The following is a 65,913-nucleotide window of genomic DNA, read 5'->3' as shown; positions in this document are numbered from 1 at the left end:
CAATTTTTATCCACTACATCCATCTGTTGTTTTGCAAATTAGCCGTGAGTGGAAGGCGCTTTCAGGGTTTGTGTGTGTGTGTTTACCCCAATCTGGGCAGGGGCTTCTCAGTCCCTCGCTGGTCTAATTAGGTCCTGCTGGTATTTGTTTGTTTGTTTGTCTTTGAGACAGAGTCTGGCTGTGCAGCCCTGGCTGGCCTGGGAGTCTTCCTTCTCCTGCTTCATTTTTCTGTTGGGACCCCAGGAATTAACCGTGTGCATTTGTTTGTGACGTCTTCAGTAGAGTTTGAGGTCCAAGTCAATGATACCTCAGAGCCCAGATCTGAACTTTAGTACCCTAAAATTTAGGGTTCCTGCTGTGGATATCGCTATATGTAAATAAACTCTGATTGGCCAATAGCCAGACAGGAAGTATAGGCGGGACTAACAGAGAAAAGAATTGAGGGAACAGGAAGGGAAGAGGGAGACTGCCTGGAGCCACCGCCAGGACAAGGAAGATGTAAGGTACCAGTAAGCCATGAGACATGTGGCAAAGTAAAGATTAATAGAAATGGGCTAAATATAAGAGTAAGAGCTAGACAATGATAGGCCTGAGCTAATGGCCAAGCAGTTTAAATAATGTAAGAGTCTGTGTGTTTATTTTATAAGTGGGCTCTGAGACTGGCGGGACTTGGTGGCGGGAGCTGGAGAGAAATTCTCCAGCTACAAATGGCGTCCAACGTGGTGGCAAGAGTTTCCACCTAAAAACTTAGAAAAAAGATTCTAAAACGGAGCTAAAAACAGCTTCCTAATTGTCTCTCTCAAATGAGCGGCAGCTGCCGGTTTGAGCTACTGGCGGGTTCCTAGCGTGCGCTCTCGACCTGCAGTATGGTGGGAATGAGGCCTCTGCAAGTGGCACATTAAGCTGTGTGGTGGATTTAGCCTTTGCTAGTACAAAAAAAAAAAGAGGTTTCTGGGCTACACGCTACTTTGGTAAAAGTGTAGACCCATTATTTCTGAGAGTTAAGGCTCCCAGAGCTGCCGGAAAGCAGACCACCGCCATGTTGGGAAGCTGAAGTGGGCGGAGCCAGCAGCCACTGCGCCATTTCAGGCTTAGAAGGCTGCAGTTTAAAGCAATAGGCTCAAGCTAATATAAAAAAATAAGCCACGTAAAGATGGCTACCACACAGAGAATCTGGATTATGTTCTCTTTGATATTCGTAACTGCAGAAAAACATTTGATTGTAAAAGCTGTTGAGTTATGCCAAAACGTATATTTTAAAGGTACCTTGACTTCAAAATTTGGATATAAGGATATGTTGCTTTGGAAAAGAGTCTCTGCTTTTGTTTCCACAGAAAGCCAGAGACTATGGATTTGTTCCAGATTAAGATACATCAGGTTTGACCAGCCAAGACCCCCTGAAAGGTCTCCAGTGACACCATGGCCCAGATGATTCAACATCCAGAATGGTTTCAAGGCAACTGGCTCAGACGATACAGCCTCATGGACTACTCCATGATCCTAAAATTTTCTTTGTGTCCCCATAAGATACAGCGCCCCCCTCCAGCAGGAAGTAGTAAGAGAAGCTACGCCCAAATTCCCAAATATACCAAGCTGGCTTTAGAGATGGAATTGGCTCACTCCCCCTCTAAACCCAGACATATTGCTCAAAAAAAAAAAAAATGGTTAAGAGATTCTTGTGTCCCAAATCAGAAGAGCCCTCTGGTGTGAGACAGAGAAACACCAATATTTTTATTTAAAGCAGGTTGATTATAAATACAATCTCTTTCTAAAAAAAAAAAAAAGGGGGGGGGATAGTTTAGATATGATAGGATGAAAGGGTAGATTAATGAACCTACTTTTAAAGAGTAACAACTTGTTTAAAATGTTTTACATTGCTATAGATTTTATTGATACAAATTTAAACTTAATTTTGTTATACTGTATATATATTTCTATTCTTGTTTGAGGTATTATGTTTATGTAACTCATTTAAAATTGTAATGGATAATTAAAAAATAGATTAAAGTTAGTCATCTATGATAATATTTGTAGCCATGTTAGTTAAGTCTTCTAGGTATACATAGATATATTTCAGATAGATAGGTAGTCTTCAAACACTTCAAAGACCTACAGAATATGGCATTTAAAATGTTTTAAAAATTTAGACTTTTTGGACAGTGAGACGTGTCTGCTCCTGACAGCACCGATTTACTTCAGAGAGGAGGATGGGCATCGAAGACACTCCATATGGAGTTTATCTTCACCTTGACAAAAATAGCCATTTGGGCAAGAAACTGTTCTTGCCTGGACTGCTTGATCAACTGGACATGCAGGACCCATAGAAAGGTGACCACTGAACTTTGCTTGACAAAATGGTCCTTCAGGTTCCTGATTTGCAGAGAAAACTGCAAAACATTCTACAAGACACAGAGAAAAGTGAATAAGAGACTCTAGGCCTGTGGGCTGAAGACAGATGCCCCAACTTTACAAGAAAACTTTGGATGACTGTCCAGGCTCAGCTGTCTCTGTCTACCCTGCAAGACTCCCGAAAGTTGCTTGCATCCTTCTCCCATTTCTCAGGCAGTGTTATATCCTTCTGAGGTCTTTGATGTGGTTAAAGACTAGATACTTACAATTTTCCTTAGTTATAATAAAAGATAAGTTAGATATAAAACCTTAAACTCACAAATATAAGATAGATAGGATCTCTTCTTTAATATTGTATCTGTAATTCTTGCTTGATAATTGTTTTGTTATATGTAATTTTACTATGTTAAAGTTAAAACCTTCCTTTTTTAAAAAAAAAGAAAGGGGAAGTGCTGTGGATATCGCTATATGTAAATAAACTCTGATTGGCCAATAGCCAGACAGGAAGTATAGGCGGGACTAACAGAGAAAAGAATTGAGGGAACAGGAAGGGAAGAGGGAGACTGCCTGGAGCCACCGCCAGGACAAGGAAGATGTAAGGTACCAGTAAGCCATGAGCCATGTGGCAAAGTAAAGATTAATAGAAATGGGCTAAATATAAGAGTAAGAGCTAGACAATGGTAGGCCTGAGCTAATGGCCAAGCAGTTTAAATAATGTAAGAGTCTGTGTGTTTATTTTATAAGTGGGCTCTGAGACTGGCGGGACTTGGTGGCGGGAGCTGGAGAGAAATTCTCCAGCTACAGGTTCCTTCAACTTTCACCCATTTCACTTTCCTCATTGAGATGCATCATGTAAGGAGAGGGTGTGCCGGTGCACATGGGGAGATGTGGACCGTGGAGCGCGGTGTCTGGGGCTCCCCCTCTCACCCCACACTTTAGCAATGAGACTGGAAGGTCGGGTTTCCCTGGAGTAATGGTGGGCCCCGCCTTCACAGACGTCCTTAAACTTGACTCTTGGGGGTCAGACTTCATTCAGTCATTTCACATGAGACACAATTAGACTGAGAGTCTGAGAAGGAGTCCACAGATGGACAGGGTTTGAAGGCGCTGGCGCTGGGCTCGAGGAAGAGAGTTGGAAGTGGATCCTAGCGCTGTATAAGGGTGTATGAGAAGGAGTCTTTTGTTCTTTTCACTCTGTTATTTTAAATTTGATTTTAATTTTGGGGGAGATGTTGCTAAGAGTAAGACCATAGGACCTTCTGCCTGGGCTCACACACTCTGCTGAATTCAATCCTCGGCCTGGGGCTTTCATCTTAGACAGGAGAACTAAGTCTAATAAAGATTTATTTTTATTTTCATATGTATAGGAATGTTTTGGCCTGACTGTATGTATGTATGTATGTATGTATATGTATGTATATATGGTGTATATATACATATACCATGTGCATATATATGTATATATATATATATATTTATTTATCATGTATACAGCATGTATGCATGCATGCCAGAAGAGGGCACCAGATCTCATTACAGATGGTTGTGAGCCACCCTGTGGTTGCTGGGAATTGAACTCAGGACCTCTGGAAAAGCAGTCAGTGCTCTTAACCTCTGAGCCATCTCTCCAGCCTGCAGACAATACTCTTAAGTGTTGAACCATCTCTTCAGCCCCAAGAGCTAACTGTACAAAGCCCACGGGTCTCCTGCCTCCAGGGGCCTGAGGTACTTGTGTGTTAGCATCTATTCAATAGGAACAGTGCAAGCTTGTGTTCATCTCTTATTTATACTAATGGCATGAAAATCTCTTAGACTTTAATCAGCTGCAGTTTTTAAATGGGTTGTTTCCCCAGTAGTACATGGGATTGATGTTTCTCCCTAGACTTTTGTCTTGAGGGTGCCATTCAGAGGCTTGTTAAGCAAGGACGTCTAACATCGTAGGTTTGTGTGCCAACTGCTCAGTTTGCTTTCACTTCTCCGTGTTTCTTTATTTTCCATCGTTCAACCAAAGTGAAAGGCTCGGGAGAGGAAAAAGGGAGACTGGTGGGAGACAAGGGCTGTGAGAGGGGAGAGAAGCCCGGGCTCTTGGGGTGTCGGATGGGCTTGAGACTGTTATTACCACGGGGAAGCGCAGAGGGTGGCTGGAGTTCACCAAGGTGGCCTGGGGCCTCTGCACCCCACAGCGTTCTCCAAGACAGCTCTAGACTCCTGGGAAAACAGTGAAGGGAGCCCTGAACCAACAGGAGACCCAAAGCTATGGAAGCCTGATACATAACAAGCCTGCAATCAAAAGCAGCCGAAAAGGAAGTGGCGTGGAGTCAGTGTCGTCTCTGAGCTTTGCCGCTCACGCGCTGTATCCTAACCACAGTGGGAACAGCAGCACAAGGCCCATCCACATTGTAAATGTTATTTGTTTGTTTATTAACCTGTGTGTGTGTGTGTGTGTGCCCGCGCGCTGCATTCCTGTTTTGGGTTCTAGTTCAATTAAAGTCAATGTGTCAGGAATTCCATTACAAAGTGGTTAATATGCTGTTCTTTTTTTAAAATAACTTCTTTTTAAAAATTATTTTTACTTTATGTGCATTGATGCTTTACCTGCATGCATGTCTGTGTGAGGGTATCATATCTTGGAGTTATAGGCAATTGTGAGGTGCCATGTGGGTACTGGGAATTGAACTCAGGACCTCTGGAAGAGCAGTCAGTGCTCTTAACCTCTGAGCCATCCCTCCAGCCCAATATGCTGTTCTTATGTTCAGTGCATGGCACATGAAATATACAAATGAAAATATATTTGAATTTATTTTCATTGAGCAAAATAAACTGACAGGAATGTGAAAGTGGAGGCATGTGTGCACACACTCACCCAGGGACCCCAGGAGACAGCAGACTTGATTAACAGGAAGAGACACTCATTACCACAGTTCCTACTGGGGTTGTTTAAGGTGATTGGTCGTCTTTAAATTTGACTAAAGTATTTATGACGATCTACTTATATGATGCCTCCTCTTCTTCCCATAAAAGAGATCATAAACATCTGCCCAAACATCTAAGGCCGGCCTGAAACTTATCCTCAGCTGGCTTTCCCACATACTTCCTGAATCATCTACGATGCGAATGGGGAATACCTAAGCCCCTCTTTGTGTGTGGTCTGGGGAATGACTTGGAGACAGACCTGCGAGGCTCTGGGTACCCAGGACTGGGAACAGCAGGTGGAAGGGGTGGCCGCTGGGTGTCGCTGCTGCGAGGACAAGAAGGTACGAGGACCAGCATACCCGAGGATGCTGGGAATGTGTGCAGGTAGTGCCCCCGGCCCCCGCCCGCCCCACACCCCAGCGTCCTACAGAGAGACCCACCCCGCCATGGAAGAATGCCAGCCCAGCGCCCAGTAGTAAATGATATGAAAATATTTTAGACTAGCCACTGGTCCTTTGAGCAACTTGGAAGCACGGTTTACAACTTGCGAATTTTCAGAGGCACATTTGGGAAGTCAAATGACTTCCTTTAAAACGAAAAACCGTTTCAAAAGACTCTGGAAGGTGGGCTTAACACCCCTGGTCTCCCACCGTGGCCAGCCAAGGTTGGGGGTGGGAGGCAGGCAGCCCTTTACCTTGGAGTTGGAAGCCCATCTGCCCCCTGCAACTGCAGGTCCTGAGAAGAGATCACAGCATCCGAGGGCCCTTCTCCCCATCCCTGAGGACACAAACTTGAAGGGGGAACCGATGGAGACTACAAACAGGTTTATGGCCTGCCAGCAGGGCTCTGGGCTCCAAATTGTCAGGCGAGGCAGTCCCTGGTGGTTTTGGCTAGGCGGGTGCACAGAGCCCTGCGGTGCGCTCATTAGCGCCCACTCTGCTTAATGGCTTCCTGTGGCTGCTTGTTTACTTCTCCTGTGCCTGAGGCTTTGTTTCTGGGCACTGCTCGCCCTGCTCACCACTTTGCTTTGCTTGTTTGCAGCCCCAGCCCGAAGCCCTGCCAGCATTCCGGCCCAAGGTCTCAGCTCGATACCCTTCAAGGTCCAACACCTACCTGGTAAGACAGGACCCCCCGCATGCAGTTCTCTGAGCATAAGCAGCACACTGTTCATCCCAAAGGCCCAGGAAAGGAGGACCTGGTTCCCTGCCGCTCCAGACCGGCCTTTGCCACAAGGCCGTCCATCAGCGACAACTGCCAGTCATCTGTTCAGGAACTAAGCAGAGAGGAAACCCAAGCCCTACACATCCCTGGGCCTCTGGGCCTGCCTCTAACGATTGAATTGGCAGGGGCTCCCCCTGGTCCTGGGTCCTTTAAATACTTCCTGCAGAGGGGGTAAGAGTTCTTCCTTTAGAGAGCCACTGCTGGAATCTGAGATTGTCCAGTCTCCACAGAAAACCAGCTTAACCCGCCTCCCATTTCTGAATCCTGGGTGGTGGTGCTGTCGGTGGAACAAGCTACATTTGGATCATCCAAAACAAACCCCTAGATAGAGGGCAGTGAATGGCCGATTTTATTTTACTCTTGGATTTGTTAATTGTTATTTGCACATTGTTATGGGGGGGCAGCGCTGGCCCCCCTGCACGTCTCTTGTGCCAGGTGTCATGAACTCAAGCTAGGCTCTTGTGTCTGCCAGCTCCCAGAAGAGAGTCACTTACCTAAGGCTGCCTAAGAGTCCAGGTGTTAATCTTAACCTCTGCACGGAAAGTGACTTTGGAATGGCCTTCCTCTCAAACAACTATGGGCTTAGTTACTTGATGTTGGAATCACCTATAAAAGCCACTTAGAACTATGTACATGAGTACTTTTGCCTTTTCCCAAACTGGAAATGGAAAACATCACCCTTAAGTTTTGAGTCTCTGGGGCCCTGGGGGGCGTCTCTTCACTGCAAGTTTTGGAGGCATATGTCAAAACTGGCCATAGAGATGGACCCCTGTATCTACAAGCACAATTACATTTGAAAGAGGGAGAGTCTCGAAGCTTCCTTTCTGCTAAATTGGCAAGTGTATGTGCCTTATGGCAAACAGCATATTCCTATGTGGCAATTAAGGTGGTGCCTGCCTTCTGATCATTCCCTTTAAGTGTTGAAATGTAAATGAATGCACAGAATTTACGGACAGAAAACTTCAAAAGTATGACGGATAGTATTAATTCTTGTGTTAATCTTGACAGGAACCCTGAGCTAAGGTAAGCCAAAGTTACGCAGAGGGCACTCTGACGTTTAGACACGGGATTACTCTTCTGACTTCCAGTGTGCTGTTAGAAATGTCATCCCGCAGTGTGTATTTATTTATTTATAACCCGTTCTCTTTGAAAATAAGATTATAGGGCTGCAGGATGAGCTGACCAAACGTGGAATCCTGAAGAACTCGAGTGACTATGAAGACTTCTGGAAGCTGGTTCAGGAGGAAGCTCTTGGAGTGGACATGAAAGAAAAGCTTCAGAAGATAAAATTTAAGTGTTTGTATATTTCTTTGTTTCCCCTGCACTGGGGATTTTTGTTACTTATAAGCAGATGGTTCTAGGAAGTGACAAGTAGTCTGTTTTTCAGCTGTGCTGAACCATTTAAAAGCTGTATTGATTTCTAATAATTTTATTAACAAGACAAAGTTTGGGGGGACCAAATAAGCACCAGGGAGGAAAACAGTAGTGAACGTGGGTGATGTTCGCCTTTCTGTCAAGTCAGCAGAGCTGGCGCTGCGGGGAACTGGGTCCCGGGTGAGGAGGATTACGGAGTTTTTCCCCTGGACCTTGCCAGGGTTTCCCGCCTCTCTCACCAGAGTGAAGAAATTCGTTTTGATAACTGTTGACTGTTTACTCCTTGCTAAGAACTGAGTGTGTGTACCTATGACACATGGGGTGGAGTGTTGGCAGGAAGGCTCCTCTGCCCGTGTCTGTGGGTGCAGTGCCCGGAAGGCAGCCGGCTTGCTGCAGGAAGGTGGCCCACCTGATGCGTAGTGGGTGGCGTAGCTTTTCACAGTGTGCTGTCTGTCTGTGTGTCCTCAGGACTGAAGTCTGGGGAAACTCACAGGCTATAAGTCTTTCTGTATGAGTACAGAAAGCCGTGCAGCTTGGGAGAGCAGTTTAAACTGTCTACGGGAGTTAGAGTTCACAAACCGTTTTTACTGTTGAAAACACCTTTGTGTGAAGGTAAAATACGACAGTCCCCAAGGTCAGTTTAGAAGTGTGTCTGCTGTCAAAGCTGTTCTTGGCCCTTCATGATTGTTCATATTTTATAAAAGAGCAGCGTGAGGCTGGGAAGTTGGCTCAGCTAATGAAACATTTGCTGTCCAAGCAAGAGCACCTGAGTTTGATCTCCAGACTAGACCATGTAAAAGCCAGGTGTGGAGTTTAGCATATAATCTCAACCCCAAGGAGATAGAGACCAAGGGTCCATAGGGATCAATGCCCAGCCAGACTCGCTGAATTGGCAAACTCCTGGGCACTGAGAGACCTATCTTAAAAAGTAAGGTGGAGGGTCTGGAGAGATGACTCTGGTTAAGAGCTCTGTCCGCTCTTCCCGAGGACAAACACTGAGCTGCATTGTCAACATTAAGCAGCCTATCTCAACACGAATTCACACTTTTCCTGCATCTAGGGTAATGAACATTTATACAATCACAAAGTTGGCTTGTTCATAACCCTCCGGTCTCTCTCCCCAGTGATGAACCCCAGGCCCTGGCCACCAGCTGCTTCTAGGAGAAAAGAAACTGAGATGCTGGTCAACGCTGATCCAGACAGTGGGACATGCCCGGGGGCACAGGTAAGAGTTCCTCCGGGGATGAAAAATGCATCTTCCAATGTAGTGGTTTTTTGGGGAGGGTATTAATTTTTTTCTATTGAAAATGTTTCGTGTCTACCACATTTCAAGATTTCGTTGTTGTTATTTAGCAGTAAAATAGCCATTTAAGCAAGTAGTTGGCATGACATCTCTCTCTCTCTCTCTCTCTCTCTCTCTCTCTCTCTCTCTCTGTTTTTTGAGACAGGGTTTCTCTGTGTAGTTTTGTGCCTTTCCTGGAACTCACTCTGTAGATCAGGTTGGCCTCGAACTCACAGAGATCTGCCTGCCTCTGCCTCACGAGTGCTGGGATTAAAGGCCTGCGCCACCACTGCCGCCGCCGCCGCCGCCGCCGCCACCACCACCACCTGGCACATTTTAAAATTCTTATTGCATGAAAAGTAGTATTTTTACACCACCTATCTAATTTCATTGAAGAATGTACAGATGAAAAGCCATCTTCATTCCTGCACTCCTGGTGCATCTCAGGAGAAGAACCGTGGGACTGAAACAACTTGGGGAAGAGGGTTGGTAAGGTAACTGAGTTACCTCTTACGTCACTATTACCAAAACCACAAACACAGTGGAACAGAGGACGTGTTTATTGTGACTCTCAGTCTCCATGGCAGTGGGGGCATGGTGCTCACGACTGTGGAGCATGCGGTCAGGTGACTCCTATCATGGCGGAACAGGAAGCCAAAGTCAGCTGGACCCAGGGCAACCCCCAGAGGCCCATCCCTGGGGGACCATACTTCCAACAGCTAGACATCACTTTCTCAAATGATCCCCAGCCTCCCCAACGATGTCACCCGCCGGGGAATGAGTACCTAAGACATGAGACTATGGGGAGCATTCCATATTCAAACTTCAACAACTGCAAGCGGTTAGTTGTTCGGGGAGAAAGAAAAGTACTCATTTTTTTTCCCTATAAAATCATGGTACAATCAATTCAGGAAGCCTTCCTCTCAGACTATGCTTGTTGGGGATGGAGGAGCACTCAGTGGCTAAGAGAAATTGCTGCTCTTCCCGAGGTCATTAGTTCAGTTCCCAGCACCCACACCAGGAAGCTCACAACTGCCTGTAACTCCCACTCCAGGGGATCTGAAACCTTCTGGCCTCTGTGGGCACACACACACACACACACACACACACACACACACACACACACACGAGCATGCACACACACGCATGCAAATCTTTTTTTTTTTTTTTTTTTTTTTGAGCTGAGGATGGAACCCAGAGCCTTGCGCTTGCTAGGCAAGCGCTCTACCACTGAGCTAAATCCCCAACCCCTATGCATGCAAATCTTTAAGAAAAAAGAAAGTAGGCTTTTCTTGATCCTACAGGGTCTGTGTTTCTGATGAGGAAGAGCTGTTCCATGGCATGCGGGCTGCTCAGCTGAGCTGGATTCAGCCATTGCCTTAGGGAGACTTGGTTCTGCTTCTGTCCAGTCCTGAGCTCTATGGCAGGACATGAGGCTGGTGATCTGATCCACTACAAGCTTCCAGTCCTCCACTGGACCCCGCTGTTCTGTGTATCTTTACCCCTTCCAGTTAAGGGATTCCATGCTAAGGAGCCTCTCCATCCAGGCAGAGGGCCGAAGTTTGGATATTAAAGACCAAAGGATCTCGGGAGTGAGCATGGACTGTGCATGTATGTCCAGGCTGCGCTGGGCCAATGGTATTTCAGTTTTACTTGGTGAATTTTAATTTATACACTATCATGGTGATGGAGAAACCCAGTCCTGGGGAAGGACATCTGCGTTTGACTTTTGACCTTGCTCTGTAACCAAGCTCCCTGGGTCACTTCTTTCTCTAGAGAGGTATGACAATGTCCATTTAAAAGGACCTCATAAGAGGGGCCCACACAGAAGGTTCAGGTACTGACTGCTCAGCTTGAACACTGAATGCTTCTGAGAACATTTTCTTCCACCACAGATTGTTGTATCACCTTTTTTTTTTTTTTTCCTTTTTGAGATAGAGGCTTGCTACGTTGCCTAGACTGACCTCAAACTTGCAATCCTCCTGTCCCAGGCACCCGAATGCTGGGACTGTAGATGTGTGCCACTATACTCAGCTCGAATAGTCTTATTAACTTAATGTGTTGTGTTTTGAACTTCTCTACTGGAAAGCTATTTCAGCCCAAGTGGGAGCCAACATACTTAGACACATTCCTTCCACTGTGTCCAGCCTGTAGGCAGTGCTGAGCCTTGCTCTCATGAAGACTGCCTCACACACAGGTGCAAGGAGCGCCTCGTTTTCGGTTTGCTACACAGACATATTTGTGGGGGGACAGCTGTCAGATGGTTGAACTTGGCTGAGCGTTTGATTTACAGTCAACGGTTTAATTTACTTACCAACCGCACTCGCTGGAGAGGACAGAGGGCACTTGACTGAAGACTCCGGATCCGTCTAGCAATTTTGAAACAAAATAAGTCATACACACAGTTCGGGAAAGGTGGTTTTCTGAAATAGTGGTAGAAACAGGCAACTGCTGTAGACAATCACCATCTTTATCATCTTTGTAGAAATCTCAACATGATGGGGTCAGGTAGGTGTGGGGGAGGTGACTGGGTTTAGGTGAGGTTGTGAAGTCAGGATGAATGTCCTCATAAAAGGAGTCTTGGGGGGATTGCTGTCCCTCCTTCTACATGTGAGCACATAGTTGGGAAGGTGGCTGCCTCCATCTCTAGGACCTGCTGTGCTGGCTCCATGGTCTCTTAGTTCCACCTTTTGAACCATGAGAAAATTGATTCCCGCTATTTAAACAACCCAGCCTGTGGTATTCTGTGACAGCGACCTGAGCTAAGACAATATTCCGCTATATGTATTTCACAGTTCCTTCTTAATCCTGGGTCGCTTCAGAGACCGGAAAGAGGATCCATGGGAAGATGTCAGGGAAGTAAAGTTCAAATCAATGTGAGTGATATTGATCTGACCCACGAATATGAGTCAATATGACCAATATGACCCAGGAAGGGTCACAATGCTTCAGCTAACTCAAAATGTGTCATGACTCAGTAGAACAGAAGCAACTAGAAAAGTGAACATATGATGTGGAAGACAAGTGACCTACCACCCTCTCTCAGCAGCTATTAATTACCAATAGCTCTAGGGAGTGGGACCTGGTGAGATCTCCTCCATTCGTGATAACGTGTCAACAGGTGTTGTCATTGTTTGGGACTTGTTTAGGTCGTGGGTACAGCTTCCCTGTCGTATATAGAAGACACACTCTTGCAGCAGACGGTTCTAGGCCCCTGGCTCTTACAATCTTTCCACATACTCCCATGTGATGTTCCCTGAACCTTGGGTGTTGGAGTTGTGTTGTAGATGTCTCAACTAGGGCTGATCGGTTGTTATGTTGACCACTTGTGGATTTCTGTAACAGTCTTCACCTGCTGCAAAGGGAAGCTTCATTGATAAGACATATTTTTTTAAAATGCTATATACTCATTAATCAGTTTTTTAGATTTTTAAAGAATTTCACACATGTGAGTGTTTTGCCCACATGTATACCTGGTGCTCACAAAGGCCAGATGATGTGTTGGATCCCCTGGAACTGAAGTTAGATGTGGTCATTAGCTGCCATGTGAGTGCTGGGAGTCAAATCTCGTGTCCACTGAGAGAGCAGCTAGAGTTGTTTTTTATTAATTAATTTATTTATTTTATATCCTGACCAGTCCCCCCCCCTCCTCTCCTCTCATTCCCTCCCCTGAGCTCCCCTCTGCCCCACCCCCACACCTATCCACTCTGTAGGAGCAGGCCTCCCATGGATATCAACAGAACATGGCGGATCAAGTTGCAGCAAGACTAATCACCTCCCCTTGTACTAAGGCTGGGCAAGGCGATCCAGTGTGAGGAATAGGGTCCCAAAAGCCAGCCAAAGTGTTAGGGACAGCCCCTGCTCTCACTGTAAGGAGTCCTGCAAGTAGGCTAGCTACATACTGTCACGTAGATGTAGAGTGCCTAGGTCAGTCCCGTGTAGGCTCCCTGGTTGTCAGTTCAGACTCTGTGAGCTCCTACCAGCTCAGGTTAGTTGATTCTGTGGGTTTTCTTGTGATGTCCTTGACCCCTCTGGCATCTACAATCCTTCCTCCCTCTCTTCAGCAGAATTACCTGAGTTTGGCTTAATGTTTGGCTGTGGGTCTCTGCATCTGTTTCCCTCAGTTATTGGATGAAGCCTCTCTGATGACAATTGGGGTAGGCACCAATCTATGAGTACAGCAGAATATAGTTAGGCATCATTACATGGACTTTTTTTTTCCTTCAGTCATGTTTAGTTCTATCCTAGGTCTCTGAGTCTTCCAGCCTCTGGGTCCTGGTGCTCTGGGCAGTGTCGGGGTGGGCTTACTTTCTTGGCCTGGGTCTCAGGCTGGAATAGTCATTGGTTGGCCACTCCCTCTATCTCTGCACCACCCATACCCCTGTACATCCCACAGGCAGGACAGACTGTAAGTCGAAGGTTATGTGGCTGTGTTGGTTTCCTAATCCCTCCACCAGAAGTCTTGCCTGGTCACAGGAGAGGGCCAGTTCAGGCTACATATCCACTATTGCTTGGAGTCTTAGCTGGGGTCATCCTTGTAGATTCCTGGGAGTTTCCCTTGCACCAGGTTTCTACCTCACCCTGAAATGTGCCCCCTTTCCAGTCAGTACTCTCCTCCTTCATTCCACCCCTCAACCTGATCCCTCATATTTCCATCCCCACTCGCCCAAGTCCACCCACGAAATCTATTCTATTTCCTCTTCTCAGGGAGATCCAAGCATCCCCTCCTTGAGCCCTCCTTGTTATCTAGCCTCTCTGTGTCTGTGGATTGTAGCATGGTTATCCTTTATTTTACATCTAATATCTACTTATAAATGAGTACATACCTTGTTTGTGTTTCTGGGTCTGAGTTATCTCACTCAGGATGACTTTTTTCTAGTTACATCCATTTGCCTTCAAATTTCGTGATTCTATTTTTTTTTAACAGCTGAGTAATACTCCATTGTGTAAATATACTACACCTTTTTTTTTTTTTATCCATTCTTCAGCTGATGGGCATCTAGGTTGTTTCCAGGTTTTGACTATTGTGAATAATGCTGCTATGAACATAGTTAAGCAAGTGTCCTTGTAGTATGCTTGAGCATCCCTTTGGGTATATGCCCAAGAATGGTATAGCTAGAATTTGAGGTAGATCGATTCCCAATTTTCTAAGAAATCACCATATTAATTTCCAAAGGAGCTGTACAAGTTTGCACTCCCACCAGCAGTGGAGGAGTGTTCCCCTTACTCCACATCCTCTCTAACATAAGCTGTCATCATTGTTTTTGATCTTAGCCATTCTGACAGGTGTAAAAGGGAATCTCTGAATTCTTAATCTCTAAGCCATCTCTCCAGCCATGAGATTTTTTATTAATTTTTGTATGTGTGAGTGCTCTATTTGCATGTACAACTTTATGCCAGAAGAGAGCATAAGATCCCACTATAAGGGTTGTGAGCCACCATGTGGTTGCTGGGAATTGAACTCAGGATCTCTGGAAGAGCAGCCAGTGCCCTTAACCTCTGAGCCATCTCTCTAGCCCCCTGCCCTTGAGATTTTTTTAAATGAGTGTTTTGCCTGCAGATATGAACACCAGGTACATACAGTGCCTGTTGAGAGCAGAAGATGGTGTGAGATCCTTTGGAAATGGATATACAGACATTTCTGAGCCTCTAAATTCTTGGGTTCTGGGAACCATACCCAGCCCTGGCATCCTCTATCTCTTGATCCTCCTGTCTGAGCTATCTGAGTGTTGGGACACATCAGACCCAACTTTAACTCAGTAGCTCTCTGTGGGATGTTAATATTATTACAACCTCCAGATTTAAATTGAGCTGATTTAAAGGACCCTCTGTAATAATTAAAGGGCCGTGGGAAAAGACTCTGGAGAATGAACTAAAAGTAAACAGCGTCCTGGGTGAGTATTTGACATGCAGACACCTGGTCCTCATGGAAGGCAGTGAGATGTAGGCCTGTCAGGTGGCCAACAATGGCACTGGATGTGCCCTCAACACCATCTTGGCTAATCTGCTCCCTCAGCCTGGGCAATGCTGTACCTAAAACTTTTAGCAGACCCACTTTGGAGGTGAGGAAAAGAATCGTGGGAGAAGCTGGTCATACACGTTGTCAAGCAACCACTGGGTACAGGATTAGCCCTGGATCCAAACCCACCCTACCTCTAAGACCCATAGACCTGATGGCTGTATGCCATCTCCTTAAACTGAGGATAACAAGATTCAAAGGACAGTGCATGCAGGAAATGTCTCATGAACAACTGTGAGTTTATGGATTACAACAAGTCGTTTATTTTTAAGGATACATTTTATTATTTCATGTGTATGTGTTTGTACGTGTGTTTATGCATGTGGGTGCCCAAGGAGGCCAGGAGAGGATGCCAGATCCCCTGGAGCTGGAGTCGCCATGAACCGGAGCTGGACTCTGGTCCTCTGTGAGAGCAACAAGTGCTCTTTGCTGCTGAGCCATCTCTCCAGCCTCCAATGTCAAAATTCATGAGTAAATCAGACAGTGGCTTCTAACCCCAGAGCCTTCCTTTAATTACCTTTGCTGTGTTACCCTCCACTTCCCTGCTGAGGAAAGTCAGGTGAATTTGAAATTAGTTTCAATACAGAGGCTGATGCAGCTCACACCAAACTGTGAGAAAGCCCCCTGCCTTTAATCTGGCCTGGCCCATGGGGAGGCCAAGCTCCTGTTTGGTCTGAAGGAGCAAGGCACACACACACATCTGGGCTCCTCGTGGTGACTCAGGGGCTGCAGGGAGGAGGAGATGGTTCACAGCAAGGTGAGAAAAAAATAAAACTGAAATGAGTTGAGGCTCTTTTAAACATGAAAAGGGGAAGAGGTACCACTGAAATTAAATTCAAAATGAATTTAAGGTAATGGCCCTGGCATCTTGTCAACAAGCAGGACCATCCAGGGTAGACCCAGGCAGCTGTGGAGGGTGGTCTGGAGAAGGAGAGAGCAAGGCAAGGGCTGCGCCAGCCTGACCCGGATCTACACGTGCCGCATGCTTTCAGGGCTTCTGTGTGCGCGGGCTCACGGGTTGGTTGTCTAACCACTCTGGCATGAGAGGCAGCTTCAGGCGGGTGTGCCATGAAGTTGGTGCTGAAGGAGGCGTAACCACTAAGCCAGGAGTCTTCTGAATTAGGCTTCCCGTGGTACGGTGATATCATATGCTTTGTCCCCTGGGGATGGCTGTGTCTCCTCTCACCCCCCAGAGATGCAGGCAAGATGCCAGTGGTGCTGTCTAGGGAGGGCGCTTCCGTTGTTCAGGGGATGATCCCTGCCACCTCTCTGGGATTGTTTAGCTTTCAAACAATGTGCATCCAAGGATGGAAGTTACCCTTTGCCTGTTCAGGAGTCAGTCTGAATGTGTAAGAGAAGAAGGCTGGTAATTTTGCCGCAAACTGAAGCTCCTATCCGTGTTGCTGATGGTCACATGCAGGTCAGCTCCCGGGAGTCTTCTCCACATACCTGTCCTGGAGCAGGTGGTTCTCTCACAGGAAGATGGCATGGCAGGTTACTATTTACACAGACGGGGCAGTAGCCCTAAAACGCACCAATCCCATAACACACGCTAGATATACGGCTCAGTGATTCTGGATTAATGACCTTGGGATATGTGAGAATGTAAATGTCCAGGCCTTTTCTGCTTCCTGAAACTCTGAGCTCGGCCCAATCCTCCAGGGACTCCTAGCGTGGACACTGGTTTGAGAACCAGGTGCTGGGCACCAGTTCAGTTCAAGTGTTCAGGCGTCTGTGGTCCACCAGCCCTGTGTGGTACCTCACAGGCTTTTCCTGTCACACTTCCCTGGCCTTGCTGTAGACACCCGATGGCAGAACACCTACACCTGAGATGGTTGTTCACTGGTGGATTTGCCCTGTCCTGGAACCTGGGGATAATGGGAACTACTTGGGAATTAGCCATTTGTTGTGGCTTTGGGTGTTGAGACAAGGGTCTCACTGAACAGTCTCTTTCAGACTGACCTCTTTGCCTCAACCTCCAGCCAGCTGTGCAAAGGACTCAGGAATGCTGGTAGTTTGGATTTGCAGCACTGGGACTGGAACACAGGCCCTCCGCTCCCCCTTCAGAACATTCACTTGAGACCAAGTTGCTTTATTGTGCTGAAGCTAAGTCTGTGGGTTCGTAGGGAGTGAGGGAGAGCCTGTGGCCACAAGGGGAAATACTGAAGGCCCTGGTGCTCTAGTGTGGAAAGCTGAGGGGGACTTAGGCCTGTGTGTGTGAGGTCGCTCACTGTCAGTGCACTTTGTGCTTCAGTAAGGGCATGTCTGAGGCCCATTTCTCACGCTTCTGAACCCTGGTAGGGCCTGCAGCTAGGGAGGCCCTTGGTGCATCATTCCCTGGAGGAAGGTGAAAGAACAAGAGATTAGGAGAGGGAGGGGTGGGTGGGGCACTTGTGAGCACAGACTAATCTTTCTATCAGTGGCCCACCCGCTCCTATGGAGGGCAGAGCCTTGCGGCCCGTTACCTGTTGCTAAGGCCCACCTTCCACAGCGATTGCACGAGGGGTTATTTCCAACAGGTAGATCTGACAACCACAGCCTGAGCAGGGGCCCCTAAACTGGCTACTAGAAGAACCCTGATGTGCTTCCAAATAAAACAGAGGTCCCATCCCCCAAATCACAGATGTTTCTTATCCCTAAACCCCCTGTTAATAATCCGGTGAGGTCCGCGCACCCGAGCAATGTGCATGGCCGGTTTCTAGTGCTTTGAGGGTTCTCAGATGACCCGGGTGTTTCTGCAGGCATGAGTTCTGTTGTGTCCTTGTCTTTTTCCCGAGTGGGTATGTAGTTTAGAACTGGCACCCAACAGGGCATTCTGCACAGAAGCTGGGCAAAGGAGAGAGGGGAATAAGGGGACTAGAAAACAGGGCAAGACTGAACAGAAAGTGGGGCACTTGAAAAAGTCACTCCGTGGAGAGAAGGGTCTAGGGGGCTTGGTTTGCTTTGATTTTGCTGTGTGTGTGTGTGTGTGTGTGTGTGCGCGCGCGCGCGCGCGCGCGCGCGCGCCTGTGAGGGTGTGAGGGCCAGGAGTCAAACACACACACACACACACACACACACACACATACACACTAAACAACAAAATAGCAAAAAGAAAACTTTTCCCCCTTGTGACCCTCTTTTGCTCAAGACTTTTTATGTAAGCCCTTAAAGCAGTTATACAAATCACTTATGAATAGTAACTCATAAAGATATTTATGTTAAAACAATTCTTTGTTACACATAAATGTCACTGTTTATTAAAGACAAAGGCAAATTTGCATGCTCAAGGGCTGATATGCTTATTTGTTTTACATAAAGAGTCACATCTTTATTGAATATTTGGTCCTTCAGGACACAGAGCATACTCAGCGTTTAGCAGAGTGGATCGATATTTAGATTTTATAACCTCCAGCTGAAAACTTCACTAAGCATATGTACATAATAATGCTAGCAGAGGTACGTCTTCATTGCTGAGAACTCACTAAGCACATATACATAATGATAGCAGTTTACAGCCATCCTAAGCATAGCTACATCATAACGATAGTAGGAGAAGTATGTTTGCAGCCATTTTCAAAAGTTTTGGAGATTCTTTTCTAATCCCAAGCCAAAATTTACTCAATAATATTTTGAAAAAGTCAAATTCAAATCAGCAGCTCAACTAGCAGTGTTTAAAACCAAACATTCCAACACAATACAGTCCAAAGATGCACTAAATTGATAGTTATCTGCTAAGAAATGATGGTGGGAAATACTTAGAAACCTTTTATGTTGGCAACATTTAGTTACTTTACTTTGTATGAGGTCATGACCCACTGTTGAAGCAGCTGTGTTCTGGAAGAAGCTGTGTGTCTAGTTAAGAAGACTAAGTAAGCATTTGATCTTTTTTTTTTTTTTTTGGTTTTTCAAGACAGTGTTTCTCTGTGTAGCTTTGGTGTCTGTCTTGGAACTCACTCTGTAGACCAGGCTGGCCTCAAAACTCATAGGTATCCGCATGCCTTTGCCTCCCGAGTGCTGGGATTAAAGGCGTGTGCCACCACCATCCGGCCAAATGCTTACTTCTAACCTTAACTAAATGTCACTCTCCTATCCATTCATACATTTACCCACCCTCATAACTATCCACGCTATGACTCACTCGTGTATTCATATGCTCATTGTCCATACTTCCACCCATCTCTCTGTCCATCCATCTTCCTAGCCATCTGTATACTTCTTCATCATCCACTCATCCACTATCCATTTACCTGTCTGTCCATGACCTTGCCCATCTACTCATCTATCTATCAATGCATCCATTCATTAAAAATCTCTCATTTGGGGCCAAGGAAATTGCTCAGTGGTCAAAAAATGCTGGTCTTGCAACCCTGTTGATCAAAGATCAATCACTGGAACTCACATAAAAAGCAAGATTGGATAGCACACTCACTCTGGTAGGCAGAGATAGAATTGCCTGCAAGTGGTGCACACACACACATACACACACACACACACACACACACACACACACACACACACACACGGTATATACTCATTTAAAACAGATGTGGTGCTGTATGCCCGTAATCCCAGCACTGGGGGAGTAGGCAAGAGGACAAGAGGACTGGGGATTCAGGGTCATCCTTAGCTACGTAGTGAATTTGAGGTCGGTCTGGACAGTCTAAAAACCTCATCTCAAAAACCGAAAACTAACCAACCCCCAAAACAAAATTCCTCATTGATTTGGCTTTAAAATAGACTGTGAGAAGTAGGCAGATGAGTCAACTTGTCAAGGGACTAATGTTTTGATAGTTTTAAAGCATCTGTGTGCTGGACAGTGGTGGTGCATGCCTTTGATCCCAGCACTTGGGAGGCAGGTGGAGCTCTCTAAGTTCTTGTCCAGCCTGGTCTACAAAGTGAGTTCTGGGACAGCCAGGACTACACTGCGAAACCCTGTCTGGAAAAAACAAAACAAAAAACAAACAAAACAACAACAACAAAAAACATAAAACAACAACAAAAACCCAAACCAAACAAACAAGCATCCCCATGCTGAAACGTGATGTGTTTAGAAGGGATCTGAAGTACCTAAAGGGACCAGAGTAACAGCTAATGCGAAAATTTCACAGAAACGTGTCTCTCTTCTGTTGTCTTCAGAGCTGACTGGTAGCAGGAACTTGGCATTTCTATTTTCTTTTCCCTTTCCCATAAGCATCCTTCTGGGGGTGAGTACTGAGTACCAGCACCTTCACTAAGTATGGATAAATTGGATAGAATGACAGTTGAGCAAAGATATTCCTGACAGACAGGATGTCTAAACATCCCCTGGGACTCCAGTGATTGGATTTTAAAGGACTTGTGGACTCATCCTGCTTCCTACCCAGCCCTTTCTGGGACTGGTGGCTGGAGCCAGGGAAGAGCATGCAATGGTTGCTCCTCTTCGGTCTCTGTCCTGCTGTCTACAGACCCCCAGCCAGGACGCTTGTCTTTCACAGAAAGTGGAGAAAGTCTGACCCACCTTTCCAAGGAAGAGGTCGCTCGCTCACAGAAAAAGTACTTTCCTGAAGGAGATGAGAGCATGCTTTCCAAGCCTGTGGATGACCCTTGAAGATAGTTTCTCCTGTCTCAGAGCTTAGAGGGGTGGAGCTGTGGGCCTTCAGACCATAAACAGCCTGTAAACACTTAAATCTGCAGCTTGTGGGTGGGGCAGGGCATACTCCTGCCTCCCCACCCCGGCTTCCCCCACCATCTGTTCTCCATGCCCGAGGCCTCTTTGAACATTTGCCTTGGCTTGTAAACACCACAATGTGTTTTACTCTCAGCTTCAAGGTGATGCCATTTTGCCAACAGAGGCCTCTCTGTTCAGTCTTCCTCCTTGACTCCGCAGGGCAGAGGCTAGGTGCTGACAGGAGAATTTCTATTCCCTATCTCTCACAGACAGCTTGAGGCACACCCTCTATTGTATTTGAGTAAAGCTGGGGTCCCAGGTCATGCAGGAGAGCACACTGTTGCCCAAGACCAGCCTGGGAGGCAGTAGAGAGGAGGTAGAGTGTGACACAGGCTGGGATCTCACTATCTGGGAGAGACCCTTCACTGTGTGTGTGTGTGTGTGTGTGTGTGTGTGTGTGTGTGTGTCCGTGTCCATGTCCTGTAGAGCCTCTCTGGTGCTGAGAGAAGGCCTGCAGAGAACCTATTCTATCACACTTGATCAGCATAAGCCCTTAACAAGGAGCGGAGCTGAGTGGACTCCCCTGTGGCGTGAGATGAACCGAGAGTGTGAGCATGCCTAGTGTCCCGTCGAGTGAGGCCCCTTCACCATGCCTTTCCTGTGCCAGCACTGCATCCCTTCCTGCTGGCTGTCCCCCAAGGGTCTCACCTCCCAGTCTGCAAACCTTGTGCGCCACTCCCATTAGCTGTCTCCTCCTTGCTCTCTCTGGCCAGCCACCTGGTCTCTTGCTGTCCCTCGCTCATCCTGACAAACTCCCACCCTGGACCTTGGCACATGCAGGTTCTTTGCCTGGAAATCCTACGTGTCCCTGCCGGCAACTCCGGGTCTTTGCTGTGAGACCAGTGCTGTTTGATTTAGGGGGATGGAAGTCCATCTTGGGGACTTGCCACCCTGGGGGATGGAAGTTCATCTTGGGGACTTGCTACTCTGGGGGATGGAAGTCCATCTGCTATTTAGTTTCCTTTTTGGTACTTATCGCTATCTAACATAATTTATATTTTCTTTTTATTACTGTATTACCAGTGTGTAGGGAAGGGCCTGGCATTCAGCATTTGATACATTGCCAGAAGGACTGGAGAGATTTTAAGAAACTTTCCTTGATGGTGCTTTTCATTTCACATATATGCCATGTCTGCATAAGATAAATTTCACACACACACACACACACACACACACACACACATGCACACACACACACACATACACACACGCACCATGTTTACATGTCTGCATAAGATAAATTGCACATACATACCATGTCTGCATGTGTGCATAAGATAAAGTCATACTGTTTAAGGACACAGACAAGCTCAGCAGGCGGGCAGGGTCTTCTGTCCCCTGGCGGAGCAGCTGTCTCTTGCCCCCTGCTCTTCCTGCCGTTGCCCCCTCCTCCACCCCTGCAGATCTCCTCTGGTTACGTGCATACCTCAGCACCTCTGTAAACCTCCCAGTGGCTCCAGTCAAAGGACGCTGTCTCCCCTCAAGGATTTTTGGTCTCTGTGCTGGTGTATGCCCCTTGGTTTCACATGGGTTTTCTACTGCCTCACCCTGGAGTAGCTCAGAGCAGGGTCCAAACACACTGCTCACGCCTGGACTCCTACCGTGGAGCATCCATGCTCCTGACCCCTGACCCCCATCCCTCTGCGTCCAGGCTGGTTTTTCCAGCTCTTTTCCATCTCTTGTTGCCTGTGTGTGTGCAGTGTCCTCCTTTCTACCCACATGACGTTTCATCCTCAGCCTGTTATCATCAGATATCGACTTAAAATGTCTCCAGGCCAGAAGATTCTTTATATTGGTCCACCATTTATGCATGTCTCAGGGACAGTCATTGAGAAGTGGGGTGACCAGGGCCATGTCATTGGCTTTATCTCCCCCTGGCCTTGGTAAGCTCCTCCCACCCAACCACATTCACTCATGGAGAGCTCAGAAGGGACTAAGGACATGCTGGCTTACGTTTTCGTCAACGTCCAGTGTCCCTCACAGATGCCGTTGGTGATGGTGATGCCCTGACAGTGGAGCAAAGTGGCCTCGGGTGCCTTAGCGCTTCTGATCTTCATTGGGGACGTTTCCTCCTTTGCTGTGACGACAATGACTTAAAACTGACTTCTACCAAGCACTGGTCATAAGCCCTTAAACCCACAGCGTCTATGGCCGTGAAGCAAAGAGGAAAGGGAATTCAAGCAAGGACCAACCCGCTGCTTTACCCCTTGACCCTGTTCTTCCGGTTATTTCTTGCAGACCTTGGGCAGACCCCGACTTCTCTGTATTTCAGTTTCCTTCTTTCTAACTTGGGAGCTAACTGGCCCGTTGAGGTCTCAGCTTCAACAGGGCTACTTTGTTTAACTAAACACACCGAGTTATAGAAAGGGCTCACAGAATGCTTCCTTTAGCAGTTTTATTTAGACTTAAAAGAAAGCATGCTACATTTAAAACTGCTTTTGGTTGGAATTGGGAAGTAAAAAATGAAAACAATGGCAAGAAAGCATTTTGGGGAGCCCTCTCCCCCATGTTGTTATTAGTTGGAATAAATCGAGCTCAGATAATGCCACAGCTGCTTCTGTACTTGTGGCATATATTTAAAGGAGGGTTCCCTGTGACGCTGGTCAACGCCTGGTTTTCTTCTTCAGTGTGTGAGTAGGGTGGAGGACGCTGGTCTTACTGAGTGAAAAAAAAGGCATGATCTGACATTTCAGCTTCCCAGCCTGGTGCAGATGGCCTCAGAGCTGCCGGTTCAGGGACGTAAGCTGGGCAGGTCAGATGCCCTGGCCCCAGCTCACCCAGGCAGTGTAAGTGAGATGACCTCGGACCCCACGGATGTGGCTGAGCACTCACCCGGAATGTGGGAAGCCCTGGGTTCAATCCCCAGCACCATTTAAAGAAAAAGAGTTCCACTCATGTTTCTGAATATTTTTCCCCCAAATTCACAGAACCAAAAGGCAGTTAGTAGCCCCCTCGGCCCTCAAGTCCATCCAGCGATGTCACGAACAAACAGTCCCTGTGTCTGGAAGCACATCTCTTTCTAAACCTTGCCACTCAACAGAACCCACTGGGGCTGCAGAGATTTGTTCCAGTCAGGTCTGTGCCAAGGGACAGGAAACGCCAGCTTCGTGGGGACATGGGGCAGTTGTCACTTTAAGATCTGCTCACAGTCACTCGGATTTGGAACCAGCTGTCTGCTCTCCCTCCCTCACAACTGCGCTTGGGGTTTTACAGGCAATCACCTGATTGTAGTAGACAAGACGCCCAGACGCAGACCCTCAGGTCTGTTATATTGTGCACCTCCATGCTGGTCCCTGTTGGATCCCAGAACTCTGAGATGTCCTTCATAGTGCAAATGGCACTAATGATCTCAAAAGACAGAAGCCAAATGGGACTAGGGCTGTTAGTGCCAGTGTTCTGTTTTCAGCCAGGGTCACACTTCATCTGGTCTCAGGGAACTATGTTTTTGTTACGTTTGTATTCAGTGACTACATGATCAATAAAACTAGGAAGAACTGGGCTGGAGAGACGGCTCAGCGGTTAAGAGCCCTGGCTGCTCTTCCTGAGTTCAATTCCCAGCAACCACATGGTGGCTCACAACCACCTACAGTGGGTCCGATGCCCTCTTCTGGCCTGGAGGTGTACATGCAGATAGAGCACTCATACATAAAATAAATAAATATATTGGAAAACACCAGGAAGTGCCTCAAATAAGTTTCTTCATGTTTGGTTTTCTTTCCTTTTAGATTCTCTGCTTTTGCGTAAATAGAGGCCGATAACTTTTCCTTAATTTCACAAAAATGTGTGACTTTCCACTCACTCCCAATGCTCTTCAAGCTAATGTAAAATGTTTGTTTTTGCTCTTTTGCCTCCCCCCACCCCAGCTCCTAAATAAATCACACATGGAGGCATATTCTTTCTTGTGAATGCCTGGCCTTAGCTTGGCTTGTTCTTGCCAGCTTTTCTTAAATTATCCTGTCTACCTTTAGCCTCTGGGCTTATTCCTTTTCTTACTTCTGTAGATCTTACTTTCACTTTTACTCTGTGGCTGGCTGTGTGGCTGAGTGGCTGGCCCCTAGCATCCTCCTCTCCTTGTTCTCTTGCTCTTTTTCTCTTTCTCCCAGATTTTTTCTTCTATTTATTCTGTCTGCCTGCCAGCCCCACCCATCCTTTCTCCTGTGTTGCTATTGGCCGTTCAGCTCTTTATTAGACCATCAGGTGTTTCAGACAGGCACAGTAACACAGCTTCACAGAGTTAAACAAATGCAACATAAAAGAACGCAACACATCTCTGCCTCATTAAACAAATGTTCCACACTATAAACAAATATAACACATCTTAAAAATAATATTCCACAACAGTAAGATGTATAAAGGAAAAATTCTCAAAATTCCAATGGCCAATTGTCCCCAAATGATGAAAGACTGGAGTGTAGGCTTCTCAGCAGGGCAGGTGGCTCCTGGCAGGTAACGATATAATTTGAAATTTTGCTTAAGCCATGTAGTTGCAATGAATAAACTGTGACTATAGTTTTAGTGTCAGATGGACATGTCATTAGTTTTTGCTGAAAAGTGTCCTGTCCCCAAGGGAAACTGGCCTTGTGGCTCCCTGGAGTTAGAAACCATGAACCTTAAGAATTCAGATGATCCACCAAGCATGCTGGCACATGCCTTTAGTCCCAGCACTCAGGAGGCAGAGACAGGCGGATCTCTGAATTTGAGGCCAGCCTGGTCTACAGAGCAGGGGTGTGAGGGTGTGTGTGTTGGGGTTGAGGTGGGATTCGGATGATCCAAAATGTGTTTGTCCTGACCATGTGAAGTGCCTGGGTAAGAATCGGAACCTTGGTGAGATGGCCAGCAGACTTATTTCTTATTAAAAAATGTCATGTGGCTGATGAAATGACACAGCCAGGCAAGGCCGGGCAGCAGCTCACTGGATACAGCGCTGGCTGTGGGATAAAGCACGGGGCGGGGCCGCAGCTCAGATCCGGAGCATCCATACGGAAGTGTGTTTGTCACATGTACATACAGCAAAGCAAAACGCACGCAGGAGGTTGTGTATGTGTGTGTGTAGCAACAGTAAGTATAAAATAAGAGACCATCAGGCAGCAGAGCTGGGGAGAAAAGTTAGAGCAGGGAGAGAGCAGGGTGGAAATAACACAAACACAGTGCATTCATGTGAAATTCTCAAAAAAATTAAAAATTTATACAAGAAGTAAACACATTTATTTCTTGATCTGCCTAAGAAAACCAATGTGAATCCTTTAAGATTGCTTTAAATAAATCTGTTTTCTTTTTTCCCCTTCTTTGTTTCAAGACATTGGTACAAAGGAGTAACATATAGTGATCAAGAATTCACCCAGGCTTCCTCTCATCAGGCTCATGGGTATTTCATAATTACCAGTTTCTCTTTATTGAAAAAAAAGAGGCAAAGTGTTTTGTGTTTTTACGTGAATGGCAAAACAAAAAACAAAACAAAAAACAAAACAAAAAAACAAACAAACAAAAATCCCTGATGTCTTGGGAAACAATGCACATTTGATTTTTAACACCCTACCCCATCTTTCTCACTGTGTAGTCCAGGCTAGCTTGGAACTCAGGTTCTTCCTTTGAGTCCCCCAAGTGCTGGGATTACTAATGTGTATCACTACCCTCAGCTCATCTCTCTTGGGTGAGGAATGCAAATCCAGCCCAATGGCTCTCGCTGGCTCTCCAAGCATTTTGTGCCCATGCTGGCTCTGCATGGCTGGCTCTCCAAGCATTTTGTACCCATGCTGGCTCTGCATGGCATCCCTGCACCTGGATCATGAAGCATCTGAGGTGCTCTGGCAGCTGGCTCTGCTTCCAGGGGTCTTTGGCTCAGAGAGCCTGCATTGCATGCACAGGACTTCTCCTGGGAGGCGCACACGGGGCTTTCTGTGCTGGGGAGTGGTGATGTGGGGGGCAGAGCCTTCACCTCATTCCAGCTGTGGCACGAGGTTGAACCCAGCACATAGGTGTGTGGTATGTGCGTGTGTGCGTGGCACCTCCCCCGCCTCCCTTGGCCTGGCCCTCTGCTTTGAGCAGCTCCCAGAGGTGTTGGGGACATCACTGGGACACTCCTTCCACACCTGTAGTCACTTTCCTGCTGTAGTTTTATGGGCCCAGGAAGAGGCAGGTTTGACACAGGGACACAGTCCCTGCCGACAGCTGCAGACGAGTCAGCTCCCCAGACAGTAAAATGTAAAGAGGGGGGAGGGGCAACCTTTGAAGTTTGCAAAAAAGCATGACTTTGACACTTCCTTTTCCTCTTCACTGGGTGTCCCAGGTATTATGCTGAGAGCAACTGCCAGCTAACTTTACAAGGAAGGATGCATTTCCGTCCCCAAGGTCTGTGTCCTTAGTGTTTAATAAGGCTCTGAATGGCTGTTCATGGCACAGGAGCCCTGGGCTGAGCATATGGGAACACTTGGCTGGAGGTTCTAGAGCAGGGTCCTAGGGACATCCATGCACTGTGAATGTACGCACATGTGTGCAGAGAGCACTCTGGAGTCAAAGTTTAAACTCTGAAGACATCTCTAGGCTTTCTTCCTGTATGTTTCCCTGTATTTGGCCGCTTCCCTTGAACTCAGAGGGGCGGGTGTAAAGAAGTGAACTGAAGCTGTGATGTTGAATTTCTCCTCTTAATCTCATAGCTGAGTTTTAGTCTCGGGTTGGCGCCTTTCCTTTCCACTCTGTTGGCAGTATTTTTCTGTTTATAAAAGAATCCTGGCCATAGGTAATGGGATCCAGAAAGCTAGCTCAAGAACCAGGGATAGATCCTGATCACAATGCTAGGGGCCCCTCAAACAGACCCAGCTACGTTTGCAGAGGGTCTAGTCCGGTCCCGTGCAGGTTCCACCACCACTGTTGCTGTCCGTTTAAAGTTCCTGAGTTCCTACAAGCTTGGTTCAGTGTCTCTGTAGACTTCCCCAGGGGGAGGGGCTTGATCCTGTCTCAACTGAATGTACCAGGCTTTGCTGTCCCCTCTGGGAGGACTTACCCTTTTGGAGGAGGGGATGGGGGGTGGGTCGAGGAGGGGAAAGGCGGAGGTGGGGTGGGGTGGGGGGTGGGGGGAGCAGGAGGAGGGAATGAGAGAGGGATTTGTGGTTGGTATGTAAAAAGGCTTGATGTTCCTGGTGTGCCTCTCGGTTCTGTTTTAGCTGAAGTTCACTTTTAAGCTGCTGGTTCTTCTCTATGAGTTCCTGTATCATGCTCTGCTGACATGTTTCTTCCATCAACATTTTCAAATTCTGCCTCATTCTTTGTGATGACAGTGAAACACGTCACTATTAGGATAAGAATTTGTACTGTATCAAGCTGATAATAGAAAAACAAGTAAATAAAATTTTAAAAAAGGGATAAAAATATTTTTAAATAAAAATAAATAAAAAGGAAATATAATAAGAAAAAAATACTTCTTGATCTACTAAAAAAAAAATCCTAGGAGTTTAGTTTCCTGTCACTTGAGATAGTTTACCATGAAATGTCCCAGAAGAGAGGGAGATAGATAGATAGATAGATAGAGAGATAGAGAGAGAGATAGAGAGATAGATGGATGGATGGATGGATGGATAGATAGATAGATAGATAGATAGATAGATAGATAGATAGATAGATAGATGGATAGATGGAGGGGGAAGAGAGAGAAGAGGGAGAGAAAGAGGGAGGGAGAGAGAGGGAGAGAGAATGCATAACAAAACAATACAACTTACTTCTGGGGAAACTGCTAAGGTCAAGAACCTGTGAGGTGAATCTGTGTGCATTAGAAGGCCACCGGATCCCTCATTTTCTGTCTCACCCTGTGCCAAGGAAGGCCAAGGGATAGAGTGTTGTGAGAATTAACTATTGAAGCTTAGTGATCTGCAAGCCAAAAGCCTGGGGCTTCCCTTCTATTACCCTCTCCTTCCCCACACACAGTCTGTTTCCACATTCCATTGCTGATACCTGCAGTGTGTGTTCCCTCCCTGTCACTGTGATACAGTAACCTGGATACCTGCAGTGTGTGTTCCCTCCCTGTCACTGTGATACAGTAACCTGGATACCTGCAGTGTGTATTCCCTCCCTGTTACTGTGATACAGTAACCTGGATACCCGCAGTGTGTGTTCCCTCCCTGTCACTGTGATACAGTAACCTGGATACCTGCAGTGTGTATTCCCTCCCTGTCACTGTGATACAGTAACCTGGATACCCGCAGTGTGTGTTCCCTCCCTGTTACTGTGATACAGTAACCTGGATACCCGCAGTGTGTGTTCCCTCCCTGTTACTGTGATACAGTAACCTGGATACCTGCAGTGTGTATTCCCTCCCTGTCACTGTGATACAGTAACCTGGCTAAAGCATCTGAAGGGAGCAGGGCTTGTGGAGTAAGGGGGAAGTTCATTGTGGTCGGGCAGGCACGGCAGTGGGAACTGTTATGACTGACTGTGGCCTGGGGATCCTGCTCACATCTGGGCTGGCTTCTAGTTTGCTCAGGTTTTTTGTTTGTTTGTTTTGTTTTTGTTTGTTTTAGCCATCGGGGTGTGCGCTCACTTTTGTCCACAGTTGCTCAAGCACAATTGGTGGGAAAGGATGTTGCTTTCGTGCCTTTGTTATCACTTGGGCATATCACATTGGTGCATTTTGGGTGCTCTAGCTTCTTCCTCTGATTTACGTGTGTCTCTGCTACTGCTATCATACAGTCTTCATTAGCGTGGGAGGGTGATGCCTACCATTTTTATTCTCTTTCAATTATTTATCTCCCTCTTCTGGCTTTTACTTTTACATATAGTTGTTAGAGTACATCGATCAATGTTTTTAAAGATTTGGCTGGATTCTTTTAAAAGATTATCCCTTCCTTCCTTCCTTCCTTCCTTCCTTCCTTCCTTCCTTCCTTCCTTCTCCTTTTTCTTTCCCATTGGCTTGTTACACTAGCATGTTTGGAACTGTGTTGAATGAGATGTCAGAACAGACATCCTTGTCTTGTTTTTGGTCCTAAAGGAAAGGATTGTGTAGTTCAAATGAAGCGTGATGTTGGCTGTGGACTTCCTGAGGATACCTTTGTGAGGTTGAGAAAGTTTCCTTTTATTTTTGTTCGTGAATGGGTGTAGACTTTTGCCGAATGATTTTTTGGGTATCAGTTTATTTCTGTATCTATTGAGATGGCGGAGTCCATTGACTGACATTTGAATATTGAGCTACCTTTGCATTCTTGAGAAAACTCCTACTCAGTTGCTTTCATACGTTGCTGGCTTGGATTTGCTGATTTTTGTTGTTGTTGTTTGAGAATTTTTGTGTTCACATCTTTGAGTGTTGTAGTGAAGTTATTTCCTCGAAGTCTGACATGACCAGTCATGAAGCTGAGTTCCTGTGACAGCCCGCAAAAGCCCTTGGCCTCGAACACATGGCAAAACACAAACAGAACATTCCTGACATCTGCATCTTTAGTAGCGGTGAGGGAGCTGCCAATTTCCCTGTGGAAGTCGGGGAGGGGTTCACCAGACTGTCCATTTCCTCCTGCCTGTCAGCTTTGTGTGGTCGTTGGCAGATGAAGGTGGACTGGGGCTGAGGAATCTTTATTGGTACAGCCTTGTCGGTCATCAGCTTGGCTTGAACATTTTGGTAATGCCACTGCCCATGAGTCACTCATGCTCTTGTACATGATCCCCAACAGAATCGCTGGTTCAACAAGCAGGACTTGGGTGGAGTCCTTTCCCTGATATGTCAGTGACATGTTTGGAGTGAACAGATGCAGGTTTCTTCAGGGAAAGGACACAGTTTTCTTTTTCCTTCCTGCTGTTGGTGTTAGGGTACTCGCCCCATAAAATGATGTGGGAAGCAATCTCTCCTCATTTACCTTCTGGAGTGTGTAAAATTTTGTGTCAAATTTTCCTTAAGAACTGGGTACAATTTCTTCATGAAACCACCTGGGTTGGATGTTTCCACATTTCAATTCCTTTAATTATCATCGAGCTCAGGAGCTGGAGAGATGGCTCAGAGGTTAAGAGCACTGGCTGCTCTTCCAGAGGACCTGAGTTCAATTCCGAGCAACCACATGGTGGCTCACAACCATCTGTAATGATTACCAAGCCTGTCTGTCTTTCTTATCTCAGGTGAATTTTGAAAGTTGCGGATCTTGAAAAACAGTTTATTTCTCCTAATTCACCACATTTGTGTGAAGCTGGGTTCTGTTCCCATCGCTTAAAGTTTTTCTGTCCTTTTCATTCCCAGACCCAGCCCTGTTGTGCTGGCAGTGTTTATGTGTGTCTTGCTGTGGGCCTCACGGAGCCTGGAATGTTCATCTCTCCTCCATTCCTCATCGTTCCTCACTGCATCCCAGTTTCTTTCTGATGTTCCTGATGGCTGTACTGCAGCCTGTGGGGTGGGTTCTGTCATCTCACTCACCTGCTTTCATTGAGCGAGGTGACAGGCATCCTGTTCAGAACGGGAGCAGCTGGCACAAAGGCTTCTGGCCCAGTGAGGCTGGTGTGCCCAGAGGGTGGACACAAGCCTGGAGTCCTGCTCTGAGGACAGGGCTGTCATGAGGTGATGGAGGGACCAGGGCATGGCTCCTGGCTTGATGGAAAGGGCCCAGTGGAGGACATGTGCAAGGAGACCTCTTTTGCTTTCTTACAAGAGCCTTCTCTCTCGACTTACGGAATGGAGGAAAAGGTGCCAGCAGCGTGAATCGGCCCCGAGACTGCCCCAAGGACAGGGGGAGGTGAGCGTGTGGGACTCAGCCTCATCTTTGGGTGACCTCTGTCCTGTCGAGCCTTTAGAACGACTTTAGCCCCAGCGAAGGGTCCAAGTCTCAGTGAGGAAGGACAGTGTGTATATAAATAGTTTCCTATCTCAGGCCTGGGGGCCGGCATATTCTCTCCAGCTCAGACATCCCCCCCATCCTTCTTTCCTCCTCAGCTTCACATTTTCATTATTTCGAGGTCAATTTCTTCCTTTTGGACCACCCTTCCACCTAGTACTCTATGCTTAGTGATATAATTGTTTGTAGTTTTTGTTGTTGTTATTCTTTTTTGAGCAATTTCTGGCATGGGATGTAGCCCTGTGCTTCAGTATGGGTTTAGCATGTTTGAAGCCCTGGGTTTGACTCCCAACACTGAAAAAAAAGGTAACCCTTTAGATGAATATAAATAAATATTTTCCCACACCTTTTAAAGAGTGGTGTAATTCATAACAGTATGTTTGACTTTTTATTAATTAATAAAAATTAATGAATGAACGAATTAATTTTTTCAAGACAGGGTTTCTCTGTGTAGCCCTAGCTGTCCTGGAACTTTCTGTAGCCCAGACTGGCCTCAAACTCACAGAGATCTGCCTGCCTCTGCCTTCCAAGTGCTGGGATTGAAGGCATGCACCACCACCACCCAGCATGTTTGGATTTTTAAAATACTATCCTAAACAGCACTGTTTTAGCTGTTATTGAAATGATATATCTGTTCTTTCCAGTGTCGGGCTGGTGCAGGCTCTTGAGCTCTTGGTGCTGTCCCTTGAGACAAAGGCAGAACAGCTTAAATGCAGACGTCACACCTACAGAGATGTGAGGCTGAGGAAGGCAAGGCTGAGGTGTCCACACCCCACAGGCACCGTAATCCCAAACGAGAGAGAGTGGTGTTTCCACTCAGCCATCATGGAAAACGGGACAGTGGACAGCTACTACATGTGGCATGCTTGCCAGCCTGTACCAGAGTGGTACAAGGGGGTTTGTGTCCCCATGCTTGAGAAGTTCAAATGCTTGCTAGCTACAAGGCGGGTAGCTAAAAGGAGCAGGAAGGATGTGTTCACCGTGAAATGCATCTTACAGAGCAAGAAGATTACGGGTAAGACGAAGACCGATTCCCGGAGCAAAATATACCTTAGCTGTTTGTACCAGATGTATTCCACCTCCCTTGCTAACATGGAATTCTCCAGAAGGTAAGATCCCCCTCCCCACCCCACCCCTGCTGAGACAAGGTCTTGGGGGCTCACTCTGTAGCCCAAACTCAAAATCACTCTGCCTTATCTTCCAGAAGGCTGGGTTTGTGGTGTGAACCACCATACTCAGGTTCCATTTTTCCTTGCCCTCCCCTCCCGTTCCTCCCTTCCTCTCCCTTCCTCCCTTTCCCCACCCTCCCTCCCTCCTTCCCTTCCCCCTCCTTCCTTCCTTCCTTCCTTCCTTCCTTCCTTCCTTCCTTCCTTCCTTCCTTCCTTCCTTCCTTCCTCACAGCCTCCCGATAGACCCACTGCCCTGTGTCCATCCCTTGGTGTCTTCTACGTCTGATGTCCCCTCACAGTCACCTTCATTTTTCTTGTCACATAGACACTGAAGAACTGTCACTACCAAACAGCCTTCAAGCTGCCTCCTAGAAAAGGAAGAGCCATACAATCCAATCCTGAGGGAGAACCTGGTGTGGGATAAGAGGGGGGCAAAGGCTCTGCCGCCCTGCGAGGCTGTGAAGGAACATGGAAAGAAGGCAGAGGCGAGGCAGGGGATTCATCACCTACCCAGGGCTGGGGTCACTGGAGCTCCTCTGCGTGAGCTTGAATCTAGTACCCGCTCCAGCAATGAGTACTTCCTAGCTAGTAGGAGGTTAGCCGGACGTCCCTGCGCACTGCCATGGCCTCAGTGTGTACCATTTCCTAGTGACCACACTGTTAAGAGGGGTGGGGAGGTGTGAGATCAACATGGACAACAACAACACATAGTGACAGACAAGGCAGATGTGAAGTGTGTGTGTGTGTGTGTGTGTGTGTGTGTGTGTGTGTGTGTGTGCGTGTGTGTGCGCGCACCACTGTAATGATGGCAGAGACGGTCTCTGCATGTGTTGTATGTACCTTTCTGTAACAGCGTGGAAATGTGTGCATTACCTTCACTCCCTCCAAACTGACCAAGGACACAGTGAACCCCAGTGTATGGGTCTAGGGCCTGGCCTGAGGTTGCCACCTAGGAGCTGAACTTGGGTGGTCTGACTCTGGCCTGCCCTGTGAGCTCAAGGTGGATAAAACAGGCTGAGGACTGCAGTCCGTACAGGTGTCCATGACAGATAGAGAGCTGCCCTTCACTCAAAGTCTACAGAGGCCTTCCAGAAACTAGGATGGATTGAGGCGGTGGTCTTCCTCAAGGTATTCAAAAAATGAATCCAATCGGTCAAAATGTGAGAAGGTGGTTCTCCAGGAGACCAAGTTCTTTTCCAGTCCGAGGCGCTTGCTAATTAATTGAGGCATCCCCTCCCCACCCTCTGGGAAATCTGCTCTCTCACCACTAGGGTGTTTCCCATGAGACATTTAACAGACCATACACCTGGGAGAATTCTGGTGGCCAATCTGCTGGCTGGTCATTTGTGGGGTGGTGGGTGGTGTTGGAGGAGTGTTTCCCTCATTTAGGGACCAATTCTGGCCCTGCTATTAGCATTTGAATCAGGCAGCCTAGCTGTTTTGATTGAATAGAGAAGGCAAGCCTTTGTTGTTGCAATTTAAGGAGTAAGTTGTTCCCTGGTCTCCTTTAATCAGCTGGAATGGGGGAAATGTCAATGGCTGCCTGTCTGGGCTGAGAATGCACAAGGCCCACCTCTAAGGCCCCTTCCGTGGGAGCCCTGGACCAGCAGCACTTGGTATCATGTCCCTGGCCGCTGCTGTCCTCTCCCTCAGAATTTCTTTAGTGGCTTCAGACGGTTCTCTTTGTCTGGATGAAGCCAACCCACATAATTATGGAAACACAGCAGGTCCAGGTGGTAGAGTCAGCCCGTTGCTGCCCATTCCCCACAAGCAAGGGCCAAGGACAGGCGGCCACTTCCGGGATGATACTTAAATAACTTGATGCTCACCGTGCACTGGGTGAGAGACCCCTTCAAGGGCATCAAGCTGTTTATACAGCATTTTGCAGTATTTAATTTACATGACCTGGAAGTGTAAATTACTTTTATTACTTTAGTAAGTAGCAAAAACTTCCAAGTTTTAGGTTAAAAAGACAGAAGGTTAAGTTTTCAAAATTCCTCCATTTTCTTCCTTTTATCTGAAATTGGGACCATGGTTTATATTTTTTCTCTTTCTCTTTGTTTATTTCTTCCTTCCTTCTTTTTCTTTTTATTTTTTCAAGACAGGGTTTCTCTGTGTAGCCCTGGCTGTCCTGTCCACTTGCTCTGTAGACCAGGCTGGCCTTGAACTGGGAGATCTGCCTGCCTCTGCCTCCAGAGTGCGGGGATTAAAGGTGTGCACCTGCACTGCGCACATAGGGACATAAAGATTGGTGATTCCTGAAAAAGGAGGTGACTCCCACTGAGGGAAAAACCTCCTAGGAAGTTGCTGTTCGTGGCAGTCACAGCTCATTTGGCATCTGGCCTGCTCTGGGTGGCCGACTTCTTTGCCTCAGACGTTCCCTAGGCCTGCATCAAGTATGCCTCTCTCTGCTCTTCCTGCTCTCCTTCCCCTGCTCCCCCGGAAATGGGAGCTGGCCTCCCTCTGAGACTGGCTTCAGCCACACCTCTCCGGGAGGCCTTGTGTGAGAGCGAGCCTTCTCCCACCCACCCCTGGCTCACACAGAGCCCGTAACCCTGGGGCTCCGAAGTTCCTTCCTTGAGTTGCGTTCTCCAGCTGTTGGAGTTCCCTCGGCGACTCAAAGGAGCCAGCCAGGGTCCTAATTAGTGAGCATCCTCCCCCAGACCGGACTTCTCCAAGGAAAGCAGTTTGTCAAACAGCCCTTCTGACCTGATAAAAGACTGTTTGCCGTATCCTGTGTACAAAGACAAATGTCACCTGTCCTGTCCTTAGCCCAGCAGAATCCAGCCCAGATGGGCTGGCCTTTGCTCCCTGTGCCGTCGCCGCGCCCCCCCCCCCCCCCCCCCGCGCTGTCCCCGCTGTGCTGTGAGCTCAGCTGAGTCGCTTGGGCATGGGTGGCCCACTTCTTTGCCTCAGATGTTCTGGGCACCCCAGGAGCAGCACAGAAGTCAATGAAAAGCACCCCCAGGGCCTTATCCATGGCCCGACTCCTCACCCAACTAACACAGTGTGGTTATTTATTGGTTCTGGAGCCTATGACCTCAAAAACAGCCCCAGGACCTGGCAGGGTGACATACAGGCCTCAAATCCCAGCGCTCTAGAGGCAGAAGCAGGCAGATCTCTGTGAGTTTGCGGCCAGCTTGGTCTACAGAGCTAGTACTAGGCCAGCTGGGGTGATATAATAAGACCTTGTCTCAAAAAACAGAGATAGTCCCAGCACAGTCACCCTATATTCTCACTGAACTGTTGTGAGAACTCAGTAAGAGCCTCCAGGGGGACTGTTAATGGAGGGATGTTCCTGAGCTACACAATGAAGTCTATACTTTAACCTGAAGCAGGGCCAAGGTTTATTCAAGGTCTCCTGGTTTTTAGGGCTAGCTGAAGATAACAAGGAAATTCCCTACCATGCATATATGCACACACACACACACACACACACATGCATACACACTCATACATTCACATGCATACACACATGCACACACACGCTCACACGCACATGCACACAGACACACAGCGTCCCAAGCATCGGTGCTCAGCACACAGGTGAGGTACACTGAGTGCCAGGTGCACCTTCATGGTGAGAAGTGTGTGCAGGGCACATGTAACTGTGAGCATCTTCATGAGGACACACAGCCCTCATCACTCACTGCAGAGCCCAAGCTAGGCTCCGAGAAGCCAGTAGGGTTCATTAAAGAATACAGCCAGCCACCCTTCAGAGGGCACTATCCTACAAGCCTGTTCCAGGAGACTTCCCTCCAGCACAACGTGTTCCTTCAACTGCAGTAAGGAGTAAGCCTGTTTTTAGGCCAAACTTTATTTTGAATACACGGTAAGAGCCTCCTCTGAAGTTCTGCTACTTGTCCAGCATAACTGCGCTGTGTGAGAGCTGTCCTGTCACTGTGGCCTCCTACAGGATGACCCAGCAGCCGAGGGCGCCCAGCCTAAGGACATGGAGGGCCTGTGGCTGCGGCCTCTGTGTACTCAAGGGGTGCTGAGCCTCACGGCTTCTCTGTGTTTGCTTTTCTCTGTTTGGTGCCACCCGGGCAGACTGCTGGAGAGAGACGACCGTTTTACCGACAACGTGCACGCTGAGCACAGGGCTGGAAGCCTGGTCAGTGTCCCGTGGGCCCAGAGACAGCACCCAAGGCGTCTTGTCCTGCTCGGACATAGATTTGGGAGGTGCAGAGGGTGATGGGACGGGGTGTACACTGTCTCCTGGCTGCAAGATCCAGTCCATTCTCACTGAACTGTGATTCAAATTAGGACCCTATGCGGTGGCAGCCAGGGACAGAAAGGTCCGTCTGGGTTGCCGTGAAGTAAAGTCTTAGGTCTGAGACTGGAAACGTAGCCAGGTTAATAGATGCTTGCCTAGCATGCCGGAAACCTTGGGCTCCTCAAACCCCAGCATCGTATAAACGGGGCATGGTGGCACATACCTGTAATCTTAGCACTTGGGAGGTAGAGGCAGGAAAACTGAGAGTTCAGAGTTGCTCCTAGCTAGGCAGTGAGTTTGAGGCCAACCCTGGCTACCTGAGGACTCCGTCTCAAAAGAAAATGACCAAGTCCAACTTAAAAACAGGAAAGCCCAAACCACCCCGGACCTTCCTCTGCTCTTTCCCTTGTAACACTGGGTCTGATGTGGTGGCCCGGAGGAAGAGTGGCAGAGCAGAGAGGTACTCACGTAGCAAGCATGAGGTAGGGGGTGGGGTGGGGGGGTCCCCAGTGGTAGTTCTTGGTGATAAGGTATGATTTTCTAAAGTGGCACAATTTAGACGGTAGAACATTTAAACTATGAGTGTATGTGTTAACGATCATTACTCAGCACCCCCAATTCTGGTCTCTAACCCATTTCTCATGTTCCAAAGACAACAAGATGAAAGTGTTCTTTCCTTTCCAAGCTGGATTTCATGGTCCCGAGTAGGCACACGCAGGCAGACGCTCCACCCAAAGAGACGGGGATGGAGGACCCCCTGGTCCCTGGCCATCGGCTTCAAGCACCACCTGCACTCCGATTTCTTAAGTGCCGGAGCCCAGAAAGTCCACAGAGAAGTTCCCGCTTGAGGACAGAAAGACACCAAGTGACCCTGTGTGGCAGGTGAGTTATCAAAATAATGATAACAGGCCCCAGGGGACGGCTCAGCAGGCAGAGGGGCTTGCTGCTAAACTTGACGACCTGAGATCCCTGAGACCCATACGGTGGAAGAAAACCAGTTCTTACAAGTTGCCCTCTGACTCCCACATGTACATGAGCACACACACACACACACACACACACACACACACACACACACACACAATAAATAAACGTGAGAAAAAAATAGGTCAGAAACAACTCACCCGAAGCAAAGAGGTAAACACAGAACTATACCATGGCATTAGAAGAATTTGGCAGTGGAGGGCTGAAAACTGAGAAATAAGTAATTGGGATTTCACCCACAGGATTCCCACTTTGGGTCTCTGCCAGCCCCAGACCACTTTCTCCACAGTCCTTCCTCGGGCCCCTGGGTGGGGCAGGTGCCTATCTCCGCTGCCTCCATACTCCATCATCTGGAGTCAGAGGGTGCGCGCTGCCATTTTCTGCCTGCCACACCCTGCTCCTGTGGGACACGCTGGCAAAGTCCTCTTCGTTAGTTTTATTTAATTTAAACCGTTTTGAAGTGCTGGAGGTTGAACCTAGGGTCTTGCACATGTCAGACAAACACTGTCCCCTGGAGCTCTCCCCCCAGTCTGCAGTTTACCTTCTGGACGTGGCCCCTCCCTGCTCCCCGCTGTGAGGCTGAGGGGCATGGCTGGTGGTGTGTGTTGACACAGGTGGGCCCAGCTGTGCTTTCTTGGATGATCTCGGTGAAGCTCAGTCTGTTTCATCGTCTTGTACGGTGGTGTACATGAAGGACTCAGTTTAGTGATGTGAGGGAGTCATTCTCCCTCACATATGTCCACGGTGGCACCAGCTCTTTGAATGTCCTGTCCATGTATGTATCAGTCGTGACTCATGTCTAGTCCATACCCAGCTTCTCATTCCCCTGAGAAGAATTTCCTAAGTGGGGAATGGAAGGCCACCGTTAGCTAGCCCTCGCTGGTCATGCTGGATTAGATCTTCCCTAGGTGTGGACACTTGTGTAAGACAGCAAGTCACATGGAGCTTCAGGCTTAGGGTTATTCACTGAGTGAACGCCGTCCGGCCAAATGCTTCCTGTGCTGGTGAGCCTGCCTCTAACAAGGAGAAGCCCATTCTCAGCCTGGACCCTGGTACCATCCGATGCCCTGCAGAGTGAGTTTGTGGATGGCCACGTCTGCCTGCACTCTAGCTTGGTAAAGCCTTCCATCAGGGCATCTCTCCAGTTATCTGTTACTTTGGTAATACATGTCCATTTATTTTTTCTGTTAGAAATCCTTTCTAGATTGAGTGCAATGGAGAGAACCTGATACTTCAGCCAACCTCCTTGTATCCTAGAATGAAGCTGTTATTCACCATCTTATCCTTAAGAAGCAGCCTGCCAGGGCTGGAGAGATGGCTCAGTGATTAAGAGCACTCTTCGTAGATGAACCAAGCTCAACTCCCAACACTCACAGTTATCCATCATCCCTGTCCCTGAGGATCAGACGCCCCTCTTCTGACCACTGAGGACATTAAGCATGCACATGGGGCACACACATGCAGGTAAAACATTCAGATACATAAAATAAAGCAAAAAAAATTGATGCAGCTTCCTAGCCTTATGATTTCAGACAGCCCAGGAGAGCCTCAAATGCTGCTAAGATCCTGGCACCATGCAGATGCTGAGGGGTGAGGGTCAGTGCTCCTGTCCATTCTAGAGCCACCCTGAATTCTGTCCTCCCAAGTGACACAGGTGCCATTCTTGTGGACTCGCTTGCAGCACCATGGCTGAGGAAAGGCAGGGCCAGAGTCGTTCCACTCAGCTGCCCGAATTTGCTAGTGAATTATCCTCCAGTACCCATCTCTAGGAGATCTCCAGATGCTACCTGTACAAAGTGATAATAAGTTTAAGACAACACAGCTGGCAGGGAAAATTCTCTCATTTCTTTGCATTTTCATGCAAGTTCCAGGACACTTGATATTTTCACATACACATACACACACACACAGACACAGACACACACACACACACACACACACACACAGAGACATTCGTGCAGGCACACACATGCAGGCACACTTATACACATACACTCATGAAGAGACCCAGACACCAACTCATGAGGAGACAGACACATATGCAGTCACACAGATACATACAGATACACACATGCCAACAAACATATATATATATATATACACACACACACACACACACACATACACTCAGAGACCCAGACACATGAAGAGACACACACAGACACACATACAGATACACATAAGCACATGCACATAAAAATACACACATGAACACACTTCCACACACTGACACACACACCCACATGTGCACACACATGCCCTTGCTATTTGCTGTTTGCTTCTGTTTCTCTGATAGTGACCTTTGGTGAGGATTGGAAGAAGGATCTAGAAGCAGGTATACCGTCCTAATCAGCATCTTTGACTCTGCCAAGGTAGTGCCACTGAGCACAGAATGCCAAGCCAGACTTTTATCCAATCTGTTTCAAAATCATAGAGCCTGGCCCTGTGATTTTGTTCATGGTCAGCTCCAGTTTGTCGTAAGATAGCCTCGTGGATTCAAGTTACTCAGAAAGAAGTTAGAGGTAGTCTGTGACTGATACATTCTCCATGCCAGATCCACCAAGAAAGCAATGCTTTGAGTCCAGTGAGAGGAAACTTTCTGGGAGTGAGAAAGTCTCATAGCCTCGTGTGTGTGTGTGTGTGTGTGTGTGTGTGTGTGTGTGTGTGTGTGTGTGTGAGAGAGAGAGAGAGAGAGAGAGAGAGAGAGAGAGAGAGAGAGAGAGAGAGAACCCCTTAAAACACACCACATAGGATTGTGGATATGATTGTCTTGGAGAGAGGGCTGGAGAGATGGTTCCACAGTGGAGAGCACAGGCTACTATTCCAGAGGACCCAGGTTCGATTCCCGGCATCCACAGGGTGGCCCACACTGCCTGTAACTCTAGTTCCGGGAGATCCAGTGCCTCCTTCTGGCCTCCATGGGCATTGCATTCATAAGGTACACAGACATGTAGGCAGGCAAATTGTTCACACACATTAAAATTTAAAACTGGGCTAGAGAGATGGTTCACTTACTGGTTAAGAGCATTTGCTGCTCTTCCAGAGGTCCTGAGTTCAATTCCCAGCAACTACATGGTGGCTCACAACCATCTATAATGGGATCTGATGCCCTCTTCTGGCATCCAGGCAGACCACTCACTCACACCTAAAACAAACAAACAAACAAACAAACAAACATTACACAGAGAAATCCTGTCTTGAAAAACAAACAAAAATTTTAAATTATAATGAGGAAGCCTGTGATCCAAAAAAAGGTTAATACCATGCAGATGAATGAAATGGAAAAAAACCCCTTGTATTTGCAGAAAAAAAAATGGTCTGTACTAGTGTTAACACCATTGGAGTTTATGCTCAGAAAACAATCTGAATGCCATCTGTAAGATAATCTCTTTCCTTTAGGAGCAAGCTTTCAGATCACGTGAGGGGCAAGCTTGCTCCTGCTGGGATGCCCACAGACCCCAGGCTTACAGCACCCCTGACCCTGGAACACATGATCCAGACCCATCCTGTGCTGGTAGGCAACTGTTTTCTCTCTGCCTGTGCTGGGTGGAGGCTGTGGCTCTCCATGAGATCAAAGGACGGATGAGAGCAGGAGATGGTGGAGGGATGGGAGGTGGGGCAGAGCAGGATGCTGGCAAGTGTGAGATTTCCGGCCAGCAGCCCAGAGATGAAGTATGGGAGATGTCAGGACAGTGGTAGGCACTGGAGAGGGGTGAATAGATTTCTAATTCCCTGATGAGTTGGAGCACATAAACTATAGGTGAATGTTAAGAATGTAGTCATGGCGTAACCCTCAGAGTTTATCTATTCTATGAACAATGAAAGAGGTCATGTAAATATGTTTTTTTTCTTTCTTTCTTTCTTTCTTTCTTTCTTTCTTTCTTTCTTTCTTTCTTTCTTTCTTTCATTGTAGGAGGCTAAGACAGCATGTCGATACTGGGTGCACTATGTGGATGAAGAATAAGATTTTTATACGGTTACTAGATGAAAAAATCCAAACAGGAAATGACAGCTTTCTTTTCCTTTGGTTCAACATTATGATAAGCAGTGAGGTTGACATCCAGTAAAGATGTGTGTACCTGATATGAGATACCTGGCATGGCACTTCATTCTTTCATTATAAAAGTGACGTCATCATGCAGAACCTAGAACCATGAGTTCAGGTGATGGTGATGGCCAAGCACAGTCACCGTCAGCGTGGCTGGGCAGACTTAAAAATGAGGCTTCAGCTGGTGGCTCTTCAGTTCTGCTGGCTCAGGGTCCTTCTGCCTGGTGCTCTCTTTGCAATACCTTAAGTCAAAGCCTGCTTTCTTTCTTAAAAATAATTTTTTAAGGCTTTCCAATTATGAGTGAGCATAAGGCGGTAGGAAATTGAATCAAGGGTGTTTGATGAAGTGAAATTAGCTTTATAGGGTAGACAAATGTAATTAATGGAAGTAGTATCCGACACGTGGTTGGATTAGGTGTACCTGAAGACAGAATGCAGGAACCAGACAGGCCAAAGATTTGATGGGATGTTTGGCGCTGGCAGACAAAGTGCTGGCCTTACTAGGCCGGTGGAGTTTAATCCCAGGTCCAGCAGCAATGAGGGAGAGGCTGTGGAAGGTGCAGCACTTGAAAAGAAAGTATTTCTAGAACTGGTGGAAAGTATCAACCCTCAGATTTAGGGACCCAAAGAATCGCCAACACTAGTTAAAAATAAAAATGGCACCAGCTGGGGATGTGGCTCAGTGGGAGAGTGCTTGACTCGCATGCTCAAGTCCCTGGGTTCAGTCCCCAGCACTTATATTATAATAATAATAATAATAATAATAATAATAATAATAATAATAGTAATATAGGGGGATGTAGAGGTGGCTCAGCACTTAAGAGCACTGGCTGCTCTAGCAGAAGACCTGGGTTCAATCCCCAGAACCTACATGACGGTTCACAACTGTCTGTGACTCCAGTGTCAGGGGACCTGAGCCCTGCTTCTGGCTTCTGTGGGCACTGTGTGATAGTGTACAGACATACATGCAGGCAAAACACCTGTACACATAAAAGATGAAAAGAAGATTTTAAAAAGAAATGTTAAAAAAAAAAGTTCAGCCAGGTGTAGGGTGCACACCTTTAATCCCAGCACTTGGGAGGTGGGGGCAAGTGCATCCCTCTGAGTTTGAGGTGAGCCTGGTCTACATAGTGAGACCCTTTCTCAAAAAAAAAGAAAAAAAAAAAAAAAGGAGATCCTTAAAGGAGCCAAAGAAAAAGCAGATTTCACCTCTCACCAAGGAGTGGCACCCAAAGGCAGGCAGCTCCCTAGTGGGGATGACAAGCAGATTCTTAGAGGGTCATTTTAACAGTAAGTAGAGCCTGGTGTGGTGGCACACACCTTTAATCCCAGCACCCGAGAGGTAGAGGCAGGTGGATCTCTGTGAGTCCCGGGCCAGCCTGGTCTACAGAGCATCCCAGGACAGCCAGGGCTACACAGAGAAACCCCATCTCAAAAAATCAAACCAAAACAACAAAAAGAAGCAGAAACCTTTAGTGGTCCTGTAACAATTAACTAAGCCAAGTCCACCACTTATAAACCTCCCTGAAAGAAAAGAAGAAACTGTTAGACACATTGGTTCAGCTGGCCAAGTCTGCGGGTATGTAAGGAGGGACAGCATAGAATGCAAATATAAATTCTCTAGAAAAAGGGCCAAAGGATCTGTCCTTGCTGGTCCTCCTTCACAAGGCCAGAGCTAGGCAGTTGTCACTCAAGACACAGGGGCAACACTCATAGAGACACAGAGACAAATCCAATTTAGTAACGTTCTGTTCATCTCAGCAACTCCTCCCCACAGTAAAAACAACAGCAAACGATGAAAAGGAGGGAAAATCTTGAACTAATCATATGTCTAAGTATACATGTATCAGAAATGGTGTGTTTCACAGTGAGATAGCCAGCCTTTTCTTTTGAGGTTAGGGCCAGCACAAGGATCCCTTCATTTCCACTCCCATGAGATATTATACCGGAAGCTTGACCCACAAGAGGTGGAAAATGTGTAACTCTACCATCTTTTAGGTTTTCATTGTATTCTATGTGTATAGGTTTCTGTGTACACATGCATACAGTGCCCGAGGAGGCAGAGTGTTGGGTCCCCTGGAACAGTACTTATAGATGGTTGTGAGCTGCTGTGTAGGGGCAGAGAGTTGAACCTGGGTCCTCTGGAAGAGCAGCCAGTGTTCTTACCCTCTGAGCCATTTCTCCAGCTCGATCCTATATGGTTTAAATGCTACAAGAAAACTTAAGCTTTTTTTTTTTTTTTTCGTTTGTTTGTTTTGTTTTTGGTTTTTCAAGATCCACCTGCCTCCAGAGTATTGGGATTAAATGTGTGTGATACCACACCCAGCTAATTTAGTTGTGCTTAATTATTGCAACATTTCTTCTATGAGTTAACAGAATTTTAAAAGAAGATTTAACTGTTAAGTGTGTGTGTGTGTGTGTGTGATTGGCTAAACATGTCCATTCTCATGGTGCTAGAGTTCCAGGTAGCTGTGAACTGGGGACTGTGTGGGTGCTGGGAACCAGAGTTGGGTCTTCTGCAAGAACACTGAACCACTGAGCCATCTCTCCAGCCCAGCAATAAAATGGTAAAGACACTCGAATAAGGTCATAAAGTTCCTTCATTCCATTGGTGACAAGTATGTTAAGTATAGCTACCATGTCATTAGCATAATAAGAATATTCATGAGATGTGTGTGTGTGTGTGTGTGTGTGTGTGTGTGTGTGTGTGTGAGAGAGAGAGAGAGAGAGAGAGAGAGAGAGAGAGAGAGAGAGAGAGAGAGAGTATATCTTAGCTTTTAGGGTAGTTGAGATGGGAAAATCTTTTGAGCCTATGAGTTCAAGACCAGCCTGGTCAACATAATGATATTGAGGAAAAAAAGACAGAAGGAACGAGCCATGAAGGAGAGGCAGGAGGAAGGAGAAGTGGAGGAAGGAAGGAAAGGAAGGCTACCACTTTCCTTGTCAGCCAGAGAACGAGAAAAAGAAGAGTTCTAAGTACACGCTGTCCATTAGCACTATTCTAAACACCAGAGATCTGTGTACACAGTATGGTCTCAGAAGGCTGAAGACAAGCTGAAACTATTTATGCAAGTTAAGGATCCCTCAGCTAAAATGCTTGTGACCAGAAGTATTTAAGACTTCAGTGTCTTTCAGATTTTGGAATATTTGTATAGACTTTAATGTTTGAACACCTCTCAAGCCCCAAATCTGTCACTTAAATCCCTTGTAACCAGGGATAGAGCCAAGTATTAAGACTGTCTCAATGGTTAAGAGCATTTCTTTCTCTTGCAGAGGACCCAGGATGAATTCTCAGCACTCACATGATGGCTCACAACCATCCATAACACCAGTTTCAGGGTGTCTGATGCCCTCTTCTGACTTCCCTGGTCACTACATATGTGATACACTTGGGTACATGCAGGCAGAATACTCAAACTCATAAATAAAATAAAAATATCTAAAAGCAACGACAAAAAACCCTATCTTGCAACCCAGTTAGAGATGCTGAGTGTCAGGTGCAGGTATGGCAGCTGGATAGGGAAGCAAAGCTAATCCTGCCCCTCACTTCACTGTGCTCTCCTAATCCTGTTTCGAAAGGACTCTGGGTCCCTAGCTGGCATGGAGCTCGAGTTCCACAGTTACTAGTGGATTTCAAAGTGGGAGGGGCGACCCGATGCCTTCTTTGAACTTCTATCCATTTGTTGTGTGGTGATCAACTCAGGGACCAACTTCCGGAAGACGTTCGAAACTGGATTAAAGCTGAAGCCGTTGGGGCTGGAGGCATGGTTCAGAGGTTAAGAACACTGACTGCTCTTCCAAGGAGACTGGGTTTGATCCCCAGCACCTCTGGCAGCTCATAACTGTATGTCACTCTAGTTTCAGGGGATCCAAAGCCCTCCTCTGGGTCGTGAGTTTGATTCCTGGAGTTCACGTGCCAGAAAGAGAGAACTGATTCCCATAAATTGTCCTCCCACCTCTGTGTGAGTGCTGTGGAACATGTGTGCTCCCACACATAAATACACACTTGCACACATGTGCATATAATGTAATATATACATACACACACATATATATACATATATATGTATGTATGTATATATATATGTATATATATGGTCTGATTATGTAGCTCTGGCAGGTTGGAACTGGCTATGTAGACCAGACTTAGCATCAAACTCATAAAGATCTGCCTCCTCTGTGCTACCATGACTGGCAAAAAAACAAACAAACAAACAAACAAAAAAAACAATTAAAAAAAATCTTGGGGGCCTGGAGAGATTGTCCCATGGCTACTCTTCCAGAGGACCTGTGCTGGATGCACAAACCTTCATGGCAGCTCACAACTGTCTGTATTTCCAGTTCCAGGGGATCTGGACCTTTTCTGGCCTCCACAGACACTAGGCATGTAAGTGGTACACAGACAGATATTCAGGGAAAACACTCATGCATATAAAAATAATATATTTTTTTCTTCAAAAATGAAGTCTTAGGCCATCATACCTACTTCTTTTGTGTGTTTGTGGAGGGCAAGCTAGCTTAGTGGATATAGGCTTTTGTTGCCAAGTTTGATGACCTGGATTTGATCCCAGGAGTCCACAGGTTAGAAAGAGTGAACCAGCTCTTACACACTGTCCTCTGAACATGTATTTGTGCACACACAACTTTTCTAGAGGACCTGCGTTCAGTTCCTAATATCTATATTCATATCAGATAGCTCAAAACTGCCTGTAACTCCAGCTCTAGGGAAATCTGAGGCCTCTGGCTTCTGTAGGCACCTGCATGCGCTCGTGTGCACACACACAGACACACACAATTAAAAAATAAAAATCATTAGGAGAGAAGACAGATTTTCCTGCTGATGATCTCGTCTGGACTATGTACTGTTAGTTTTTTGTCAACTTGACACAAGTTAGGGTCATCGAAGAGGGGGGAACCTCAGCTGAGAAAATACTTCCGTAAGATTGGTCTGTGGGCAAACCTATAGTGCATTTTCTTGATTAATGATTGATGTGGGATGGGGCTGGAGAGATGGCTCAGAGGTTAAGAGCACTGATTGTTGTTCCAGAGGTCCTGAGTTCAATTCCCAGCAGCCACATGATGGTTTACAACCATCTGTAATGAAATCTGGTGCCCTCTTCTGTCATGCAGGAATGCAGGCAGAAAACTGTATGCATAATAAATTAAAAAAAAAAAAAAGATTGATGTGGGAGCATGGTGCCACCTTGGGCTGGTGGTCCTGGCTGAGAAAGTCATGCAGGAGGAAGCCATTAAAGAGCATTCCTCCGAGGTCCCTGCTTCAGTTCCTGAACTGGCCTTCTGGATGATGGGAGTACAAGCTGTAAGTGAAACAAACCATCTTCCCAATTTGCTTTTTGCCCTGGTGATTTATCACAGCAATAGAAACCCTAACGAAGGTAGAAATTGGTACAAAGAGCAGGGTGTTGCTGCATGCGACTGACGTGGCTATGTGTTTTGGGGAGGATTATGGTGGCATTTGAACTTTGGGCTAGAAAAGCCATTGAGTGCTCAGAGCTCAGTGGGCTGGCTGTTCTGTGGGATCTTAGATGATAAGAGTGTGGAGAATAACGCAGAGGATGGAGGGCTGGCTTGTGAAGTTTCGGAGGGAAGCAAAGCAGACTCTATTCAGGCTACTTATGAGATATTTTCTTTTCTTTTTCTTTCTTTCTTTCTTTCTTTTTTTCTTTTCTTTTTTTTTTTTTTTTTGGTTTTTCGAGACAGGGTTTCTCTGTGTAGCTTTGCGCCTTTCCTGGAACTCACTTGGTAGTCCAGGCTGGCCTTGAACTCACAGAGATCTGCCTGGCTCTGCCTCCCGAGTGCTGGGATTAAAGGCGTGCGCCACCACCGCCGGGGAGATATTTTGAATGAAGATTCTGTGGTTCAGGTCAGCTGGGCTGAAGGACCAGTTATGATTAAGAAGAAGCCAACATCATTGAGGTTGATGTTCCGGGAATTATTTCCTTGGGGACAGTACAGACCATGTTTTTTTCTTTTTTCTTTTTTTTTTTTTTTTTTAATTTAAGGAGTCACTGGGCATGATGGGAAATGCCTTTAATTGCAGCACTCAGGAGGCAGTAGCAGTTCAAGGCCAACCTGGTCTACATAGTGAGTTTCGGGCTAGCCTGGTGTTACATAGTGGGACCTTGTCTAAACAAACAAACAAACAAACAAACAAGTCATCAGCTTTGCCTTCTCCGGGTCAAATTCCTTTTGTAACTAGTTGAGAGAATGTAGTGAGTGGTGCATGGGGCAAGAGAAAAAAACCAAAACAAAACCTTGTATCTATTTTCTGTAGACTTATTTTAGTGGAAACAAAGTATTTTTAAACCAAGACAAGTCAGAAAGCAAAACCTCCTCTCACTTTCCACTCTTCTCTGTAAGCTTTAGCTGCCTTCCTTATCTGTAGAAAACAACTGTGGCCACTTTACAGAGTTGTTTGTCTGCCTGACCCATGTACATACTCCCCTGCATACAATAGGCTTTCTTGCAGCCTGAGGTAGGACTGGGGTCTGGAAGCCTGAGTGTGGGTCATCGAATGTGCTAATTCTGACTTCCAACCGGGCTTTCCTCTCTGGGCTCTTCAGCTTGCTGGAGTCTGGTGGTGGGAGCCACCGATTCGGAATCTGTTCTCAGAAGTGTGTTAAGAGTCCGCGTCCCCATTTTTATCAGTCTTGCCCTTGATATGTGGGGAGATTTATTTTAACTTCCCTTCTTCCTGCAGCCAAGCTCCCACCCCCCCACCCGGGGCATTCGCTACCTTTCCACCTTCCCGGTCCTTCCTGTTGGCTAGCTGTCAGCAGGTGGGCACTGCCTCCTCCTTCACACCCACTCCTCCTGGAAGCCGACCCCACACTCCCTGCTGATCACCCTCCTGGGATATTCTCACAATTCCATCATTCTGCTCTTCTCCTGTTACTGTTTTTGCCTCGAGCACCCCTGGAAATTCCTATGTCTCTCAGCAGTGCTCTTCTCTTCTAGGATTTTTGTGGGACTTAAAATTCCTCTTATGAGGCTTCTGGAGACCACTAAACCTCCCCCATGTAAGAAGTCTGGCAGGCACCCTCCCTCTCTGAGTCCTCCTTTGGACTTAGCCCCCTATTTTCCCATTCTCCGAAGTTTCTCGCCTTGATACCTGCAGCTCTGACCCTCTGACCTCCCTGTACGTTCTTTCCCCATAGCTGTGGCCTCTTCACTGTCATTCAAATGAGGCTCTGTCTCAGTTTGCTGTTCTCCTCTGGGAAACTGGGAACAAGGAATAGAGGAAGGCTGTCCCGAATTTGATGGCAGATGTCTTCAGGATGTATGCAGGACTGCCAGGTCTGTGTGGACTGTAGTTAAAACACGTGGTGGGTAGGTTTCAGTGCGGTGACTGCTGTTCCTCCTGGACACAGTGACATCTTTGGACATGGGGACATCTGCATTCCATGGCCATCCCTGAGCTCAAGAGGATTAGAAATGAGGTACCTACCATATCTGAACGGGGCCAAAGATCCATTGCAAAGATTGGTTTATCTCAGATTTAGCCCAGGGTCAATTGGAGGAAGGAAGGAAAAATATGGAATCTTCCTCAAAGGGCTAATGTAGAGGGCAAGAGAACAGCCCAAGACTAAAAGGAAATAACCACAGTGGTCACCTAAAAACAGCTGTCAGGCCTGAGTATAAGGCCCTGTGGCCTCTAGGAATCACAAACAGCCTGAAGGAGCAAAAGGCTGCTATAGAAGACCGTGGAATAAATAGCATGACCGAGATTCATAGGGAACCGGGTCTGCCAGAAACTCAAAGGGAGAGCAAAGAAATAAAATCTGCATGGGAGGCAGTAAAACCCCAAGAGTGACAGAGAGACAAATTGACAAGGTGGTGTGGCGCAAATACTTCACACACCATTCAATACATGCAGAAGGACCTGAGATGAAACAGTTCAGGGGAGAAGCAGGAGACTGGGAGAATGGGCAGGGGCAGTCATTCCCAGGCAAGGATGACCTCTGGGGTTTGCCCCAAGACCCTCACCGAGACAAGAATGAGGTACAAGCGCTGCCCCTGATTACTCCTGAAGAAGCCTGGACCCACTGGGCATGGAAAGCTTAGGTAAGGAGGCTGAAGAGATTCAAGCTACCTGCCCTAGAAGGTACCAAGCCAGTGGCCACAGAGTCCCCTCTTCAGCATTGGCTTCAAAGACCAGAGAGGTTGGGGAGAAATGTTGGCCGGTTTATTTGTTTTCAATGTGTCCGCTCCTGTCCCTAAGCTACCAGAACACTGGCTCATGAGGACAGCTAGGATAGGATTGGACTTGAAGACACCTTCAGCTAGCCCTCATCGCCGTTCAGGACCTCTACAGTGGGGTGACCTTCTTCCCACAGTCACAGTGACCAGTGACAGGTGAGTCCTGCTGGCCCACTCTGAAAGTTTGTCTTTATTCTTTTCTACAAAACCACAGCCATCACAAACAGTCCAAGGTCCTAAAAAAAAGCAGCTCAATGTTATGCAGTCCAAAGAACTGTGCTGTTTTAAAAAGCACTTATCCAAGTCACCGTTCTCTTTCACCACTTGGTGACAGAATCATTTCATTGAAGGGGTCTCTGTGCACTAACCTAGGATTTGGGGATGCTGTGTCTGCTTGGTCAGCTTGGGGGAACAGGAAGTGGAGAAGGACTAGCTTGGCACACTAAATCTGAACAGTGATTAGGGCCCATGTGTCTGTGTTCTGCAACATGGATGTACATTATTCCCAGCGTCACAAAAGAAACGCCCCCCCCCCCTTTTCTTTCAAGAAAGAAGACTCTGGAGGTGAGGTCAGGATCCAGGATGTCTCTACTCTTGGGTGCTTTGTTGTCTGAGAAGGGGTGAGATCAGGGGAACTGCCCCTCTGGGAACTGCTGTGGGCATACATTTATGGTTCCCGGGCCTTTTCCTTTGTTTGCTCTTCATGGGAAGGTTGCGGGTGCAGAGGTCCAGGCATGACGCTTCTCTGCTTATCATGGGAAGGTTGAGGCTTCCCAAGGACTGGCAGAGAGAAGCAGAAGAGTAGTTCTAAGCCACGTCTCTCCCAAGGAAGCGCAGGTTATTAACTGGGAATTCTTTATAGCTGAGCTGGAGGAAGTTTTTGGCTGTAAACTGTCATGCACTGCAGCCTTCCTTGAAAAGGCTGTGGACGAGGTTCTGGGGACAAAGATCAGAAATCAACCACAGAAGAGGGTAAGGGGCAAAATAGCTAAGCATTGAAAGAGTTGCTTCTAGCCCAGAGTGTAGATTTCACTGCTCACGGTAGAAAAAGTAGTATTTATTTGCCTCGTCTCACTTGGAGAATGGATCCAGAGCCATCTTCCACGAGCTTCGTGGAAGCTGGAGAAAATCCACCCATGAGCAACCACATTCCCAGGGCCGGTTTCGCCTTCACGCCCGAGGTTAGAGATCTTCGGTCACTTTCGGACCCACCCTCCCTCTGTCTTCAAGTCCCTTCCACCTAGGCCCTTTATTCCAAGTACCCGGACTCCTGCAAACCCGTAACACAAGCTGGCTGGTGGGCGTTGCGGGAGGGTCGGGGTTGAGAGCAAATGAGGGCCTTTTGGCGTCTCCGCAGAAGGAACGTCTCCCTCGGGTCAGCCCGAAATTAATTTCTTTACATCCTAGACTACAAAAGAGCAAATAAGCGGGATAGCTTCTCGCAGCTCCCGTAGTCAGTTAGAAAAGGGCCGAGGAAAGTAGCCCGGGACGTATTCCCATCCCACTCCCGGAGCATCTTCCTTGGCGGTTGGCTCCGGAAAACCCTGTCTCCCGGAAGGAGGAGGCAGGTAGAACCCGGAGCCGGGGTCTGGCTTACTCCGCAACCCCGACCCCAAAGACTTCCCAAGGAGACTCAAGAGAGACACAGAACTTTCAGAAGTGGGTGCCCCACCTGATGCAGGGGCCTCTTCCAAGGAGCTTCCGGGTGGGGTGCGCGTGTGGAAGATGGGGAATCGGAGGCTAGGACCCAGACCCTCGTTAAAGAGCTGGGAGCGATCTCTGGCTTCCTTCCCGCTTCCTGGGCTCCCGTTTTAGAGGAATGTTATTGTTTAAAGAGACCCCATTGAACTATTTCCTGCTCTTTGTCACCTTCCCCTCGCTCTCCGGCAGAGGTTCTCACCGAGAGGTAATAAACCAACTGCTGCCCACACCGCTTGGCGCGGAGGCGGGTAGGGAAACGCGCCCAGCGTGCGTTCCAACAATCCCCGGGGCAAAAAGACCAGGGAATCCCGGGGCCACACTCGGTGCAGGAGCAGCCACCGTCACCAAAGTCCAGCTTTTATGTGGGACGCGAGGACATCTCCTACTAGGGTCGCTATCTGGACAGATCCGCACTGGGCTTCCCTCTCCACGCAGGTGAAGAAGGTCTTGGGGAACCCGGACGCCGAGGTGGGAGTTAGTGGCAGTCCATGGGGCGAGGGGACGTGTCCCGAAGCTGCTGCACCTCTGGGAGCGGAGGCTTCGGAGAGGTCAGGGAGACCGGAGAGACGCAGATCCGCAGTAGTCCCGCCCAGGTGCGCGCAGCGTGGACACTCCGTGGGGCACAGCGGCAGGCGCTGCAGCGCGCTTGGAGAGCGCGGTGTGAGCGTGGGAGTGGAGAGCTTAGCAGTTGCTCTGGGAGCGGCGGGCTTGGGTGCCTTCGGCCCTGCTCCTTACCCTCCCCCCCGCAGGGTCCGCCCCGCCGCTTTGATGGAGGTGCAAACATTTGGGGAGGGCGGGGGTGTCGGGACTGCGCCCGACGCTTTCCTTACAGGAAGCGCGCGCGGGAGCCCATTGTTGGCCCCCGGCCTCCGGGCCCGCCCGGCGGGTCTGATATGGCCGCGCACCGCCAATGGGCAGCGGCTAGGTACTTCAAAGGGTGTCCCGCCCAATCCGCCGCGCCCCCTGCGAGGCCACTTCGGCTGTATTTATGGGGAGGGGACCCATTTTCTCTCCCCCAGAGACTTACTCTTGTCGCGACTTGCGGGGGAGTTCAAGTGGAACCACGGCTCCCCAGCCCCTCTCCCCTCTCCCCGCCCCCTTCCCCCCACATCCCAGTCCTGGCCCTCCTTTGGCGAACGTGCTGGGACCCAGGTGTGGTCTCTGGGCTCCGCGAGTGACCCTTTTTCTTGGAAAAGCCGTGGCGAGAGAAGTGAAGGTGGCTCTTGGGTAGGCAGTCAAGACTCTGGGGCGGTGGAGAGGGCGGCGGGAGGATGAGCTCCCCGGGCACCGAGAGCGCAGGGAAGAGCCTGCAGTACCGAGTGGACCACCTGCTCAGCGCCGTGGAGAGCGAGCTGCAGGCGGGCAGCGAGAAGGGCGACCCCACGGAGCGCGAGCTGCGAGTGGGCTTGGAGGAGAGCGAGCTGTGGCTGCGCTTCAAGGAGCTAACGAACGAGATGATTGTGACCAAGAACGGCAGGTAGGTGCGTGCTGCGAGTCTGCAGGCTGAGTGCCTCTCGGGAGTGGAGCACCTTTTCTCCGCTTAAGGCCGACTGTCTGTCTCTTCCCGCTTTACTGCCGCAGGGATTCCTAACCTTAGTTCCTCCAGGACTTTCACTGACGAAACCTGGGGAGGAGGTATTCAAACTCTAGGGCACCTAGGTCTACACTAGTGTGGCCAGGCTTGCCCGTGTTTCTTGGCCAGGTTTGTCCCTCTGCTGTCTCAAGAGACCGTGGGCTTAGTGGGGAGATGGATTTGGTGTCAGAACTGAGAAAGCTCGGGAAAAGAAGCTTGTGAGGCCCTTCTTTGACTGGTAGTGAACACTTTGTGCCAGGCTTTCCTCTCTCCGACCGGATGGGTCAGTTTCGGGGTCCTCCTGCTGTGACCTGTCTTTTCCAGGAGGATGTTCCCGGTGCTGAAGGTGAACGTGTCGGGTCTGGACCCCAATGCCATGTACTCCTTCTTGCTGGACTTCGTGGCGGCTGACAATCACCGCTGGAAGTACGTGAATGGGGAGTGGGTACCTGGGGGCAAGCCAGAGCCTCAGGCGCCCAGCTGCGTCTACATCCACCCAGACTCGCCCAACTTCGGGGCCCACTGGATGAAGGCGCCGGTGTCTTTCAGCAAAGTCAAACTCACCAACAAGCTCAACGGAGGAGGGCAGGTAGGGTGTGCGGGAGACCGTCTCTGCGCCCCAGCCCAGGGGGCGGAGGGCTGCACCTCCCCCGGCTGGGAGCCTAGAAGCGCTCCCTCAGCTTCTGTCAGCTTCACAGGAGCCACCACAGGCTTCCCCAATTAAATCTTTAGTACTGTTTATATTAAGCTGATAAGGGTCACACCGAGGCCTGAAGAAGGGAGCTGGGAGTCCTCACTCACTCTGGAGGGCTCGGGTGCAGTCAGGGCTGTCTTTTGGGAAACCACTCAGGCCCTGTCTCTCCTAGCGCTGTGGACAGGTGGGCTTTGACTTGGAGTCCTCGGTCATCTTAAAGTCAAAAGAGAACACCGCAGGAAGTCTTGCACAAGCGTGTACACTCCACTGTTCTCAAAAGCCTTTTATTGGAGCCTGTTCCTAGAAAACTCACTCCAAGTTGCCATCAAGCCAGGCATTTAAAGTCGTCTGTGGCCTTATTCTGGCAGGGTTTAATAGTGCGTAGCACCTCACATTCTAGTTTCAGACCAGCTGTGGGAAGCAGAGGTGTAAAACGCCGAAAAACACCACCCACAGACCCCATGCTCTCCATACTACAGGCAATTTCCTGGAGACTTTTGTAGCTCCATCCATCTCTCACTGAGCAGTTCCTGTGGAAGCTGTGGTGTTAAGGCAGGCGCTGGTCTCCACTCTTGCTCCTTATCTCCTGCAGATCATGTTGAACTCCTTGCATAAGTACGAGCCTCGGATTCACATTGTGAGAGTTGGGGGCCCACAGCGCATGATCACCAGCCACTGCTTTCCAGAGACCCAGTTCATAGCTGTGACTGCCTACCAGAATGAGGAGGTGAGGCTCCTGGAAGGCAGAGGGTCTTCTTAGGGTGCTCTCCATGCATATAGGCTTGGGGACTGTAATCACAGTGCTGAATACAGGCAGAGTTGGGTTCAGGTTTACCACTCCTGTGGTAAGAGGGAAAAAGTTTAAAATAACTCATTCAAAATAAAGACTGATTCAACTTGAATATTTCAACTTGTTTCTATTCTTTCTCAATTTCTTTTTTCCCCATCCCCCACTTGTTTCAGGGTCTTGCTATGTATCCCTGGTTATCCATATATTCACAGTAGTCCTCCTGCCTCAGCATTCTGATCCTTGGGCTTACAGGCCTATGATACTTCTTTTTCCTTGTTAAATCCTCTGGTCACCAGTACTGTATTAATAAATACACTTTCTTCTTTTTCAGATCACAGCTCTTAAAATTAAATACAATCCATTTGCAAAAGCCTTCCTTGATGCAAAAGAAAGGTGAGAAAAATCTAATCCCACTCCTGGGACAAAGTGCCACGTAGAAAGCTACACACTGTCTCCAGGCAGTTCTCCCTTTTGACCATTCTGAATTTTTTTCCCCCCAGAAACGACCACAAAGATGTGACGGAGGAACCCGGGGACTGCCAGCAGCCGGGGTTTTCCCAATGTACGGTTTGTTGCATTCTCCATGTCCCTCTGGCTTGTTTCCGTTCTAAGATTCACTAAAACCAGAGCTTAAAGGGAAGCTGAGGGCTTTCTGGGAATGGTAGGGGTAGCAGGATGGCTCCTCTTTGTGCCCCAGGCACGTGCCCTTTGCTTTGGAGGCTGCCTGACCATCTTGGGTTTGAGACACTGGCCAGCCAAAGAACTCTGGATTTGTTTGTTTTGTTTTGCAGCGGTCAGGGGTAGAGTGGACTCCTGGGTTAGACTTGGGTATGATGGGAATTCAGCTTGTCATATCCCCTTGGAGATGATCTCCATTCTTGTTAGTGGCTGAAAACTGAATGGCTGTCTTTGGAGACACGCACGACACACCTTCCTGCTCAGTCCCCTTGGCTCCTGATTTTGGGAGCTTGTAAGGTGTCTAGTTCTTTCAGAATTCTTTTAGGAGTTCTCTTAACCAGAATGAGGGGCGCAGACCTGTGCAGACACACCTAGGGAGAGAAAAGGCCTGGCTTCCCCCTTCTTTCCAAGAAGGGATCTGCAAATATCGAGGAAGTCACTGCTGAGGGGCAGAAGGGTCCTGCTTGCAGGGCCACTTCTGTGGATGCCAAAACTAGCCTGGCACTCTGCCCTGAAACTAGAACCAGCTATTCTAAACTGCTGTTTTAACTGTCTTCTATAAATTTGACAAATGAGTTTAACAAACAGGACCCACACTGTGGCTTATCGGTAATCGCTTGAGAGCCGATCAAGGCGAAATGGGCAAGAGATGGACTGTGTATGGGGTCACACAGGACGGTGTGGGCACGTGTGTGTTCCTCCATCTTTGAAGCGTTCTCTAAAGAACTGTCTTGTTTGGAAATTGTCTCATGGAGGGCTCCTTCTGCTTAATTAAAACAAAACTATAAAAACTATGGGAAAACATTAGTTTTAGTGGATATAGCTGTCTGGGAGAGGAGATGTAGTGGGGAGAATGTGGGGAGGCCTGGGGGAGTCGAAACAGAAGGGACCAAATAGGAAATGAATCCACTAGCTGTTTCTGAGGCAGGAGCATGACTGTGGGCCTCAGATGAGGAGGAGCAGCCCGGAGCAGTCTGGGTCCTACCTGTGACCCACTGCATTCCTCTTGTCTTCACACTGCATCCTTTGAACAAGTATCTCATTCTGCTCAGCTGGTAGAAAGCTACTTGCCAGCAGAACAGAAATCCCACCAAGGCTGGGGTAGAGGTCTCAGGTGTAAACCTTTAAGACAGAGCTGTGGCCTCAGCTCAGGCCCTCATAGCTCGGCATCCCAGGCTCATAGTGTGGAGCTCTCCACTCTGATATTTTGAGGTTAGGTTGCACTGAGGGATGGGACAGTGGATTTTTCACTTCTAAGGACTCATGGGTTAGAGCTAGGACAGTCTCAAGCAAGGGTCCATTACTCAGCATGCTTTTCTCACAGCAGGGGGGTGGCTTGTTCCTGGCACCAGCACCCTCTGTCCACCTGCCAGCTCCCACCCTCAGTTTGGAGGCTCGCTCCCTCTCCCCTCCACACATGGCTGTGAGAGGTACCCGGCTTTGAGGAACCACCGCTCATCACCGTACCCCAGCCCATATGCTCATCGGAACAATTCTCCAAGTAGGTTCTCTGTCGGTTCATCAGTGGCTGGGGTGGGGGCGGGAGGACCCCTCTGGGGAACTATTTCTACAGCGGTGCAGAATAGGGAGCCCAGCTCCTAGTGGCTCCTGAAGAGATTTGGTCAGGATGGTGGTTTACCAGAAGTCGCTACGGAGGCTTTCAGTCTCCATGTTCAGAACACGCTGTAGGTTTTTAAAATGACTGCTCTCTGGGCCTTTAGTTTAGATGTTTCACGAACCTCTCTAAAGTGACCATGTTGGATTAGCCAGGTGCAAGCATTTCTGACTAGACCAAAGATTCTTGAGGTGTAGAACCCAGGCCCTCAGTGTCACCTGAGAACCAGCCACAGTTCAGGTCCACCCAGACCCAGAAGCTGGAGGGTGTGGTGGTCCTTGAGACATCATGACCAACTTCCCTGATTCAGCTCCAGGACAGCCAGAGACCTCTGGCAGGTTCTCTAATGTGGTCTGCTCAGTCAGAACTTTGTCTGCTCCAAAAGGAGGGGAAAATGGCTGAAGAACACCATAAAACAATTAAGCAATTACAGCGGATTCAAAATGAAAGGCAACAGTTCTGGAGACTTGTTCAGCCAGAGGCTAGCCTCTGAGGTGGGGAGACCGAATTTTTAATTTGGTCAATCCTTAGGGAATAGCCCTCCCGCCATGGAAAAGGTGAACTAAGCGGCAGATGTTTTTTATTTACTTTTTAAATGAAGTATTCTAGGTGTTGCTCAGTGGCTCAGCACTTACTTGCCTAGCATTTGAAAGGCTCTGAATCTGATCCCCAATGCCGCAAAATAGTAAATAAATACCATAAAAATAAAAGAAAGATAAGCAATACAAGTGTCTGCAGGAGATAGCTTTGGTTAACTGGGATATATTTCCAAATAGTTCAAATAAGAAACAATAAGTATTGCCCTGCTGGCTACTTAAATGGCGTACTCTCATCTAATACCCTTGCAGCCTTTGTTGGTTCAGCTGTTATCATTTTGTTGCGTTTTATTCCTTTTCGGAGACCTGTCAGGTAACTCCCCTCTCTACATCCCTCAGCCTACGCCGACAACTCATCTGCGTGCTTATCCATGCTGCAATCCCACGACAACTGGTCTAGCCTGGGAGTGCCTGGCCACACCAGCATGCTGCCCATGAGTCATAGCACCAGCCCACCTACTGGCTCTAGGTATGTCTGGGGAGTGAGGCAAGCTCTCCTGGGGCTTCTTTCTGCTGGTTCCGTTTCTATTGGCCTTTTCCCTTATTCTGCCTCTGAGTCCCACCTGTGGTGGTTGGGTTTGTGTTTGCAATTAAACCAAACTGGGACCAGGGACGCTTGGTCCCATGACTGTCTGGTTCTGATTACCTGCATTTTTTCCTAGTGGTCTGCTGTACTTATCCAAACCAGGGTTCAGCCTTACCATGGCTCTTAACGTGCTGTGATGAACAGTCCTCTAATTTATCTGAGCCTCAGTTTCTCCATATGTAAAAAGATGCTAAATAGCCCTAGCCTCAGGCTGTTTCTCTCAGGCTGATGGGGTTGGCACATGTGGGTTAAAGTAGTATTGCAGAACCTTTATTCAGTTAAGGCAATACATTGCTTGGCTTTTCTGTGGATCAAGGAGTAAACGTCCTTAATAGCATGCTGGGAAATAGGCACAGGATGGAGACTGTTTGAGTGACCAGCGAGTTCTATAATAGGAAGGCTCAAAAACACACAGCGAAGCTGGTAATACATCCCCTTCAGGGTTATTAATCCTCCATAGTACTGATGTAAGAGCAAAGATAGATGCCAACACCGATTCTCCAGTGAGGAAAGGCGCCCAAAGACATTCATTCTGGGACAGTGGTGCTGATTAACTGCTACTTCATAAAGGAGTGAGCCTGCCGTGATGTGACTTTGACCTCGAAGGTGTACCTGATGGTCTAAAGCAGTGGTTCTCAACCTTCCTAACGCTTCAACCCTTTAATACAGGTCCTCATGTTGTGGTGACCCCCAACCCATAAAATAATTTCATTGCTACTTCATAACTGTAATTTTGCTACTGTTACGAATCGTAAGCAAATATCTGATATGTGGGATATTTGATATGCAACATGCAAAGGGGTTGTGACCCACAGGTTGAGAACCACTGGTCTAGAACATCAAATGTTTACCTAAGGTCTTAGCTGTTTTAGTTTAGGATGTAGATCTTTACTAATAAGAATCTAGTTGTCTAGTGTTTTTTGGACATGGAGTTCCAATATGCTGCCCAGGCTGGCCTTGAACTCACTATCCAGTCTAGAGCTCAAGGTCTTGATTCTCCTGCTTCAGCCTCCTGAGTTGGGGGTTATAGGCAGGTGTCACTACATCCACCTTAATCTGTTCTTAAAGCAAACACACATCTAGGATGGCAAACTTGTCCATGGCCTTGAGGACACTGTTCAGAAGCTAGATGAGCCGGGCGGCGGTGGTGCACACCTTTAATCCCAGCACTCGGGAGGCAGAGGCAGGCGGATCTCTGTGAGTTCAAGGCCAGCCTGGGCTACAGAGTGAGTTCCAGGAAAGGCACCAAAGCTACACAGAGAAACCCTGTCTCGAAAAACCAAAAAAAAAAAAAAAAAAAAAGAAGAAGCTAGATGATCTGCCAGCATCTAGTGCTGACCACTCATCCCAATTTGGTGTCTCCATCTGAAACTCATACCTGTAAAAAAACAAAATCAGAAACAATCCTCCTTAAGTTACCCAGGCTTGCTCTCAAGTTCAAATGCTTTGAGGTAGGTATACGGGATGGCATGTTAAATAATGGCAGTCTTACGTCAGATCATGTTGTGTGTTTATGGAAGAGCTCTAAGGAAGGATTCTCAAACAAAATTTTATTATAGTTTAATGAAATTCATTTCTAGGGTGTAGGCCGGAGGGCTTAATACTCATCTCCACGTCCTCATTTGATAGATGAGGAGACAGCCTGAAAAGCAGTCGTGGGGACAGTTAGAGAGCAGAGCTGGTCTCAAGCCCAGCTCTGGGGGCCCTTGCATGTTGGCCCATGTCGACGTTGCTAGCACACTATCCACTGGATGAGATGGGGCCAGCATTCTGAGGAATGCGTCTTCCGTGAATTCAGGGGTTGTTGCAGCGGGTTGGGAACATTAGTTAACAAAGTAGGCACACAGCTCTGAGCCTTGGTGCTCAGTACAAACTCTGTATGTTAATGAGCACAGAGCTGCTTGCCGGGAGTCTGTCTCAGCTGAACGCAGCCCATGAATGTCCACTGCGCTTAGGCACACCTTCCTTTTAGTTTGCTTCGTATTTGATTTTGTTTCTTAATACAGTAGCTTCTGGACACGTGGTAGTAGTGGAAAAGCCAGGTACAAAGCCTTGTGATGCTGCAATTACTGACAACAATGTTCTGAGCACTAGTCCCTCCCCTCCACGTCACCCCCAATTAGCTCCTTTGGAGCCTCTTCCCAGCCCCTTGATGTCTGTTTTCTTCGTTTCAGCCAGTACCCCAGCCTGTGGTCTGTGAGCAACGGCACCATCACCCCAGGCTCCCAGACAGCTGGGGTGTCCAACGGGCTGGGAGCCCAGCTCTTTCGAGGCTCCCCTGCACATTATGCACCCCTGACGCACACGGTCTCAGCCGCCACTTCCTCTGGCTCCCCAATGTATGAAGGGGCTGCTACAGTCACAGACATTTCTGACAGCCAGTACGACACGGCCCAAAGCCTCCTCATAGCCTCGTGGACACCAGTGTCGCCTCCGTCCATGTGAATTGAACTCTTCTCCATGTGCTAAGACTTGTAACAACCAGTGTCGATTGGATCATCTGCTAGGCACAGCGTGGCAGGTTCTTGGGACAAGGGAAAGAAATAAAAGCTTGCTACTAACTCCATTTTCAAGTAAGAGGAACAGTCCATGTCCTGTTGATCATGTTTCACAGCCTCTTGCTTGACACCTATGGTAGTGACGTGTGTCCTACAGGTGAAGCCAGGTACAGAGATGAGGCTATGGTCCAGTTTCCTGTGACTGGCAGTCAGAATCCTTTGCCAGCATCCTATACCTCGTGTTTGTCTCTTCTGCAACATGTAGGTGACTCTGATATACCGGAATTTGCCCACTCCCCTGTCCTACTTTAGTGAGACACAAGGCACACTTCTAATGCCCTTCCTTGTTGCTTTAGAGTAGTTAACTTTGAGGACAGAGACAGATCATAGCCAGTGGATTGTAACTGAACTGGAAACTACTCCATCCTCTAGAAGATGTCTACTTTAAGCACATGTAGCTTTTTGTGTTGTGAAGGCAATTGTGTAATACTTTTCTGTTGACAAAGTAGCTAAAGACAATCCGCAGAAAGTTTTTTTTTTTTTTCTGCACAATAAAGGTAATATGCAGCACATGGTCCTTGCAGTTATTATGTGCAAGTCTTCTTCTGGGAAAGGCTTTCTCCCCAAGGTGTATTTCAGTCTGTTCTGAACTTTAATGTTGTAGCTACAAAGCAGTTGCAGAACCGGAGGGATGCATTTTAGGTACCTATGCAACCTTAACGGCTAAAAAAGGTAAGATGAAGTAAGTTTCAATAATATTAAATCATAGATGAACGTGCATGGCAGAATTGAAACATGCCAATGTCATAAAAATACAGGATATCTACCTGATATAAGGGAGAGCATAAAATGAGTTGATAGTTGATTAATGTTATGTATAGTTGCCATAGGAACCTGACTGCTCTGGCTTTTGCAGTCACTGGCTTTTTTCCCATCAGTGGTAAGATTCTGTAAGGATCTGGGGGTAATTTCTCCATCTAGTGGCAGAATCCTTAGTGTGACCCTGGTTTAATCCAAATCTCTGCTTTCTTAAAGTTGCAGATGGCCAGCTTGGTCACCAGTAAAGCAGGAGTCCTGCTTGGAGACTGTGCACATTAAGTTTGAAGTGGGAAGATGCTGAGGGGTAAGGGTTGGGGGAGGGGCTGCAGCTCTGCCTTCTTCATGTTGAGGAGGCCAAGTGATTGCTTTCTAGGATTTAAGTAGGAACAGCTGCACTGCTGGTGTAATTTATGCCCAGTTTCCGAGAGGGCTGTGCTTGCCCCCTTCCTGTAGAACTCACGTTTGATTGAATTAGTTGACAGGTGTTAGGTGAGTAGTTTCTGAATTAATCCACTGCCAGAGTTGGGAAATAAACCAATTGTTTGACTGTGGGTCCTCACCAGAGCAAGTGCTAAGATTGTGGGCCGGGGCTGAGGGACATTTGAGGTGGAGGCCAGGTATCACCAGTAGGTGGAGGCCAGGTATCACCAGTAGGTGTCACCTTGTGGTGACTCCCACCCTGTGATCATGCTCTTGACCTCGTGGATGGAGTGTGGTCTTTGTGTTTCAGGACCTTCACTACCCCAGTGGTGTCTATGCTGGGGCTGAAGAGCCTGCAGGTCATCCCTAGGGATGTCTTCACCTTCTTGTTGAGGCTGGGGAAACTGAGCCCCGTATCCCTTCTCTCATGAGCCTGTGTCATAGTGGGGCAACACATGGACAGTGGCTGGTTCTTGACCTGCTTGACTTTCTAAAAGTATTCAGATTTCAAATTAGAGTAGTATTTTAATAATCCAGTCTTTCTGGTGATGAAGTGGAAACAGAAGGGGCCATAAAATGGAAAGAACCTGGATTTGAGTTCAATCTCCCCTCATCCACAGGGGATGTGATCTGAGATCAGTCAGAAGACTGAAACCATGGGTGGTATGTGTGTGTACAGTTTTCCCCATCCATCATCCATTCATCTGTCTACCCAACTGTCCATACACCCACCCACCTACCCACCCATCCATCCATTTATCTACCCATCTGTCCATACACCCACCCACCTATCCATCCATCCATCCATCCATCCATCCATCCATCCATCCAAGTGACAGCTCTTAATTTATAAACCAGGCACTGCAGGAGATTAGCATACAATAATAAAATTGAGCAGTTATTGCAGTATATTATGATAAAGTCACCGTCAACTACATTTGCTTTATTGAGCAGTGATTACTTAGTCACAAGCACTGTGATGCTGTGACAAGTAACTCTGATGTCTACATAGATGTGGAAGAGGGTTGGGGTGTCAGAGGGGTTGGGGTGGAAGAGTGGGTACAGTGGACAGAAGGAAGATTGAACCAGGCACAATGGAGCAGGCTGGTATAAGATTGTTCTTTTTATTTTTTAATTTACTTTTATGAGTATGAATGTTTTGTCTGCGTGTATGTCTGTACAGCATGTGTGTCTGTACCCACAGAGGCCCAAAGAGTATCACATCTGTAACTGGAGTTACAGATGGTTGTGAGCCACCACGTGGGTGCTGGGAACTGAATCCAGGTCCTCTGTAAGAGCAGCCAGTGCTCTGCCATCTCTACAGCCCCCTCCCCCCAACATCCCCGGTGCAAGATTTTAATCCCATTACTCAAAGTATCAGACAATTTAAAACCTAGTAGATGGTTTATTTCTGAAAAATTTCACTGACTGTTTTAAGCTGGGGTTGACTTGGGCGGGAAGGAGCCTCGGTGACTCTGGAGGAGTGTACTGTGTTCGTTCTCCTCACTTGGTGGGGACCTGAGGAAGTTAGGTTTCTACTTCCAAACTTCAGGTTTTTCACACATGACAGCAGAGAAAGTACTTAGTATGCCTGTGAGAAACAAGAAAGGGATTTGGAGAGTGCGCAGAAGGCCAGATGTGTGTGGCACTGTAAGATTTTGAGACCAGGACAACTGAGCCCAGTTCTGTTGAGGGAGTCTGGGGATAAGATGCTGCTGCGTTGACTCTCAGACCATCTAAGCCATCTAAAAGAGAGCTACCCACAAGACACTTGACGAGCTGAGCTACCCACAAAATGCCAGTACTCATGAGGGTGCTGGGAACTGAACCTTGTATGATGGCCTACAAGAACAGCAAGTATTCCTAACCACTGAGCCATCTTTCTAGTCCCCAAACTTGATTCTAAAGCCAAGGAAAACAAATTAATGACATTTATTATCATGGTTAGAAAATTCCTTGAAAACAAGTCAAATGGAAGCAAATGTAAATCAGCACACTGTGAGTGGGGTGGTGAATGCAGGGGAGCAGGGCTGGATGTGTCCTCTCTGCACAAGGATGACAGGAGATGCTCCGTCTGGTAGAATGTTTTCTCTGTTGAAAGGTTGAACAGAATCGTTTTTTTCAGGTCCTTGTATCCAAGCATGCTTTCCCTACCTGAATGGTCCTGAGGTGGGGTTATTCCCATGCGTCCCTAACATGTCCTTGAGAAGGAACAGCCTCCTCTTAGCGACTCCAGGGCGCTTTCCTGGGGCAGAATAAATACTTTCCAACAGCAACCACACGGATGTTTTACAATTCTGCTGCCGGCTCAAGAAACAGCTGGGTTGCTATTTATCAAACTGCAGAACTTCAAATCATTCCCATGTGGCCTGTTCCAGCAAGGAGCCCTGGTCTGTCTGTCTGTTCTGTCCGTCCATCCGTCTGTCTGTCCGTCCGTGTGTGTGTGTGTGTGTGTGTGTGTGTGTGTGTGTGTGTGTGTGTGTGTGTCTCCCCCCTCTCTCCAAGCACTCTCCTTTCAAATGAATTTGCATTATTTTGTTTTGGTTTTTTGAGACAGGGTTTCTTTGTGTAGTTCTGGAACTCTGTAGACCAGGCTGGCCTTGAACTCAGAGAGATCCGCCTGCACCACCATTGCTTGGCTGTGAATTTGCATTTTTATACCCTGAGGTGGCAGCTGCTGCTGCTGCTTCTGCTTCTTCTGCTTCTGCTTCTTCTTCTTCCTCTTCTTCCTCTTCTTCTTCTTCCTCTTCCTCCTCTTCCTCCTCCTCCTCCTCCTCCTTCTCCTCCTCCTCCTCCTCCCGATTATTTATATGTATGAGTACTCTATCTCATGTGTAACTTTCTACCAGAAGAGGGCTTCAGACAGAAGAGGCAACAGATCCCACTATAGATGGTTGTGAGCCACTGTGTGGTTGCTGGGAGTTGAACTCAGGACCTCTAGAAGAGCAGTCAGTGCTCTTAACCACTGAGCCATCTCCCCAGCCCCTACTTTTGAGACTTGATGGGAACTGCTCCTCTCAATGATATCATTAATCTTTTTTTAAAAGCAATTATAATTACTTTTCTGTAGTCTTGATAACTCCTGTTTTCAAATCCTTTTGCTCATCTTTTTCCTCTTGATTCTCATTATAAACATGTCTAAAAGCAGCTAGCAGTAGTTGTGCCCAGGCTAAATGCTCTGCTGTCTTGAAACTTACTCTACCACAAATTAATCAGTTGTTTTGAGCCTCATTTTTAGGACATAGGTACAATATAGCTGGATTCTGTATCAGGTTGTCATGTGAATAGCCTCTAGTACAACTTGCAATAGGGTCTTGTTGCATCTGAAACCTCCTGGGCACAATTCTACACATTAATATTGGCGGTCTCATCACCCAGACTCCCACCAGAATTTACCATTAAACTTTGCTTTCAACCTTCCATGGCTGTTCCATCCTGCATCTCCCAAGTTTTCCACGTTCTCCTCACAAGCAATTCCCCAAGGTCCACAGAGCACGCATTTAGGCTTATCATAACAACACCACCACTTTTACTGGCAAGAACTTCCTGTATTAGTTACTTTTCTTGTTGCCATGACAAAATATCTGACAGAAATTACTTAATAGCAAAAAGGCTCATTTTGGATCATTTTTTTCTGAGTTCATCATGGCGGGGAAAGCACAC

General features: G+C 47.6%; 2 protein-coding genes across 4 annotated transcripts; both read left to right on the top strand.

Annotated features, from left to right (window-relative positions):
• Window positions 1-5,504: 5,504 nt before the first annotated feature.
• On the top strand, window positions 5,505-41,976 carry LOC131918390 (uncharacterized). The gene is given in 12 exon segments (XM_059272479.1): window positions 5,505-5,603; window positions 6,304-6,378; window positions 7,641-7,779; window positions 8,982-9,082; window positions 16,041-16,119; window positions 16,690-16,726; window positions 31,463-31,544; window positions 32,643-32,752; window positions 36,863-36,926; window positions 37,714-37,910; window positions 41,412-41,526; window positions 41,926-41,976. Coding segments are annotated over 12 exon segments (1,149 nt in total).
• An 11,276-nt stretch (window positions 41,977-53,252) lies between these two features.
• On the top strand, window positions 53,253-60,958 carry Tbxt (T-box transcription factor T). Of its 3 annotated transcripts, none has more exons than XM_059272407.1 (8): window positions 53,253-53,458; window positions 53,879-54,143; window positions 54,841-54,975; window positions 55,370-55,431; window positions 55,539-55,600; window positions 57,044-57,217; window positions 58,267-58,396; window positions 60,688-60,958. In XM_059272407.1, exons 1-8 carry the CDS (start codon window positions 53,253-53,255, stop codon window positions 60,956-60,958), a joined length of 1,305 nt encoding a protein of 434 aa, XP_059128390.1. The 3 variants fall into 3 exon arrangements, with proteins under 3 accessions (XP_059128390.1, XP_059128389.1, XP_059128391.1); XM_059272406.1 differs by having other exon boundaries at window positions 57,041-57,217; XM_059272408.1 differs by lacking the exon at window positions 57,044-57,217.
• The last annotated feature ends 4,955 nt before the right edge of the window (window positions 60,959-65,913 follow it).

This window comes from Peromyscus eremicus, chromosome 8b (genome assembly GCF_949786415.1).
Source record: "Peromyscus eremicus chromosome 8b, PerEre_H2_v1, whole genome shotgun sequence".
In the NCBI taxonomy this organism is placed as follows: Eukaryota; Metazoa; Chordata; class Mammalia; order Rodentia; family Cricetidae; genus Peromyscus; species Peromyscus eremicus.
Note: the sequence above shows the minus strand (reverse complement) of the source record. Positions and strands in the feature narration are given on the sequence as shown.

What these genes read in the sequence shown, in the direction of transcription:
- Tbxt (XM_059272406.1), top strand. Translation starts at nt 53,253, where the DNA reads ATGAGCTCCCCGGGCACCGAGAGCGCAGGGAAGAGCCTGCAGTACCGA. An exon ending in AGCTCAACGGAGGAGGGCAG is followed by an intron (nt 54,144 to 54,840) that starts GTAGGGTGTGCG and finishes TATCTCCTGCAG; the next exon opens with ATCATGTTGAACTCCTTGCA. An exon ending in CTGCCTACCAGAATGAGGAG is followed by an intron (nt 54,976 to 55,369) that starts GTGAGGCTCCTG and finishes CTTCTTTTTCAG; the next exon opens with ATCACAGCTCTTAAAATTAA.